At 35.9% G+C, this 72,089-nt stretch overlaps 1 long non-coding RNA gene across 2 annotated transcripts; it reads right to left on the bottom strand.

Annotated features, from left to right (window-relative positions):
• Positions 1-38,790: 38,790 nt before the first annotated feature.
• On the bottom strand, positions 38,791-60,119 carry LOC147918241 (uncharacterized). Of its 2 annotated transcripts, none has more exons than XR_015553218.1 (3): positions 59,965-60,119; positions 41,453-41,721; positions 38,791-40,440 (listed from the first exon to the last, which is right to left on the bottom strand). It is a non-coding gene; the product is annotated as an uncharacterized LOC147918241 (long non-coding RNA). The 2 variants fall into 2 exon arrangements; XR_015553219.1 differs by lacking the exon at positions 59,965-60,119 and adding an exon at positions 43,894-43,999.
• Positions 60,120-72,089: the final 11,970 nt, after the last annotated feature.

The following is a 72,089-nucleotide window of genomic DNA, read 5'->3' as shown; positions in this document are numbered from 1 at the left end:
ATAGATCATAATAATCTTAAATGTTTATGTACCTAAAAACAAAACTCCACAATATATGAAGGAATAACTGATAGAACTGAGGAAAAATAGACAAATCCTTAGTTATAGTTGGAAACTTCAACATTCCTCTCTCAGTAACTGGGAGAAGTAGATAGAAATTCATAAAGATACAGGAGACCTAAAGAACACTATCAACCAAGTTAACCTATCTGATATTTATAGCGCACTCTTCCAATCAGAGCAGAATGCACATTATTTTCAAATACAATGGAATGTTCACCAAGACAGACTATGTTCTTGGCCGTGAAACAAACCTTAACAAATTGAAGAGAATTGAAATCCTACAAGGTATACTTTCAGACCACAAGGGAATGAAACTACAAATGAAGATCAGAAAGATAAGTAAAAAAAAAAAAAAAAACCCAAATATTCGGAAATGAAATAACACATCTGTCAAAAAATCCATGTGTCTAACAGATAATCACAAGGAAAATGAAAAAAAATATTTTGAAAATGAAAATAGAAACTCAATATATTAAAATTTGTGGACTGCCATAAAGGCATTAAATTTATAGCATTAAATGCTTATATTAGAAAAAGAACAAATAGCTCAAATAATTAATCTAAGTTTTCACCTTGAGAAAGAGCAAAATAAAATGAAATTAAGTAAAAGGAAAGAAATAATAAAGATAAAAGCAGAAATCAATGTAATACCAAAAAGAAAAACCACAGGAAAACTCAAGTGAATCATATCATGCCATAAAAATAATTTGTTTTCAATGCCATAGTACTTAAACTTGTACTTTACTATTAGTAGCAAGAGGATAAATATTATATAGTGTTTATTAATTATTTGAAATTTTCCCATATAATAGAATGTGCTGTTTCTGCAAGATCTATGTTGCAGCATTGTCTACCAACATTTTCCAAACAATTATTTCAAAGAAAGAAAGTGCATCCAGGTAATTTATCTTTTATCAGCTTCTTTTCACTTTTTCTAAAATTATTGTGGGAAGTAGTGCAGGGAAAGGCAGTCTCAAGCATGCAGCCTTTTGACTGTCACTCAGCTGCATAATAATGAGCCCTGGGCCTGGAATACTTCCTTACCAAGAGATAAGGTAAGCCCATGCTGAGCTTATCCACTGTGCCCACTTGTGTGGGAATATCTTTCCTTGTTACAAGCCCAATATATGCTCTTTTGTTCTTTCTAAGTGTGTGCAGTCATATGGCACCTGGCCAACCCCACTGATATATCTGTCCTCCTAGGGGAGAGCACAGGGTCCTTTTGCTGGGGCATGAGAGTGGTGCACAATGGCCCTGCATCTGCTGCTGAGAGAGACCCACTGGCCATGAAGGACTGATGCCACTCTTGAAGCAACTTCTCCAAAGTAAAGTTACATAAGCTACTTTCCTTGTTTAAAAATAGTGACACATTCAATAAATGTAGAATTAAATTTAAATCCTTATGGAAGGAAATTTGATATTTATTAATACTTATTTATTAATAATCTATTATGTGCCATACATTTAGCAATGCCCACCCACAAACCTCATTCCAGAATAAATCCTGAGATAAAGGTCAACTACAACTGGCTGCTGACTTTCCTTTCTAGCTTTATCTTCAGCTACTTTTACTCTTGAAGCATGACTTAAAGCTAGACGGGAGTTTCTGCACACCCAAAATTCAACTTTATATCTTTCTGACTCTGATCAGAATTCAGTCTTTGAAATTCTTACCCATAATTAAATGTTCAGATTAGTGTATCTACATTTTCCTCTTTATTAATCCAGAATTAATTTCTATCTCCTCTGAATTCCCAAACCACATTGTTTATATCAGTCTAACAATGCCTATCACATTCTTCCTAATATCATAGTCATTTTTCAGAATTGTTTATATTTCCTTTGTGGAAATATTCTCCCCATTGACATTCAGTAATATAATCTTTGAATGGACTTCCCAGCTAAATACTACTTTCCTATCCTCCCTTGAACGTAGGTGTGGTCATAATGACAAAAATCTCTTCAAGGGGATGCAAGCAGAAGTGATGTGAGCAATTTCCATATTATATCACCTTAAAGAATGATGTGTGCTCTTCTGTCCCTTCTTCCAGCATTCTATCGCCCAGAATGTGGTGGTATTTGTGAAACATTTTGGTCCTAGAGATGGCGAAGCACTAGACAGACAACTAGAAGACACCTGGGTCCTTGATATCATGGATCCACCATATCAACCCTGAGCCACTGTACTTATACTAGATTATAACCTGAAAAATAAATACTACTTTATCTTATTTTAGCCACTGCTCTTTTGGTCTTTGTTATAGCATCTAAATCTCTATCAAAATTAATATGTCCTACAAGTTCCTTGGGAGTAGGAATCACATCTTCTTTATCTTCGTATCTTTCGTATTCATCATCTTGCTTAGCAGAATGCCTTACACATAATAAGTACTCAATAAATATTTGTTGCATTGAACATACTTCCCAAAATGTTCATTGGATAACATCTTTACACAAGTGGATGTAAAGGATCCACCAAAAGGATAAAATTGGATCACATAGTGGGGGAATCAAGATAAGTCTTCTTCACTAAGCTGTGCACAAATTGCAAATTTGTGATCCAAAAAAACAAAGCAAAGAAGAGAAAAAGAAATGATTGCTCTTTTACATGACTGAGTTTTGAGTGATTTGTTAAGCAGCAATGTATAACCAGAACAATTATAATTATACTCCTCCTCTTTATATTCTTATTAAAGTAACTTTTAAACATAGATACAAATGAGTAAGATGATTATTTAAAGCCTTGTACTCTGCTGTTCAAAATTATGAGTTTGTAGCAAGTGGTTACTAGGAATGTGGAGAGAGGGATTGGGTTGAATAGAAGAAGCTCAGGTGATTTTCACCTATTGTGTATGATACGATTGTGGTGGATATGACACTATGCATTTGTCAAAACCCATAAAATTTTTCTAACACCTCAATGTGCATTAATTAAAAAAAAACGCTTAGGAGGTCAGAGGATCTCAGGATGCAGTGTAGAATGTGACAAAAGAATCTAACTGTATTACAAATGTGTGAAACACTCTCACTGAAAGAGATGGGGGCAAAAGGTGCTGACATAAGTAACTTTAGAAATGAATGGAGCCCATAAGATTCAAGGCACTGCTGTTATAGATAAGCAATATACTTTATTAGTAAAGTTGTTCCCCACAGTGGTACAGGTTAATAATTCTGAAACCACTACACATGTATACTGGAATTGAGCAATTTTGTAAATGGATGGCAGATGGCATGAGCCAGGTTTCCCATTACTGGAGCAGGGAATTACAATAAGCAATAGGAGATGACTAGAATGATCCACATGGTATGTAGTAACGAATTAGAGGTGGCGGCATTAGTATGAACTGATGTTTAGCTTAATATAGATACACATGGCTACATATAGAAATATTTATGGATATGTATAGATACAAAGGTTAGCTTGCACACATATATTTCCTTGCTCTGTCATCTGACAGGACCTAGAAACAATGATACCCTAGTAGCAATGAGCATACCTAGCACCCAGATTTTGGTTTCAAATACATTCTCCAATAAAGGGAAACAGAGTTCATTGGAGAAATGGCTGATTCTAGGACTGGAGCAGGAGCTATAAAAGATAATCCTAAAGCATCTTATAGTGCCAAAAAACAAGAAAGTGCTCAAAAATATATATATATGACCATATGTCAAAAGGACATAGAAGCCAACTAAACAGTTCCCAATGGCTAAAGCTGAAACAATTTGAGCAAGAAAATAAAGTAGTATTGGATTTTAACCCAAAGTATAATATAAATATCCATGTGTCCATACTGATATAAATAAATGATTAAATAAATAAATAAATAGGGACAAGTGACAAATGTCCCATAGAGAAGAATCCCAAATGATTTGTGTACTCTGCCCTTAAGGAGATGCAGCGTAACTCCTCACTGCTTCAGTATGGGCTGCACATTGTGGCTTTCTTCCAAACAGTATAGTATGGAAAGGGAGAAAAAAAGAGTAACTTTACAGTAGAGAAACCACAAAAACTACCCTAGTCAAGTGATTAAGCTTAACACCATGATGAGTCATGTTCACTGTATGCACCCTTGAAAGGATGTGATGAAAGTTGCACTGTCCCTCTGGTATTCCTCCCCAAAACACATAACTCCAGGCTAACCATGAGAAAAACGTCATACTAATCCCAGTTGAGTGACATTCTCCAAATGACCAGTACTCTTTAAAACTGTCAAGGTCATCAAAAACAAGGAAAGTCTGAGAAACTGTCACATCCAAGGAGAGTCTAAGGAGACATGACAACTAAATGTACTGTGGTACCCTGGATGGGATCCTGGAACAGAAAAAGAACATTAGGCAAAAACCAAAGAAATGTGAATAAAGTATGGATTTTAATTAATAATAATGTATGATATCTGTTCATTAATTGTAACAAATGTACCATACAAACAGTGAGATGTTAATAACGTGGGAAACTGGGTGTCGGATATATGGGAACTCTGTGTTATCTTTCTAATTTTTATATAATTCCAGCACCATTCTAAAATTTATTTAAAAAATACTGCAATCATTCTGGTCTCCTTTCTTACCGTTGCATCCCACATCCAATCTATCAGCAAAATGCCATTCATTCTACTTTCAAAATTTAATCAGAATCCAACCAGTTCTCCTGCCTTTCACCGCTTCTACCCTGACCAAATCATTTTCCTCTCACTCCTGATGGTCGAGATAGCTTCCTGCTGATCTCTCTGGTTCTGCCCTTGTTCCCCTTTGGTCTATTTGAAGCATAGCAATCATGGTGATTTCTCTAAAACTACAGTCAGATAATGTCATTGGACGACTCAAAACCCTCCAGTGGCTCCCTATCTGCCAGAGCAAAAGCCATGGTCTTTACAAAGGTCTACAAAGCCGCATGAGATCTGACCCAGTTTCCTCTCAGATCTCATTACCTATTGCCTTTCTTCTCGTTCACTCTACCCCTAGTTACGTCCCTAACATTCCTACTAAGCTAAGCTCCTGTCTCAAGATCTTGGCACTTGCTGTTTCTTATGCTAGAATATTCTTCCCTAAGAATGAGCACATCTCATTCTCTCACTTCCTTTAAATTTTTACTCAAACATTACCCTGTTGGCGAGTCCTTTCCTGGTGACTCTATCTAAATTCCAACCCTCTAAACACACTTGCGATTCTCCTCTCTTACCTTATTTGTCTCGTTAGCCCTTTTCACCATCTAACATACTATTTTCCCTTATCTTGCTTATTATCTGTCTCTTCCCATAGACATATGGGAATGCAAATTCCATGAGAGTGGAGAGTTTGTTTTGTCCACTCCTGTATCTTATGTACTCAGAATAATGCCTGAGACCCAAGGGACATTATTAATATTTACTGAATGAATGAATATACATTTATTCTTGGAAGGAAAGGTGTGCTTAAGTCCACATGGCTGATATATCTAACTCTCAAGTCTATCCCAGCCAAGACAATTTATAACAATAACAAGTATTATGCAAAAAATATGTTTTTCTAGAGATCTACGTTTCGTCAATTTTTGTAGATGGAGATTGTTTTCATTTAAAAAGTATTCATTTTTAAATATAGTCAAACCTCATTAATTTGGACTTCACTAATTTAAGATTTATGATAATTAAACCTGGGGTATATGCTATGAAAAAAGCAATTGTTAATCAAATTAACAGTGTAGTCAAAATTATAGGAGATGATATTGGATTTCTAAATAACCTAAGAATCATTTTTTATAGATTTTTAACAAATGTTTACATAAATGGATGTTCTTAATTACAAGTCAGCCTCATTAATTCTTTAAATGAGGACCCATAGGAGCTCTGCTTGGAATGGTTTGAGAACAACTTGTTTAAATAACTATGCGTGCTTAAGAAAAACAAGGCTATACGTCTTCAAGAACAGCCTATCATTCGGGCTTTTTACGAATACAGGGTAGTCTCTGTTAGTCCAAAATGTTGAGTCTTGAAACATTTGTCTGGTTTTAGTTGCTCTCTTATGTATTTTTTCAATTCGCTTGGGTTGTAAAATAAACTTCCTTATATTACTTTCATGACTTAAGACCTTAATGCTTCTCAAGGTATTGGAAGGGTCTAGAATTGATGTAGAAAAATTAGATCCAGCACAACAACACTTTTTACTTCATGTGCTCTAATTCATGTTTACTTCATATCTCCATGGAAGAAAGCTTGGAAACAACTACTATTGTCAGTCAATTTTTAAAATTATTTTCTGTTATTTTTAAATTATTTCAGTTATTTGAGTGTTAGTCCAATTTCTATTCTGCTGGAGGAATCTTATAGAATGTGAAGATCCAAAAATGGCATAACTTGTTTGAATTTAACGGCACACCTTTTTAGTATCTACACTATTTTTAACCAGTTTTCATGTTTCAAAATTGTTTTAGAAAACAAGCTACTTAATATGGAACCATGACCCACTACATTAAGGGTGACGGGTTTACCCTGTATGTAGGCATCTTCCCTCAATTTTTATAAATGAATTTTAATGCTATACTCATGGTTGACTACAAATAACTCTTCCCCTTAATTGACAATATAGAATCTGGGCTGCAATGCACCAGTAATGAAACAGCCATTGATTATGGCCAGCATCCATTCGGATTGTGCCATCTATTCTGATTGGTATATGCCATTGAAATACTGGTTGTTAAATATTTTTTATATCATGCCTACATGGAATATATGTTTTCCAGGTTCTTGCCAAGGGGGACAATTTTTAATTGTCTTATCAGAAAATCCTAATCAAAAGCCTACTTTAGAGAAACAATATTTAAAATATTTCCCCTAAATCAGGAGTTATTGTTATTTTGGGACACAGATCCTTTGAGAATCTAATAGGAGATTTGGACCACCTCCCTAGAAAAGTTCAGATAGGCCTATAGACTCAAAATTTAAATTAAATTTCAGAAGTTTTGAAGGTCCTTTGAAGTCCATTTAGTGCCCAGGTTAAGAACTCCTGAATGTATATGATAAAATTGATTCCTAGATTAAACATCACAGAGTTGCATACTTAGATATCATTATTCTCATCACTTGTAGAACTTATTATATTATTTAATATTATGCCATTCTCTCCTTTCCACTTCTACTCATCTTTACCACCATTTTTGTACAAGTTACTATTATATCTTGCCTCGACTCCTGCAGTAACTTTCTAACTTTTTTTTTCTTTCTATTTTTGTTTCCTTTAAATCTAATACAAACAGCAATCAAAGTGATATTTTATAAGGTCACATCACCACTTATGTAAAATCCTTCAAATGTTTTCCATTGTATTCGGAACAAAACCCATATTGCTTACAAGGTCAACAAGGCCTTAGATGACCTGACTTTCAATTTTTCCTACAGTTTCACCTCTAGGAGGTCTTCTCTTTCCCAGTAGACTCCAATGACACTGGTTTTATTTCATTTCTTCAGAAGTATCAAGTTTTCTCCTACCTTCACATACATTGTTCTTTCTGTCTGGGATGTTCTTTCTTCCCCCTTAAGTTGGTGAGTTCCTTCTCATCAACCTAACTACCACTTTCTGAGAGGGGGCTTTCCTGTAAATCTCTCCAATATAAAATTAGTCCCTCAAAACATTCTGAAATTATCATTTATGTGTATGAATATTTATGTATTTCTTCCCAACTAGACAGTAAGCTCCATGAGAGTGAGTACAACTCACGTAAAATGGATACATAGGACAGTGTCTGACATAAGTAACCTCTCAATAAGTTTATAAGAATATAAAGTAGTTAATGAAACGACATATATTAATAACAACAATATACAATTCATTATTATATACATTATAGGGATAGAACGTTTTCCACTGCAACACAGTTTCCTATATGGGAAGAGTCTTGGATAACACTTCTGACCAATATGTTTGACCTGCCAAGCTCCAAACATATAAAAATGTTAAATAAAATATATTCAAAATATTTTTAATATATGGTCAAATTTAAATGAATGAAAAAATAGAGGAAGAAAAGAAGAGAAAAACCTCATGTTCCAGAAACATTTTCTAGAAGAGAAAATCTCATGTATTCAAAGCAATAATTTGGAGCAAAAGTCAAATGGTTTGTTAGAATCATAGTACATATATCTTAATGGCAGGAGCTGAGAATTTAATGCTTGTGCATGAATACAGCCGAGGTCTCAGGAAAATACAAAGTAGAGAGCTGAACTGTAAGCCCATATACAAAGCCAAGATCCATGAAGGGCAACCCTGCCCATGAACAAGAACTGGAGAAATTCTGTCTTCTGGTTCTTTGGGCATCACTAAAACTTGCTATCTGTTCCCAACATGGGTGAAAACAGAGGTTCTCCAAAAAACTGGTTATACACAAAAAAGCTATGCACGAAAAGGTTTTGATACTTGTCTGCTGCTGAAAACCAAAGACAAGTAAACATTTTTTTTTTAATTTCCAGGAGCAGAAAATTGAATAAAACACCAACAGACTCATGCTTCTGCAGTCTAGGATGCAACAGTTCCTCCACTAAAATTAACCACTGCTCAAGACCAGCTCAGAGTGACAAAATATAAGTTATATGACTACTAGCAAGAAGAAGAGATGGAAAACAATACAAATGGAAAAATTCCAACTTCAAGTACTGAATAACATAACATAATCTGAAAAGTTAATTTTAATTAGGATAATTAAATTTCAGAAAGATGAAGGAAAGAACAAAAACTGTAAAGCAATTACCGTTATGAGAAAACAGCAGACTGATTTGTAAAAGACTCAAATAGGAATTTCAAAAATTGCATTTACAGTTATTTAAATTAAAAAAAACCTACCGGATGAGTTCAATGGTCGGGTTAGTGACTAGAATAGACAGCTAAAGGGGAAATAAGGTAAGTGGAAGTTATATCGGAGGAAATTATCTGGAATGCCACACAATGATTTATTTAAAGAGAGAAAATATGAAAAAATAGGTTAAAAGTCATGGAGGGTGAATGAAAAAGAAACAATCGATGTCCATTAGGAATTCTGAAATGAAAGAACAGAAGTAAGGAGAGTCATTATTTAAAGGAATACTAGATTAACATTTTCCAAAACAAAATAAAAAAAACAGAATACATTCTCAGATTGAAGAAAACCATCACATGCTTAGCAGGACTGATGACAACAAAACACAGAGAATGTTATAGAATCTAAAGAATATAAAGTATCAGAGGAATATAAAGTATACGGGATATTGTCAAGAGATCCTATCTGCAGGAAAAAGATGGATTGCTTCCAACAGAACTATATAACAGAGAGAAAGTTTTTAATTAGTATCAAAAGAAATCAGAAGACAGTGTAAATACGTCTTCAAAATACAGAAGAAAAATAACTGCCAAACCTAGAATTATAAATCCAGGTGAAAAAGAAATTCACATAACAGCCAAAATAAAAACCATTTTTGACAAACACGGACTGAGAAAATTTACACATCATTAACACATTCTGAAATAAATACTAAAAGACATACTCAATAGGAAGGAAATTAGTCCCAGGTGGAAAGAGTAGAATACAAAACTAAGTGGTGAGTAAATAAATTACTAAGTAGATTAGTAGATCTAAATAATTATGTAAAAGGATAAAAATGATTAATTAGAGAGAGGCTAGCAACAAGGTGGCATGACAACAATAGCACAAAAGGTAAGAGTGTACAATGCAGAGAAATACACAAAACATTACCGAGAGAAAATGAAAAATGCCTAAAGACACTGAGGGATATGTTGTGGTCATAAATTGTAAAACTCAATTTTGTAAAGATTTCAAGTCTTCTCAAAATGATCTATAAATTTAATGAGATTTCAATCAAATTCCTAGCATGACTTTTTTTTTAATTGGCAAAATAATTCAAAATTTAGATAGAAATGCAAAGGAGCAAGAATAACCAGACAATCTTAAACAATACATAGAACAAACTTGGAGCATTAACTAATTATCAAGATTTGCTTTATAACTATGGTAATTAAGGCACTGTGGTATTGGTGCAAGGACAGGCAAAAAGACCACCAGAAAAAGAAGCAGTCCAGAGACAGGCCTACTTCTAGCTAGGCACTTGGTTTATCAAAAAGATGGCACTGCAGTGCAGGGAGGAATAGGATGATCTTTACAAAAAATGGTGCTAGAATAATTGGATATCCATACAGAAAAATAAATTGACCCATGTTGTACACCATGCACAAAAAATCACTTCCAGGTGGATTGTAGATATAAATGTGAAAGGTAAAAAACAATGCAGCCTCTAGAAGATAAAAATTTTAATGCAGACAAAAATTTCATAAATAGGACAAAATAATAAGTTGAACTACATTAAATTAAGAACTTCTGTTATAAAAAGATACCATTAAGAGCATGAGAAGGCAAGCCACTAACTAGGAGAATTTATTTGCAATATATTTATCTGAAAATGGACTTGTATCTGGAGTATATATAGATTTTAAACAGATCAATAATTTTAAAAAAACACAATGTTTAAAAGAGGCAAAGTACTTCAAAGCAAAAGGGATAAACAAATGGTCAATAGGTATTTGAAAAGGTGCTCCATGTTATTATTCATCAGGGACACGGAAATTAAGAGCACAATTAAATATAACTAATTACCCACCATGGCTAAAATGAAAAAGACTGGCAATACCAAATATTGGCAAGGATGTGGAGCAACTGATATTCTGAAATACTTTATTGTAGAAGTGTAAATTGGAATAATCATTTTTGGAAAACTGCTTGGCAGTGTCTGGTAAGTTGAACATATGCTTCCCTATGTTATAGTAATTCTACTCCAACAGAAATGCACACACACATGCAACCAAAGACATATATAAATATTTTCATAGCATTTGCATAACATCATTAGTATCATATTAGCATAGCTGATATTAGTATCAGCTAAAAACTGGAAACAACCCAAATACCCCTCAATATTAAAATTGATAAATAAAAATATATATTCATACATTGGAATACATTACAGCAATGAAAATAAACAATCAACTGCCACATACAAAAATATAGATAAACCTCATAAATAATATTGAGTGAAATATGTCAGACAGAAAGAGTATATACTATTTGATTTATTCTATTTATATAAATTTCAAAATCATAACTTAGTCAAATTAATCAATAGTGAAATTGTGGTTACCTTTGAGAGAGGTAATGACTGGGAGGGTATATGAGGGTCTCTGGGGTACTATAAACATTCTATTTCTGATCTGAGTAGTGATTACACAGCTGTGTTCACTTTGTAAAATTTCATTGAGCCAAAACCTTGAGATAAATATATTTTTCTCTCCATATGTTATACTTTGATTAAAAGTTTATTTTAAGAAAAATAGTAGCACTTAAAATTATAAATAAAAATACATGGAAGATAGAAAGAGAAGATTTACAGTTATACGGATCTCATGTCCTTGTGTTATTCTAAATGAAGATAGATTGAGATATTGTTAAGTAGGCATATTAAAATTTAAGGGTAACAATGACAATAAAAGAATAGGAATGGAATGGAAAAGTTCCAAGCTAGCACTGTAAAAATAGGGAAAAAAGGAAAGCCCTATATGTACAATAGAAGACAGAAAGAAGTTCGTAGTACAACAATCTGTTAAGTGAACAAGAAATAATGATTGGGGCAAGGGAGAGACCCTCAAAGCTACCATCTCAATGAAATAATGAACTTAGAAAAATACCCACCCAGAGGCAAAAGTAAGTAGCAGGAAAACTTTTCAGTCTCTTGTGCTTTGGATTCCGGAGCGCCGGGGGCAGCGGGGGTGGGGGATGAGATGGGGTGGTGAGTGGTAGGAAAGTTATCCTTGATAATTTTGGTAATAGTTTCATCCTTAGTTAGCAGTAATTAATTTAAAGGGTCTCAGGTTGGGGGGCGCTTCAGGGTACCTGGCTGAAGCAAATTCAAATCCTTTCTACAGGAATGATCTCAAGCTAGGTCACTGAATCAGGCCTAATTGAACATGTACCCACATTCCAAAATTACCGAATGCATGAGGAAATAAGGTACCATGAGGAACAGACAGCAGAGAAAACACACTATGACATCTCAAAGAATTCAGATACTAGAGTTTACCAGAAAGAAAATTTTTAAATGTGTTTAAAAATGCTTCAAGTAAGTAAAAAATGAATTTGAAAACATGAGTAAGGAACAAGAGATTTTTTTTTTTAATGTCTGGCATATTTGAAAAAAGAACAAATGGAATTTCTAGGAAAAAAATAATTGTTGATATTAAACACTCAACAGACAATTTAAACAAGCATATTGAAAACAACTGAAAAGACAATTAGCAAACGAGATAATGGGGCACAGGGGACTAAAGACATGTAAGAAATAAAAGAGAAGTGAAAAAAAAACAACTGAAGAATATAATAAGAAGGCCACTATGTGTTTAATCAGAGTCTCAGAGGAGAAGAAAGAATTGGAAATTGACACTCTTTAGTGATTTTATGCTGCTTAAATAAATATGATAGTGTTGAGGAGAGCTAGAACCAAGAGAATGCCCACCAAAATATCTACACACGTCTTCCACAGTTCCATGGAAGCTAGCAGAAGACATAAGACTCCTGGGTCACAGAAAAGGACTTTATTACAACAAAAACAATAGAAGGATTATCAGTCTAGTTGCATTGGTTCACTGAGCCCCCAAATTCCACAAAGCAACAAGGAAGGCTAGAGGAAATCAGCATGCACATGAGGGTGTGCTACAGGAGAGGAAGTCTCCGCTTAGAGAATCCACCGCTTTTATAGCAAGAAGTAAGCAAGACTTCTTTGTCCAGAGGGATACCTGGCAAAAATGTCATTTTTCAAGATTGTCTTCAGCATAAAAATTCTGAGAAGTAGCTCAGTCAGGGTCTTGCAATTTTGGCCTCGTAAGACGAGTAGATACACAAGAGGCCCAGGGCAGACAGACACTCAACACCTCATCCCAACATAAAAATAATTTACCAGAAAAGACACCATTCCTCTAATGCAGCAATCACAATGGATCTGGGAATTCCTGCTTTCATTTCGTTTTCGACCTCAGCAAATTCCTAAGTTTCCGGTCAGATCAGCAACTCATTTTAACATATTTTTTGTTGGTTTAATCACCTTAAAAAAAACTATAACTTTTCATTTAAGACTAGTTTTAGATTTACAGAAAGATTGCTTAGAATCTAGCTATAGGAGAAGCAGTAAACAAATAAGATAATTCGAAATTGGGGTTAAGTGATGGAAAGGAACTAAACAGAACCGTATGAGAGCATGACGGGGACTCAAAGAGGCTCTTAGGTAGAGCAGTCTGTGAATACCTCCCTGAGAAGGAAACTTTCAGGAAATGTCCTAAAGAATCAAAATGATCAGGCATTATAAAAAAGAAAAACAAAAATAAAATTAAAAAAAAGAGGAAAGAGCTTTTTAGGCAGGGCTACAACAACAAAACCCAAAAGCTGGAAAGGGCTTACATGTGTGAGAAACAGAAATGAGGCAGAAATGACCCTGGCATGTTTGAGCAGTCTGAAGAAACCTAGTCAGCAGCGTTGGAGTATAGTGAGCAGGGAAGAGCGATTCACAAGATGATGAGGAGAGGTAGACACGGCCAGATGGCAGGAGGGCCTTGGAAGCCAGGGCAACATATGATTCTATTCTAAGTACAATGAAAAGAGTTTTGAGCAGGGACATTAAATGATGACCTGTATTTCTAAATGATCCTTGTAGTGAGAACAGACTAAAAGCAAGAGCAAAAGCAAAGAGATCAGTTACAAGGCTATTGAAGGTGTCCAGGCAAAAGATGATGGTGGCTTTTATGAGTGGTAACAGTGAAATGAAGAAAAATGAAAATATTTAACATATTTTGAAGATAAGATTAACTGGACCTGCTGGAAAGGAAAGAGCTAAACCACGGATGACACTCAGTTTTTTGGATAGATGGTGGCTGAACTGGGAAGACAATGAAAGGAGCAAGTTTGGGTGTGAGGGGTGATTAGCAATTCAGTTTTAGACGTGTGAAGTTTGAGATGCTTAAGAGAAATCCAAGTGGAAACATCAAGTAGGCTATTGAATAAATGATCCTGGAGCTCTGAAGAAAGACCTGGACTGGAAAGATACTTTGGAAGCCTTTGGCACACAGATGATATTTAAAGTAATGTGATCACCTAGGAATGACATATTGCCGTTGGAGGAACCAACAAGCCTACATTCCAGCATATGGAGGTCTAGTAAGGCGCAGCTCCAGCAAAGAACACAGTGAATGAGTCCCTACAAGAAGCAAAAGGAAAACCACAAGTGACTGACGTCCTTATAGCTAAGAAAAGAATGAAGAGAGGTGTGCTGTATCAACTGCTACTGAGAAGTTTCTATTGACTTCAACAACCTGGAGATCACTGGGGCCCTGGATGAAGACGATTTCAGTGGAGTGGTGGGGCCAGAAGCTGCAGTGCAATGAGTTAAAAAGTAGCCATAGGCAGGGAATCAGAACACCTCTGACCTTTATTGGCAGCGAACTTCTGTGTCTAGAGTATGCTTCATACTCTGTTTCAAAATCACTAACTTGGTACCAGTACCACCATAGTGACTATTAAAACTGGAAGTCTATGACAAACTTCTTAATTTCAAAATGATTCTCTTTATAAGAATTCTAGTCCTTCCTTTGGTGAAGCTTATAATGGCAAATTAAAAGGGATGTTCATGGAGTCCACTTAAATTTTACTCTATTTTTATGAGATACTGTATTATAAATTAGAAATGTTGCTTCCTCCTGCAAGAAAAAAAAAAAGATGCAATACATTATTCTGAAATCTAGCCAACCTGAAATTTATAATCACTTCATTTGTATGAGATTAAAGCAAATATTTTGATAGGTTAAAAAAAAGTAATTATTACTTTTAGTAAAGAAAGCAATAAACTAATGCTGAGATTAATTAAGAGCAGAAAAGAAACTGAATCATTTAATCAATCTCTAGGGTTATTTAATGTGAATATATTCCAAAGTGATCAAGATTATGCTAAGCAAACACTGGAAAAACATTCTTGGTCTAGCAAAATCAGAATATTGCACACTGCTTTACCAGGATTTGTCAATGATTTAGAAGTTGAATGGTGTTTCTTTGTCTTGCTAATGGGCCATAACGGGGTGATCAGAGGCAGTGGCTCTGTTTTCTGAGTCTCCTGCAGAAAGCAGAATCCTCACTCTGCCACTTTATCTTGTGTAAACCTAAAATCATTATTTAATCTTTCTGAGACTCAGTTTCCTCAGTTAAAATAAGAATTTATTTATTTATGCAATAGACATTTGTTGAGCCCCTCAATGTACCAAAATTGGTATGTTTATCATAATACCTGTATCATAGGGTCATTGTGAGAATAAAAGTCCCTGACCCAGAGTTAGTACTCAGGCATCATATCGCTTCTCATTTTGTCCTACCTCAGGGTTTTGCACGTGCTCTTTCCTCTGCCTGGAACACTCTTCTTCTCCTTACTCCCTAATTTTGCCTGGCTAACTTATATGTTTCCTTCTGGTGCCAACTTTCCCTGACCCCTCTCACACTGCATGAGGTCCCTCAGTTAAACAATCTTCTAGCATCCTGCACTTTTTCTTCACAGCATTTATCACAGTTACAATTATTTGGGGGATTATTTGTTTATTGTCTGCCTCATCACTATTTTGTTTACATTGCTTCAGACAGTATCTGAATGGTGACTCCAAGATTTCTAGGTTGAATAATGTTGTCATTAATAAAAGCAATAAATAAAGGAGAAAAGACAATGAGGTTTTGTTTTAAACATGCTGGAACAAAAGGGTCTGAAGGGCGCTGGCGGGGAGATATTCAGGAGACAGAGGAAACTATGGTAGGAGATGAGAACTGAAGATATACATTTAAAAGTCTTTATTCTTTATGTCATAGACTTAGCCTTAGAAATAGCCAAGGAAGGCTAAAAACAGTATCCTGGAAAAATAATAAAGAGCATGTGAAGAGCTGTGTGATGGCTAATTTTATGGGTCAACTTTGCTAGGCCATGATACCCAGATATTTGGTCAACATTACTCTAGATGTTTCTGTGAAGGCATTTTTTTTAGATGAGGTTAACATTTAAATCAGATTGCCCTCTGTAATGTAGGTAGGCCTCATCCAATCAGTTGAAGGCCTTAATAGAAAAAAACTGACCTCCCCAGAAAAAGAGGGAATTCTGCCAGCAGACTGCCTTCAGACTGAAACCGCAACTCTTCCATTCTCCAGTCTGCCAGCCTACCCCACAGATTTTGGACTTGACAGCTTCCACAATTGCATGAGCCTGTTCCTTAAAAAATCTCTCTCTATATATGTGTGTACATAGATCTACACATTCTACTGGCTCTGTTTCTCTGGAGAACACTGACTAATACAAGCTGATTGAAAATAAAAGAGTAAAAGGGACAACTGATTTAATATGATCTCAAATCACAAGAGGCAGAAAGTAAAATACAAAATATTGACAATCAAGCTTCTGTGGTCTTTCTGAAATAAATTATGATTTTCTACACACATGGTTACCTATACTTAATGTGCTTACACTGTTACTGCTTTTATATTATTTAACATGAATTGGATTAATCTGTCAGCATTATATTACAGATATTACAGATATTATAGAAAACTTGGGCACTAATATTAACAGGAAATAGCATTGTGATAGTTCAAATCACAGTCCTTTCAAACACAGGATGGCTACTTCCTGGAAACTTTCTAATTTTTACCTTCGGGGAAGATTTCTGTTCTGAATCTTGAATCGCTGATGATGTGTTTCTGTGACAACATTAGTATGTAGGTGTTTCTGTGACAGGTCTTTCATGAAAACAGGGAAAAAAAAGAAGAAGAAAGGGTTAGTTTAGGTGCTAGTTTGACTGATGAAATATTTACCCATAACTCTGCAAGCCTCAGGCAAAAACAAGCAAGAATCCTGCAGACCAAAACAGACAGTACTTCGTAACAAGATCCGCAATGGGGAGAGAAACTGGACAGGGAAGCCAGTGATGGAGAGAATCTCAGTTCCGTTCAGCCACATGTCAACAGGAAATGCTGAGTCTAGGTCCCTTCTGTGCCTGCTGTCCCAGATGTCAACACAAAGAATGAGCAATGTGAACGTGGTAGAACACTGTGAGACTGGAATGGACATTAATAACCATCTACTCCAATCCCTTTATGTTCCTATAAAGTAAACTAGTGTTCCAGGGAGGTTAAGTGACTAACCCAAGGTCGTGCAGGCACAATCTTTAGAAATAAAAAATAGGATACTAGCAGATCTTTAAAAAAGCAGTCTTATAATACCAAAAACAAATTCAGGTAAATCTCATACACTGGAAGAACTTACTGAACATATGGTGTTGTCTCTAGAGCCCCAGTGCTCTGACTCTAGTCCAATATTTTTCATTGGGAATATTTTGTTGTCTTAATAATATACAGCTATTCTCTATTGTTGAACAAATAAATGAATGAATACCATTTTCTACTTCACAAAAGACTTGAGATAGTTTTTTTTCACTTAATCTCACAACCTCCTGAGGTGAGATATAGCGATTCTCTAATGTCACACAGTACCTAAGAGCTGAACCGGAACCAGGTTTTCCGACCTTTATCAGCACGCTTTTCGACACAGTCCTATTTAGACCCAAGGTTATATAATTAATCCGTATGACAGAATAAGACTTCAGGCTTGAACAATGTGGACAAGCGGTTTACTTTCCTGACTGACTTGATAAGAAAAGACGGTTAAAAAAAATAAAACTTCCAGCCTATTGATATCAAACTATTAAGTAGAAAGAGCCAAGTCTTTGTGTTCCTGATTTATACGCAACTTAGGAGTAACTTTTTAAAAAAAGAGAAATGGGTAAAGGTAGAAGTAAATTTGTGTAATTGAAGCACATTATTATAGCATTCAAAATCTCATTCATGGTTATTAGGGAATATGAATTCATTTTTTAAATTTTTTATTTCATTTAAGTTCTTCCCTCATTTCCTAGTGACGCAATAAATCCCTTGGGACCGGGCGTCCCCCTAGATTGTGACACATGGCCCTCAGACTCACACAGCATTCTGATAAATCCGTCAGGATGCACAGTGATGACAGATGTGATAAAGAGATCATCGTGGCTCTCACTGCCTATATTTTATTGTTTGTTACAGCCATCTTCTATTTCTGGAAAACATTCCCAGCTGCCTGCAGCAGAGCTAGGAGACAGAGTTGGAAAATATGTTGTTTTTCTCACAGTTTACAACCTAACTTGCCTACCACTAATTATGCAGTACAGATAGGTGGAAGTAATACTAGAAAACATGTCTTGAACACTGGTTTCATTATCTGGTTTCATTATAATAACCTTATTTCTGATCTTTCTTATTTCAGAGTTCTAGAAAACTCATTAAAAACATTTTCTCTGCAGTGTTTTATAACCTTTTGACATTTTCTTCTTATACCAGTCATGCCAATTTTTTTCTTTGAGTCTATAAATAGGAAGGTTGAGAAGGAACAAATGGGCATGTTACCCCCCTGTACATTTGGAGCCTGACAATCAGATTTAAGGTGGGGAGGTTCCATCAATACCTTGGTTTTTGTTTTCTTTCAAGGGCATGTTGCAAGATAGATAACTAAAGCATTCCATGTGAATTCTGTTACCCATTTTAATCATCAGTGAAATACACATGCATTTCATTATAATCTATTTACAACTGATATAAAAAGAATAGGGAATTCTGTTATTTTGCATGAGTTTCTGAGTACAATTTTGGCTGCTTTCAAAGTAGTAATGAATAATTTTCGTATTGGTTGGCATGATCTTAAATTATTTTATACTCTTCTAGGGGCAGAGAAGGTGGAACCATAAGTGATACAAAACCCTGAACCCTTTGATCACTTGTACATAAGTCTAGATTACCCTAGTTAATTAATTATCATTGTTACTTTATATTTCTATGTTTCAGTTATTTTTCCTTCTGTAAACTGATAAAAAGCATTATAATAATTTGCTTTATATATTATTTGAATTTATTTGTAAAGTTTGCAAATTCCCATAGTATAATAGAGACCATTTATTTCATAAATAACCTATAAATTTAATGTTAATCAAGAGTCAAAACCTCCAATCACTCATCCTTTATCACAATTACTCTCAACTTTGAAAATATGCTGATTAAAATTTTCTTTCTATGACTATCCCTTGCCCACCATTTCTTACTGGTTATATCTGATCAGACAAATGTATGAAGGAGAAATAACGAAGCAAAATGCTTCACACACTACTAAATCAACCCTAATTAAAAAGTGATTATCATATGGAAACATATTAATAGAAAATTCATATTTATTACTAGAGTAACTTCTCTTTTAGTATCACATTTTCTTCAAAGATCATCATTTTTACTCACATAGGAACAGTACATTTTTGTATATCTTATAAAGAGTCCTTCTTGAGAAATGTATTATAATGTAATAGAAGATATCCATAATCATGTTTTATAAATAGAGACAGTTTGACATTTAAGATTAACTGACAGCCACACATAAAAAAACCCAGTGGAGGAGTTAGGGTAGGGAGGTTTGTTGACTCTACTACTTAAGCCATTTGAACTGCTGCCTTGAATGATGAAGCAGGCACAATTTAGTTTAGCAAAGCTACACCAGACATCTCTGTTGCCGTGGAAAATAAAAGACATTTCCATTAAAGTTGTGGTCTGTGGTCACTTAAACATCTCTAGTACCAAAAATAACTGATAAATTAATTATATAGAAGACTCCCATCAAAAATTAAGCTATGACAAAAAAAATGAAGCCTCTTGTGCATATAAAATAAAGCCATGTCAAACTGAGGGCAACAAGGGATTGATTATCCATTTGGACTCTGAAAGAAGGTATCATTTAATATTCTATAATAGGTTTTATTCCTCCAAACCTTCCTGGTGTGGCATCTAAAAATTTTCTTGTCAAATAAACTTGTTATTCTTCTTGGATTTATAAAACAATGAGCAATAACACAAAGCATTATGAAATGCATATTTTAACCTCAGAATATCTCTCAAAGAGATATAGGCTTCCATTTAAATGATGGCTGAGATACCATAACCGATTTTATTTATTCTTAGATTTCTAAAGGGTCCTTAAGATGAGCTGGTATTGAGGCCAGCCCCATGGTCTGGTGGTTAAGTTTGGCGCGTTCTGCTTTGGCAGCTTAGGTTTGGCTCCTGGGTACAGACCTACCCTACTCATTGGCAGCTGTGCTGTGGTGGCGACCCACATACAAAATAGAGGAAGATTGGCATAGATGTTAGCTCAGGGCTAATCTTCCTCAAGCAAAAAAAGAGAAAGATTGGCAATGGAAGTTAGCTCAGGGCTGATCTTTCTCAGTAAAAAAAAAAAAAAAAATGAGCTGCTATTGACTTTTCTTAACAATTCTGTGACCATTCAAGTAAGCAGCTGATACAAGTGAGCAGTGGTTTCTTCCACATTTACAACAGCCATTTTAGAACCAGCCTCTTTCAGTATCTTACATAAGATTGAGTGTATTAGTTTGCTAGAACTGCCCTAACAAAAAATCACAGACTGGGTGGCTTAAACAACAGAAATTTACTTCTCACAGTTGTGGAAGCTGGAAGCCCAAGATCGAGGTGTTGGCAGGTTTGGTTTCTTCTGAGGGCCCCTCTCCTTATTTGGCAGATGGCTGCCTTCTTGCTACATAATCTTTCTCTGGACACATGCATCCCTGGTGTCTGTGTGTCCTAATCTTTTCTTATAAGGACAGCAGTCAGAATGGATTAGGGCCCACCCTTACGGCCGCATTTTAGGTTAATTACCTCTTCAAATGTGTTCTCTCCAAGTAAAGTCACATTCTGAGATACTGGGGGTTAGGACTTTAACATATGGATTTTGAGGGAACAAAATTCAGCCTATAAATAGAGTCATATCCGGTAATAAAAGTTGTATTGCTTTTTGAAATATTGCCTGAACTACTTTTTCACACAATAAAACACTGCACATGTAAAGGCATTCTGCAATTTTTAAAGTGTAATGACTTTGTATATACCACTGGAGTCAAACTGCAACATTACGCAAGCACAATTTTCACCAAGTTTTTAATTCTGAGGAAAGTTGTTTCTGTTTGTGTTTTGTTTGTTTGTTTGTTTTTGCTAATTCCCATTAGAGAATTATTCCCAAATTCTGATATCCTCTCCAATGACCAAGCATTATGAGCTCTTCTTGCTTTTTATTAAAGATGCAACAGCAACCAATGCTGAGCATTCTTGTGACAGTTTTCAGAATGTCTTTATCCCTAACCCATAATAACGAAGTCTTTCCCCTGATAGCACACTGTGCTTCCCACGTGTGATAATTTTTCAATGACACTTTTTCAAAAGATTAGAATTATTTGGTCACCTTATTCACCTGGCCTGTCCGCTTTGAGCTGCTTTTTCAATAGGGCCCCATGGAACTCATAGGTTACATATCAAAACTACACTATCTGAATGAAGTCAGGATCACAGGTGCAACACTAAATTACTGTATCAAAAGAAGAATAGTTTCACTGATAGGGAAAATCAGATTAAACCATGCATAGCTGAAGACGCCTATTCATTTGAGTTGCATTGCTCTTAAAACCATAAAAAATGGCCTTTATATGTTATCCACAGTGAGTTGTTCATGTGTGATATAAACACTTAATAGTACTTACGCCTACTTAAAAGGTACCGTTTTTTACTTCTTTGCGTGAAACTTCAGAAATCATGTTATACCATACTTCAATCACATTAAACCAAACTTCAGAAATCAACCTTAAAGCAGGTGACAGTGAAGTACACAACTAATTACTTTCCAAATAGCACTATAACAATCACTTTGAGAGTTAGTTCTTAAAATCACAGAAAGAGGTGGGAAAAAAAGCATTAACTTCCTGTCTGGTTTGTTTTCTACTAGATTACCTTAACTTCAGGAGAGATTTGCAGTCCAGGGGGGCTAATTGACATTGACCCTAAATTAAAAGGGGGTACCAAATTGTCACATGTGTTTTTCTTGCAGGTTTTGCCACTTGGAAAAAAGATGACTGCCTCCTTAAGTATTGAATGACAAACTCTCCTAACATCATAAGGCAAAGTACTTTTCATGAGTAAGAATTCTTCTGAATGGTTATAGAAGTATACCAATCAAAAGGAAATTCAGAAATATTGGTTAGAGGATACAGAGCCAATACATTCTTTACACAATAAGAAAAATATTTTAAAGATTTGTACAAGTTCTAATTCCCTTTCTCCATGAACCATTTAGAAAAATGAGAAAGCAAGAACAATAAGCAAGCAGTGGTATGTGCAATTGAGAAATACATTTGAGAAACTAGAACATGGTTCCACTTCTGCTTCACAGAATTCGTTCCGGTTGAATAGCTAGAGATTTGCAACTCAAAAAGGACAATTTTGTTGTGATTTGTTTGTTGATTTTTGGTTTTTGTTTTTGAGTATGTGTGGTCAGAAGCATTGAGTTTTCTTTGGAACCACAAATCACCTTGCACAAGTAACACACAGCCAAGCACATTATAGTTTGAAAGGTGGCTAGCAGTGCTTCCCAGATGAATAACTGATGAGGAAAAAAGAATTCCCACCAGCATTTCAACCCAGCTAATATGCCTAGAGTAACTTAGAGGATTCTCCCTGCACTATTTCTATAATTTAAAAGCATCTTCCTCTAGTTCTTGCTCAAGCATTAACTGGTTGCCAAGAATTAACTCTTCCAACTACTCTCCATGGTAATGAACAGTTTTTGAAAAACTATAAATTAATTTGCTCTTTAAGGAAACATCCATATTTGAAAACTAATTAAAAATTCATTGAGTATCACTTCCATATTTTCATAGATAAGACTCTTTTAGTCCAAAGAATTAAAAAGATCTCAGGTGATCTTTCTTTTGAAGGGTTCAGCTTTCTCATAAGACTCCTCCAAAAAGATGAAGAATGGCTGAGGAAGGGCAGAAACAGAGGCAGCTCTGGGCACCAGCCTATTTACCTCTATCTCAATGGTCCCTCTTAGTTTCTCTGTCACCCACTACTTGTTTCCTCTGTTTCCCCTTAACTACTCAGGTTCCTCATAAGCCTTTTTGCTCCAGTGGTTCTTATCCTATGTTAGATCAGAGACCCCAGGTGAAAGCCATGAGCCTCCTTGAAAGATACCTCTAAAATTTTCACATAATTTTAGGGGTTCACTGGCCCATGAGATCTAACCATAGGCCCCTCTTGCTGTATCTCATATTAGGTATATGCCTTTAGGTTCAATTATGTATAATAACTGGTAAATTTTCTGTGTCTCAACTCAAAATGTTGATCAAGAGACTGTTCCATTCAGCTCTTCTTTTCCAACTACATCCTCAAAATTCAAGATTTTCAGGAATCTCATAGGTCACTCCATAGGTCAGGAGTTCACCTCTAGCCCAATAAACTATCCCACAGGGTAGGTCACATGGTGCTCTACTAGCTCAGTGAGGGCAGGTGGTGGGGATGTTTCAGAAAGGGAGTGAGTAGAGTGGGCAATATTGGCATCTAATAGAGATATTATTAAAAGATTTACAAGGTATAAATTTTTTTTTTGCGTACAAAAGAATACATAGAGAATAATAATTAGGTTATAAAACGTAGCGATAAACTGAACGCTCATGAACTCACCATTTACCTTAAGAAATGGAATATTACAAATACAATGAAAGTGCTTCTTGATCTCAATTTCCAGCTTCATCCCAAATTGTGTTTTAGTCAATCCATCTTCCTTATTAAGTATCCATCTTCCTTTGCAAGGCATTAAGTAACCAGACCTAACGCAGAGTCTAATAAATACTGCATTTTGAAGTAGTATGGAATGTAAACATATTGAGATATTTACACCAAATGTAATGTGATATGAAAGCATCTCTGATTTATAATGGTGACAAAGTCATAATTACTGCTAATATTAGTGTGATTAATTATCTTCATTCACAATTAAATACTAAATTTCAGTTAGAATAAAAATATAAAAGAGTTTTCTCCCATCCAAATAAAGAAGAATTCTCTCTCTAAACCGCAGGTTAAGAAAATACACTCTAGATAGAGCAGGACTAGCAAAATGCCAGCTGATAAAAAGTTAGCCCAGAGATTTGTCTTCTTTGGACAACAGAATGCACCAGAATGTTGAAGAGGAAATACATTTTTAATGCTTTTAGGTGGGTCCTTCACACTCCAGTAACTGGGGCCATCGTTCCCTATGTCATAGGATGCCTTCTTTGCCAAGCCCCAATACTTCATATTTGAGTGTGAGATTCCTACTCCAGATGAATAATGTGATACCCTAGAAACAACGGTGTCCAGTAATAACAGGGGAGGCAGTCCAACAAAAGTGAGTAAATACACATAGAATAATAAGGGTAGAAGGCTGAGCAGTAGTCCAGAAGTTATTATTAAAGAGATAACTGATCTTCTCTATGTCAATTCTTTCCTAGAAATAAATTACAAACAAAAAATTTTAAGTGTTTTAACTTAAAATAGAACAGTAACATTAAGAAAATATTGAAAAATGTAAGTCTACTATCTTACCGTTACAAATTCTATCACATTTTGCTCATATTTATCTAAATGATGGCAATCATTACTTACATAACTTGAACGTTTTACTTTTATAACTCATATTTTATATTTCTCATTTGTATTTATTACAAACAGTAATAAATGGAAAATCAAAAAAAAAGAGAACTAAAACCTCTATAAAGTTAGGAAAATAGAGCCATTTACTAAACTCAGTTACATTTCCTGAAAGAAACCATGCAAAGAATTATAACCCATTCTCCCTTTTTGCCCAAGGCTGAGTCGTCAAACATTAAAAATATTCTCTGCCATCCCGTCCATAAGTCGTCCTGCATGGAGGCATCTCTTTCAAATTAAGTTTTGATTCTAACAATGGTAGTAGAAACAAAATAATTTTTTAAAAAAATAATGGAAATGAACACAATGCCTGAAATAATATCGAAAAACATCCACACCCTCAACTAGGTTGGAGGGAGCCAAATATTTATTTAGCAGCTACTCTAGGTCAAACTATTACAAACTGAGGATCTCCCTTCTATGAATTAGGAAATGTAATTTTTCTTCTACCATTCTAATACTAAGTAGCAGAATTGGGATTATATTTATGTATTATGTTGGGGTCCATCCACCTGACTCTGCAATCAGTTAAGATCTGACTGCTTCACCTTAATCTCTGTAGGCAATGAGGAAAGAAAAGCAAGATACAGTCCCTGTGCTAAGTCCATTATACTATAGATAGAGAATAGTCATATCAACAGATCTTTTCAATGTATGCTCAAGTTGCTATGGGAACACAGAACTTCCATATGGTTCTCCAGAGTCCTCTTTCTCTACATTATGCTGCCATTCACCAGAGAATATGCCTGCTAATATATGCACTACAGTGTACAGAGAATAAAAATAATTATGCTTCAGTCATAAGGTTCCTCCAGAAGGTGCTGTTCTTCTTAAGATGATACCACTCGTGATACAAAATGGAAGATGTGTACATTTTCATTTATCCCATGGTCATGAATAAATTTGATCAAATTTCTAATAAAGGTTGGAAATCACAGCAAAATTAGAACTAAAACTTACATGTTTGCTAAAAGTTTTCCTGTATGGGAGGCATCACCTAATATTCTGTCTTCAATCACAGCAGGTGTAATTTCCAAAACTGAACATGATTTCATAAAAACAATCTCTTTTGATATATCTTCAAATACAGATTGTTTCCAAGGCAGATGTCACATACAGAATCTCAATGTATTCTAAGTAGTGATGTCTGACATTATCATAAACTTAAGAATTCCTCGCTAATTTAGAAATGATTCTACTTTAGCTGTCTCCCAATACAAAGTCTTCAGATACTTAATTTTTTTCTTATTCTAGCATATCAAACAATATTTTGATTGATTTTTCTTGGTATGTGAAATTAAGGAAAAGAAAAACGTACTGTTATTTGTTACAAATTGTGTTTTATCTGAGCATGGTGTTGGTTTCTTTGTTCTACCATAGTGTTGAATTAAGTTGAATGACTGAGAAAGAATTACAAATAGTCTAGGAATAAATTTTGGTATACCAATAGGAGGGATTGGCTATATATAAAACTATAGTTTAATTCATATTCCCTTAGTTTTTACCTTGTGTTCTTTTTCTGTTCCAGGATACCACATTACATTTAGTTGTCATCTCTTGTTAGGTTACTCTTGGTTGTAAGATTTTCTCAGGCTTTCTTTGTTTTTGATGACCTTGACAATTTTGAGAGTATTGGTCAGGTAATTTTCAGAATTTCCTTCAACCAGAATTTTTTCTGATATTTTTCTTATGATTAGACTTGAGTTATGGGTTTTAGGGAAAAAGACCACAGATGTAAAGTGCCATTCTCATGACATCACATCAAGGGTGCATACTATCAACACTTCTTATCACTGTTGATTTCAACCTTGACCACCTGGCTGAGATAGTTTGTCAGGTTTCTCTCTGTAAAGTTACTCTTTTTCTCTCTTTACTGTTTGGAAGAAGGTCATGTTTAAGCCGTGGGAGGTCATGCTCCACCTCCTTGAGGGTGGAGTATCTACATAATCACTTGGAATTCTTCCACACAGAGATTTCTCTATTCTCTCTCTTTTAAAAAATGTATTCAATCATTAATTTATATCAGTATGGATTCATGGATGCAGATGCAATTTTTATATCATCATTTCCACAGAAAAAAGTGATTTGGGGTTTTAAAAGTAAAACGTACCCTTAAAAAAATAAACATAAAATAACACCATTGAGGAATTCAATTTAAAAAATATTGGGAGAAAATTCTGAGAAAAAACTAATTTCAACTAACTCAGAAAAAAATATATTTGCTACTATTTAACATTTATAAGATATAATAAGAAAGCCAGGAGATACAAGATACATAGCCTAAAGTGGAGATTTCAAAATTATCTGGCAAATCTAATCAGTAAGAAAAACACATGATTCAAGGGTCAGAATGGAGATTTGAGCCTGCTTTTGCCTATTTATTGATCAAGTTAATTTATTAATTGCTAATTATAACAATTATTTGGATCTGGTGCAATAGTCCAAATGCTACTTCATCATATTCAAACATAAAATTTCATTCATTCAGAAAAGTAAGAATATATCAAACAGAATACATACATGAAAAACTTTAAAGAATTGTGGTATTATTAATTTCAAATATAGCCTATATAGATTAAGTGTAAATGCATATTATGGTGTAAAATGACATAAATTAATACAAAATCACAAATGCCTCTTGTTTCAAAGTACATAATCATGTATTCTAAAGAGAAATGTGTTAAAAAACAAAAAATTAACTGCTTGACTCAGAATCCGAAATCCCATTGAAGGAATAATTATATAGTTGACCTTTTGTTAAGCTACTAATGTTAGCCTGGTTCTCATTTATGATTGAAATGCCAAAAATTTGAGAAGAAAGCCATAATTTCTATTTTCCTACTAAATAAAATTGCATGTTAAATCCAAATTAGAGATGGGATTTTAATGAAGAGACATCTGAATGGATAAAATGTGCCCCAAACTTATATTCATACTTGACTGCACTATACATGCGAGTTATAGGCTGCTTACTTCTATTTTAACATTTAAATCAAGTATTAATAGAACACTGTCTGCAGTCATGGTCACTCAAGGAAAAATATGATGGGGTGACCCTCAAAAGCAATTCTAAGGCTCTGAGAACCCTAGACGCTATACATTCCTACAACACTTTTTAAGGCATTTGCTTTAAAGGCAAGGCCACAAGGTGAAATGGACAGCTTCTCTAGCTGTTCACATCCTCCATCAGCTTCAGTCTATGAAAATGCTAATTAGGATTTTATATCCAAATGTCTGCAAGCTAACCTATCTGAAAAACTGAGTTTTTTTCTCACTCAAGACCTTGAGGACACCACCCCTTGGCTCTTTTCTCACAAGGCCTAAACCAAAAACTGGCCTAAACCTCCTTTTCTATGTCCATTGTGTTGGGCATCATCTTAGCTTTGACTCTCCAAAACTTCTCACTCAAATGACAAGGGCAGAAAAAGGAAGTGTGGAAGAGACTTCCCTCCCACCTAAAACACCCTAAGTCTCACACTCGATGTTTCCCTTCTGTTGGTCCTTACTTTTGTCCCACTTGGACTTCAAGATGGAGAGAATTTTCTGAAAGGGGAGGAACCTTTAAGTCCTCAACCACACTAACAGAATTATAGGCTGGTAAAGACTAGTAAATAGCTAAATCTGCTTTTGTCTTCCTTTAGTCTTTCCAACAAAAACTCAATCTCCTAGTAAAATTACTTATTTCTGAGTTTTTGAGAAATTAAGTTTGTCTTTGAATAAAATCAGAACAATATCAGAGAAAGAGGATTGGAAATCTTGATTCTCCATAGAGTATATAACCTAGAATATCAGCAACTCTCCTGACCTCTGTATCAATTGCTTATATAGATTTTGTAGAGTAGGAAATACAGTTAAAGAAGACCAATTCATGATTGATTCTTGGGGAAAACCCAGTTATTTAACATTATTGCTGCTGTAACGGTGGTGGTGGTAACAATATGCTTAAGAAAGTATATCCAACACTCACCTTAGCCATGAAAAAATTACTCAATAAAAAAGACTCGCAAAATGTCTAGTCGTCACCAGTGTAACTTCCTAGTGTGTTCTCCAAGATAAAGTGATTGGAAATTAAATTAAATACCTCACACAACAGAATTATTAAAGTTGTGCAGCATCTACTAAAAATGATTTTTTGTTTCAAAGTTTATCTGTGGAACTCCCTTCCAGCAATAAATAGAATTAAAGCTGTTTTTATTTTATGAAGATAAAATGAAATGATTTGTACATAGGAGAATGCCAGTTCTTCTAGTCCTTAAATCAACAAATATTTTATATTTAACTAGAAAAAATAAGCAAAAATTTAAAAATAAGATTCTTTCAATGTAGCTTTGAATTCTAAATAATTTTTGGATGAGACACTTTCTCATGGGTATGTGCATGCAATATAGTTCTATGCAATTATGACAAATATATAATATGTTCTGCCTTTTGAAGAAACAATGTAGAATTCTATGATGTGGTGACAAGAGCAAAGGAAGGAATTATGTTTATAACTAACTCATCCAAAAATGGATCACAACTATAAATTAAAGTCTCAACATTTCCCTATTTTAACCCATTAGAAATTATTATGTGATTTGCCAAAATACCATTGTTATTGACCTTTATTCTAGTATTAAATAAAGTACAGGCTCATCTAAGCATTATTAATGCTTAATAAAGAGGAGATCTGCGTTGTGTTCCCCAGTGCATCTGATAAACAGAGTCAGAAGGCAAAGAAAATCTATCAAACCTTTATTATTAGTGGTGATTGGTAATTATTTTTTATCATCCTGTCTGTTTTGCTTGTTTGGTAAATTAGATCTTAAAATATGGCACATCTTCACCCGTTCAAATATATTTTCCAGTAAATGTACATTTAATATGAAAATTATTTCAATTATTTTTAGGTTCCTTAGTTTAAATTCTGCCTTTTTCTTTGAAGAACACACAAGTCCTTTTTAGTATTAATCTGGTTAAAGGATTGTCCTCCCACATATTTACCAATAAATTCCTCTGTAAGCTTCTCCCAGCTTCTCTCTTAACTAAAGCTGCATCTATACTAACAAAATGTCTTACATGAGTTGGCCAGTTAGACTGAATAATCTGGTGTGGGTATTTTGTAACCCAATAGATCAAACAGTTTACAATTAATAGATTGGTGCTTAGGTAGAAATATAAAGTCTGTGCCTACACATATAAAAAGAAAAAGAGAACAGAGGCAATATGATTATTACCCAAATAATGCAGGCAAAGTTTTGAGGGAAATCCTGATTATTCAAGTAGAAATCTTATTTATTTTTCTTCATAAGAGATACCTAAAATTATGTTGGTATATCTTTAAGAAAGTCCCACAAGCATAGAAGATATGGAAGTAATGATTCCTATAGGGAGCTGTTTTCATTGATTATGCTTTTAAATCTAATGTACATGATGAGTCAAGAGATGTTAAGACTATACAATCATCAAAGAAGCAATATAATGTGATGCTTTTCTAAAATCTGCAATTTGACAAACAAAACATAAAAAATCTATTTCGGCCATTGTTATAGCACTTCTTATTGAAAATAGCAAACCAATTTTCCCTAATTAAAACCCTGACCTTGAGATCAAACCAAATGGTTTGAGAAGTAAAATATGCTTTAAGTCAAAGCAAAAGGCATAAATCAGGAACAAGAAAAAAAACTCTGCACATTTAGGGATTAAACGAATATTTTCAAATTTTGCATTGAATTAAAACTTAGATATAATATATTCAAAAGAGTTTTGATTTTTCATTTAAATTCATTATGTCAGTTTGAGCCCAGCCTTACTTTTTCTGCATATCTTCTCTTTCTTCCCTGTGAATGCATTGGTAACAAAAATGCTTCATCCATTCTGATTAGCCAGCAGGTAAGCGATGTGGAAACTGGTTTAAAATCTCTACCAGTAGAGATGTCAAAACAGATGTTACTTTCCTACAGGATGACAGTGCTGGGCCTGAGATGTCAAACATAATTAAAAATTTTATTTTCAAATGTACTCCACAGTTTATACATAGTGCAAGTATGTCTTACCTTTTGAACTTGTAGAGTGCTGTGCTCTGCAAAATGGGACAGGCTTTATTTTAGTTTAGACTCCATTTGGGAGTGAAATCATTTCATCAGTTGGTACCCAGAAGTTTCCTTCAGGATTTGGCATGAAAAGATTGGCATTTCATTAAAATGTGCTGACAACTGAAAGCACGATTTCTCTCACCCTCCTATCTATGACTATCAAGGTTTTTTTCCCAGTGGGTTATCCAAATTAGAGAATAAATTAGGGAGTCTTTCGTTTTATGATGACGTCACTCATTTCATTTTTTGAAAGGGGAGAGGGTCAGAAGCTGTATGTTACTTAGTCAAATTTACTTATTATGTATTTGCTAACTTACTCCCAAAGTCTTTCCCACTGCTGACATAAAGTAATAAAATGCCTGGGGAGGAAAAAAAAGAACGGTCCCTTTGCCTTTTTATGACATGCACTCGAAATAGATTGAAAGTACAGCATTCACCATATATTTCAGAGAATATCACCATAGATTTGTTCCCATATAGGGAAAATACAGAATTTCAAAAGCACGGATACTCCAAAGAAGGCTCTCTGCCTCTATTTCCCCAAAGTGTAATCTGAGGATCCCTCACCCACCCACAGCCACAGCCAAGCACCCTACATCGACCTTGAAGTGTAATTGGTTATTCACGTGCGTATCTCCTTTACTAGAAAATAAGTTTCCTGAGTGCAAGAAAAGTGTCATATTCATGTATTTATCAACTACAGAGGCTTCACGATGCCTTGCTCATAGGTGGCTCTCAGTAAATTTTTTTGAATCAATTTAGTTGAAGGGTCAGAAAACCATACATTGAACACCTGGCTTCATCATGGTCCAGAGCAGCGGCTCACACACTTGGCTGCTTGATTTTGAATCTCAGCCTCACCACTTAGTAGCTGTGTGACTTTGGGTAAGTTATATTTCATCACTGTGCCTCTGTTTCTTCATATGTAATATGGTTATTACGAGGATTAAATGAGATAATATGTATAATCATTAGAACAGTGCCTGACACATAGTAAAGCCCTCAGTAAATACTAGATATCATCCTCCCTTAACGCATCAGTGACGTCATAACCGATTGAAAGACTCATCACTGCCACGTTAGTGATTCAGAGTTAGTTACTCCTGTAACCACCTAGGTATACGTATAAATGTTTGTTAACTTCAGCAGATCTCTAGGTAGTGGAATTTTGGGCAGTGATTACTGTGAGCTAAGGAAATTGGAGTCACCTTTTGGAAATCAGTGATGCAGCAACCTTCATCCTTCTGAATTACAGAGGTTTGCTAGTGTTTGGCAGGATTTGGGGGAAATTTTTTAGTTGCTTCTCAAAAACTGACCCCAGAAATGTTCCTTTGATCCTAGCTCCTATAGACCCTCTGCTCCTTCCCTAGACATACATATTGGTGCTCCCCCTGGATCTTTATTCCCAGAGGATTTAGGCTGTTTCTTAGTAGTAAACGGAATTCCAACTTGTCTTTTCCCTGTTTAAAGAAAATACATCTAGGAGTCCACTGTTAAGTATGTTTGCTGTTGGTTTCTGATACTTCTTAGTCTATTCAGAGAGTTTCCTTCCATTCTTAGGTTACCAAGAGTTTTTATTAGTAGCAGACACTGAATCTTATCAAGTGCCTTTTTTGGGCAGCTATCAAATTAATCACACTTTCACCTCTTATTAGAATGAATTGCAGTAGTAGGCTTCCTAATATTGAGCTACACTTGCATTCTTGGCATCTTGGTAATGGTGTATATTCCAGTATCCTAATGCATTCTATTTGACAATATCTTAAGATTTTTTTATATCAATATTCCCAAGTGAGATTGGAATTGGGCAGTTTTCTATTTTTTTACACCATTAGAGTCAAATATAAGTGCCAATATTATGATGGTTTTTAAAAACAAGTCAGAAGTTTCTTCATTCTCCAATACTTACAAAAGATTTAAATATTATCAGATATCTTTTCTTTGAAGATTTAAAATAAATCACCCAAGAAATCATCTCAGTCTGGAATTCCTAAGGAATAGTTTTAGACAATGTTCCCAATTGTCTGTGTTTATTGATATTTTTGTCACTTCTCTCTTTTCTTGAGTCAATCCTGGCATTTTTATTTTTACATATCTGAAATTTTATTTTGCATATGTGAAATATATTTCATAATATTTTCAAAGTTATTATTTTACTATTGAAAAATTTATTTTACAAATCTTATCATTTCCTCTTTATCAACAGTTATTTTTCCCTACTCACTTTCTACATATGTATATTTTAGGTGAGTTTTTTTAACTCTAATGTTGATTATTGTAGCTAATTGCTTGTTTATCATATTCCATTTTTTAGACCAGATCTGTGCCTAGTTTATTAATTTTAATTTTTATTAATCTTACTTTTTTCTACTTAAGGAAAAAAATCTGCTTCTTTTTTACTTAATATTTTCTCCTACTTTCCTTAGTTTTAATTCATTGATTTCCACATTTAGCTTTAACTCTTTTGTACTACTTTCCTCAGATTTATTTTGTTCTCTTTTAACTTCCCAAGTTGGATGCTTAATTCATTATTTTCATTCCCTTTTTATGTATTGAAGGTTTCCAAAGTTATAAATATTCCCCCTGAGTCCAGCTTTGCTGAAATTTCATGTTTTGATAATAGTGTTCTCATTCTCATTACTTTCTAGATATTCGTAAGTTACATTTTGTTTTTCTATTTCACCTAAGAATTGTTTTGGAGAAGTTTTCTAAAAGTTATATTTGTTTATTTACTTTTCTAAATGGTTGAAACGATTACTTTTCAAAGTGTTTGTTATTTACTTTTTTAAATGAAAATAATTTTCATTGTTTACTCCTTTTTTTGTCACAGACTTCTAAGTTTTATTGCATTGTATCAGAAGATATAGTTGCACTCTCTCCAATCAAAAATATTTATTAGGTTTTCTTTGTGGCCTAATGTATGCTTGCTTTTGTAAATGTTTCATAGCGCTTAAAACTATTTGGTTTCTGTTTGAAGGGCACTAACTATGATACATTCTATTAATGAATATATTTATAATAATTGTTCAAATTAGTTTTGTCTATTTTTTAAATCTTCTTGCTCTGCCAAGCCCAAATTACCGATGTAATCCAGCTCCCTACAAAGGAGAATGCAATTGTTATCATTATTTAAACAAAAGCTACATAAGATAAAGACAAAAAGATTAATAATGTGTAACAAAAATGATGAGTAAAAAAAAGAAAACAAAAATAGACATGAGCTAAATCCTCATCTTTTATAATATATACAATATATATAAATTAATATAATCAATATATATCATTTCATTTCTCAAGCTGTAAAATGAGAGTATTTAAATTAATGGAGATAATTACTCATTGACCTAAAAATATGCTGCAGTATATTCTTTCAAGTTACTGGGATGTGATGGAGGAGTTGGGAGGGGGAAGAAAGGAAACAGATATTATATACAAACAGAAAGGAAACAGAACACAGCAAGAAAGCCAAAAATAGGACCATACACAAATAAACACTAATACCAGAGAATTAAGTCCAAACAACTATCATAGAAATGAAGGTAAGATAAAGAACCACTTTTTAAAAGAAATTGACTCCTAAATTGAGAAGAGGTAAAAGAAACAAGTCCCAACCACACACTGCATACAAGATGATGTCTAAAACAACGTAATTCATAGCTTGAATATAAAGTGGTAGGCAAAGGAATACCAGAAGTGGACAAATAAAAAGAGAACAAATAGAGCAATACCAATGTTGGGCAAAAATGAACACAATATACAAAACAAAAATGAACGCGATATACAAAATAAAAATGAACACAAACAAAATAGAGAGAGTTGCTTTTTTTTAATGAAGAATTTCTTGTTAAGTTTCTTAGAACACATGGGTGATATATTTTAGGGTTCCCTGCATATTTACGTTTATTTTCAGGTTACCTTCACACATGAATGAAAACATGGCTGAAGTGAAATATTGGGGTCAGATTAGTTTGCCCTTGTGACTCTTTATGTATTGCTTGGTTGACGACTGATATCTTATGTCCCCAAGAGAATATTGAAGCCAGCTTGATTTTTTTTCCTAACATTTTTGAGTGACATGTTTCTTCTGCTGAGATACTGAATGTTTACGCATGATTTTGTTGTTGATTTATATTATGTACCTAGCATACATTACTGCCTTTAATTCTTACAACAACTGTATGCTATTTCAGATTCATTGCAACCTCTTCAAAGTGATCAGCTCTGGTCTTTGTGATAGGGAAGGCAGACTCCATGGTACTTTAGATAAACTGTCCCTAAACTATTCCACTCACACAGCACTTTTTAAGACAAATTCCAAGAAATTTGGTAAAACTCTGCTGCTGGTATAAAGATCTTCTTGATATTGCATTTTATCAGAGTCCATAATATCAAGCTTATATCAATTTATCAAGGTAAGACTTAGGGCGTATTATCCCAAAAGCAAGTTCTTATCTACGAATTAATTCTTCCACAAGATTTTTCTCACTTTTTTTTAAATACTACGATATATTCAAACACATAGAAAATTACAGTATAACATAACAAATACCCATGGCACAACACCCAGAATTAACAATATGCTAACAACATTTTGCTATCTTTGCTTTAGATCTCTTTTTTATCATTGTCAAGAAACTAATCATTCCAGATTCTAGGTCCCCTTATACACCTCTCTGGTCTCATTCTGTTCCCTCTTTTCTCAGAGACAACCACCAGGCAACTCCTCTGGTTTCTGTACTTTATTACAAATGTTTATACCCATATTAAATTTGCATTGTGTCAGATTTTTATCAATATATAGACATAGTCTCATGCTGCCCTTTGTATATACAACATTTTATTTTTGAAATCTATCACTTTTGAAACATTTTAACACACTTAGAAATCAAGGTCATTAATCTCTGAGTACCTGAAAAGAATGGGTTCTCTATTTGTTAAGGTTAGGATGTGTGTGTGTTAGGTCTTATACACATCTATTAGATCAAGCGTGTTAATTGAATTGTTCAAACCTTCTGTATCCTTGAAAAATTTTTTTTGTCTGCTTGATTTATTGGTTACTAAAAAAGACATGTGCATATCTCCTGCCATAACTATGGATTAGTCAAATTCTCTTTATAATTCTGTCAATTTTTGCTTTAAATATATTTTGTTTTACAAATTATTTTTCTTCTGATGAGAACTTTTAAGACCTACTTTCTTAGCAACTTTCAAATATACAATATAGTATTGTTAACTATAGTCACCATGCTGTATATTGCATCCCCAGGATTTATCTTAAAACTGGAAGTTTGTACTTTTTGACCATCATTCTTTAAATATTTAATATTTAAATATGCTTCAAATATTTTGAGGCCATAATACATAAAGTTTAATTTTATTACTTCTTAGTGGAATATTCCTTTTATCTCTCATTATATCCCCTTTCATCTCTATTAATGGTTTGCATGTTAAATAATTTTTTGTTTATTAATCAGCAAGCATTTATTTGGTTGTTATTCCCTGGTACATTTTTTCCAAAAGTGTATTTTACCTTTCTGGGTCATTATATAATATTTTGTGTCTCATATAAATGGACTATATCTATATAGTGGTTTTGAACAATTTGAGTCTCTCTTTTACACATGTGAATTTAATCTATTTATTTTATAATGATTTCTGGTATGTTTTATCTTATCTCCACTATCATCTTTTGTGTTTTATTTCTACAATGAGTTTTCTTTGCTTCATTTGCTTGATTCTTTTTCTGCCCTTGTACTGAATTAATTGACATCTTTTTCCCCCTTTATTTCCCTCTATTGATTAGAAATAGCTTTATGAATGGATTTGTTTTTATTTGTCAATCTCAGGACTGAGCCAGTTCTTTCAGTCTGAAAACCCATGTTTTCATAAATTATCCAAAATTCCAGACCATCAAACTTATTTTCAAACATAGTTTCTCCTTAATTCTCTGTCTATCCTTTTGGAACTTGTATATAGGTCTTTTTACTCCATATTTCTATATCTTTTAATTTCTTCATATTTTCCAGCTCTTCATTTTTCTGTGTTGTATTCTAAATATCTTTGTCACTTCAACTCTTCCACTATATCTAGTCTTTTCTTTGTCATATAAGCTATGATTTTAATTTCAAAAATCATATTTTTTAAATTCCCGGGATTTATATTTCAGTATTTTAAATTTCCCTATTCTTTTTCTATATCATTCTGATTTTGTTTAATAGTTTATTTGCTTCTTTTTCCTCTTTAACACATGGACAATAATCCTTTGGTCATTTCACAGATTATTCTTGGCATGTTAATCAAGGCGCTTTGTGCGTCTACTCGTTCTCTGTTTATTTCCTCCTATAATGTATAATTATTTATTGTGCCATCATTCTCACTGGCACTATTTCCTGGGGAGTCCACATGGGCTGGGTTATGAAGATGTCTCCACAGGATGATTTTTCATCTGCCTCTACCAAAGCCTCATGTGTTTCACCAGTTTTAGACTCACGTGTGCTTATTTTTGGACTGATAATTGCTAAAATGCGTGAGAAGTGCAAATTTGAACTCCACACTCAAGTTTGGAAATTCAGGCTTGGAGCTGTGATTTCTCATGGGTGATTCTTTTCCCACGACACCACGGGGGCACTTCTTAGTCTGTGAGTAGTTTTTCTAGCCTCTAGTATTTCAAGGACTTGATGGTTCTGAGCTTTCTGTAAGGAGTTCAGTTCTGGCTCCCTGCCAAGCACAGGCCTAGGTTTCATCTCTGATTTGAGTCCAGGTCTTTGAAGCTTAGCCGCCGCAGCACATATCTGGTTCCAATACCATTCAGCTTCAGCTTCCCTCATTTCTAACTATGGCTTTACTATCCTTCTTTATTTCTAGCTCCTACGGCCTTTCCCTGTGGTTTTCAAGAATTGATATGCATTTTTGAAAGTTTGTTGTTAAATTTATCAACATGTGTTTCAAAAAGAGTAGGATTTTCTACATTAGTTTAGCATGCCATATTGACCAGAAATCTAATATGCTATTCTCTACCCTTGAAATTCAGTAACTTCCCTAAGTCTTGTCTAGATGTGGTTATCCTCTATTAGTTTTTCCTAAAACATAACTAGCCTTATTGATTTGCTCTACTTTAATAAATGCTCTACTAGGAATTTAAAAGTTGATGCTGTCCCACTAGCTCCATTCTCTCCTTAAACGTTTCATTTGCCATATGCTGAACTTTTTTTTTTTAATTTTCATATGTATCATCTTCTTTCAGGTGACAGTCGCCTCTTTTTCCATGAGACTCTTTCCAGCCTGTCCTCAGTGACCCTGAGCTGCTTTGCTGCTGTGTCAGTTTTTCCCCTAAGGCAGTAAACAATTATCGTGTAAATATATTGAAGCATTCAATTTATTAAGAGGTCAGCTCTCCCCAAATGATCTAAAAATTCAATGAAATCCCAATCAAAATCCTAGTAGGCTTTTTTATGGAACTTTAAAAGCTGATTCTAAAATTCATGTGGTTATATAAAGGACCTAGAGAATTCAAGAAAATTTTGAAAAAGAACAAAGTTGGAGGATTTACAGTATCACATTTAAAATTTGCTATATATCTACATTAAATAAGACAGTTCGGTATTGATGCAAGAGAAAATAAATAGGTCAAGAGAAAAGAACAGAGTCCCTAAAAAAAACTACAAACATAAAATCAATAGTTTTTACCAGTACAATTCAATGGGAAAGAAGGGATCTTTTCAATAAATTATTCTAAAATATCTACGTATCTGAGAGAACCTTGACACTTACCTAACATTATATACAAAAATTAATTTGTGATGCACCATAGCTTTAATGTGCAGGCTAAAATCTAAAGCCTTTAAGAGAATATTTTCAAGAACTTAGGATGGGTTACGACTCATTGGATGCCAAAAGCACTAATCATAAAAGAAAACAGTTAAATTATACTTTATTAAAATGAAAATAATAATAAAAAAATATCATTAAGAATAAGCCATAGACAGGAGAAAAAGTCTCTACATATTTATCTGACAAAGAATTCACACACAGAATATATAAAGAACTAGTATACATCAATAAGAAAAAGACACCCAACTTTTAAATGAGCAAAAGATTTGAACAGATATTTCACAAAAGAAGATACATAAATGCCCAATAAACCAGAAAAGGTGCTTAACATCACTACTTATACTCCCTATAGTTGGAGGTCTGTGAGGCACATGTCATGGCTGCCATAGTCCACCCCTTATGCCATGTCCACAGGCCTTTCTTCCTGAGGAGAAACCCAAAAGAGGAAGGTCAGTCGGATGAGCCACAGCCCCACCACACAGTTAATCTCAGGGCCATATTATCACACGTGATCTCCTTTCTTCAGCATCCATTCTGAATCCCCCTCACCCTCAGCTATCACCCCAGTTGGCCTAAATAGTGGTGTGACCAGACCTGCAAAAGGCATCATTAAAGGAGTGAAAAGACAAGCCACAGACTGAGAGATGATATTCTCAACAAATGAAACTGACAAAAGGCTTGTATCCAGGGCCAGCCCCATGGCTTAGCTGTTAAGTGTGTGTGCTCCACTACTGGCGGCCTGGGTTTGGATCCCCTGGGCATGCACCAACGCACCGCTTCTCCGGCCATGTTGAGGCGGTATCCCACATACAGCAACTAGAAGGATGTGCAACTATTACATGCAACTGTCTGCTGGGGCTTTGGGGAAAAAACGGAGGAGGATTGGCAATAGATGTTAGCTCAGAGCTGGTCTTCCTCAGCAAAAAAAACAGGAGGATTGGCATGGATGTTAGCTCAGGGCTGATCTTCCTCACAATAAAAAAAAAAAAGGCTTGCATCCAGAATGTATAAAGAAAGTCTACAAATCAGTAGGAAAAAGACAGACAACCCCATAATAACATGGGGAACAAAGTTTAACCAAATACCTTTTTTGAAAATGATATCCCAAGGGCCAATAAACATATAAAAAAGTGATCAATTTCTTCAGTCATTAGAGAAATTCAAATTAAATCTACTGTGAGGTACTACTACCCACATACTAGAATGACTAAAATGAAAATAACAAACATTGCCAAGGATTAACAAGGACGTGGAGCAATTAGAACTCTCTTACATTGCTGATGGGAGTATAAATTGGTACAGTCACTTTGGAAAACTCTTTGGCAGTATCTACTAATACTGACCTATCAATTCTAGTTCTAGGTCTATATTCCACATATATATATATGCATATACATGGTTCCTAAAACATATCATAGCAAAACTATTTCTAACAGCCAAAAACTGGAAACAACCCAAATGTCCACTATAGTCGAATGGATAAATGAAGAGTAATATTATCATATGTGCTGTTTCAGGTATCTATTGTCATATAACCAACTATCCTAAAACTCAGTGGCTTAAAACCACAATTTATGGTTTTCGAAAATTGTGTAGGTTGGCTGGGAGTTTCTTCTACTAGTCTTGTCTGGATTCGCTCACGTGGCTACAGTCATCTGGTGTCTCCCCTGGATCTGCAGGTGCAAGATGGCCTCTGGTGCTGGCTGTCACTGGGGCACCTCTATTCTTCTCGCATCCTGCAGAGCCTTTCATCTTTAGTAGGCTACATTAGGCTTCTTCATAGCATGGCAATAAAAGGATCTAAGAAGGCAAGAGAGGAAATCGGAAGGGCTCTTAGGGCTAAGCTCTAGAACTTGCATAATATTATTTCTACCACAATCTATGTCACCATATGTTTGTTATACTTCAATAGAAATTTTTTAAGCCAGAATAAAAACAAAAACAAAAGATTCAAAAAATAATGCACATGAATTTTCCTTAATTCAGTCCCTATTTACCTGTGTGGTATTTGATGTCTTTCCTAGAATACGCGCTGATGGATTACTCACTCCACAGCTGCAGGAGTGAGAAAGATTCTAAGACTGTGGCAGCCAGTGCTGGGGAATTTTGTCTCTATTCTTTCTCTCTTATTTTGTTTCACCTCCTACGTCAAGCATCAGTTCACTGGTCACTACTTTTGTTTGATGTGGCGATTATTTTCCTCTGCTCTGATTCCTCTGTTGAATACTGCTGGTCCTGGCTAAGGCAAATTTTCCTAGGAGATTATTTCTTGTGTCTTCCTGTTTTATCTACTGCAAGGTTGGATAGCATTCCAGGCCCAGTCTTCAGTCCTGCTTATCTAAGGAAGTGAGGAACATTTTTCACATTTTTCCTGGCAAGCCAGGTCCTCTATGCTCTCCTAAGTGGGGAATATGAATGAAATTTTCCAGATGCTCCTCCACTTAATTTGTTGCCATATTGAGCTACTCTTCCCAGAAATGTGGTTTCTTGCAATTTTTCCCCAATTGGTCCAAATCATGTTGTATGTAGGCGATATTGTATAGTGGTTAACAGTGTAGACCTAAGTGTTTGAGTTCGTATCCTGGCCTTGATGTTGGGTAGATTCTTTCCCTCTCTGGGCCTCAATTTCCACATTCGCAAAATGGGGATAACTATAAGTCTCACTTATTTACACCACCATTTGGAGGAGAAGAGGACATCTGTTGCCCACCATTCTTAAAATGAAACGCCAGATTTTAAGAAAAAGATTTCACTGTTAAACTAGCATTATGGGGTAGTATGGGGATAGGAGACAAAAAGAATGGAGACATACCATAAATGATGAAGATATATTTGCATTTTTTCCCACTCACTCCATTTCTGATCTAACCATCTACACTTAAAAGCTAATGCTTCTCCAGAGATAGCTCTTTGCTCCCAGTCCTTCCAGGTACAGTTCTTCTGGTTACTGTGTTGACTAAACGCAGGAGTGCAGAGAGGCATGTGGTCATCTAACAGGAGTCAGTTCTGAAATCGTCCTAACTCCACTCTTCTTGCTTCTCAGATAACTACATGTATCTTCAATTGCTGATTTTACATTTCCTGAAATGGAGGTGCAGGAAAAGAGATACCATTACACCAAGAAAGATATCATTATAAATCTGAGTTAAAAAGTTAAGCTGGCCCCATATTCCTTGGGCTACTCAAAGCTCTTCTCTTCCCTCCCCTCCACTACAATTCCAACTCCCTAAACCTCTCTAGATATGGTGCAAAAAACTGAAAGTTCCTCTGATGACAAGAATTCAGCTCTCAGGGTTTTTTAAAAAAACTTTTGATTGGGTTTATTAAACTACGATTCAAAAACGTAATCTGGTGTACAAGGCATTTTTGTGACGTGTTAAGAGTAAGGAGGTACATCACACAGCTTAGATGAGACAGATACTGCATTCCACGATTCTGATTAAATACAATCATGGATTATGTTTCATCAGACATGGCAGAAAGGTTAATTACATAGACTAATCAGTATGTAGCTACATGTTTATCAATTCATATTTTATCTATTGTGTGTGACTTATAAGAAGGAAAAAAGATTGATTTATGAAAGAGTGGACTAAATTTATCACTTTGGGCAGCTATACTCTTGTTAAATACAGCTCCTCTCCTCAAAAATAATCTCAATTTGTCCTGGTTTGATAGATTATAATGAATATACTCTCTCGTGCTTTTTGAGAATTGTCGCATTTTGGGAGAAATAAATGCATTAGGGCAGTGATTGTTAACCTTAGATACAAATTGGGGTCACTTGAGAAGCTTTTAAAAAATCCCATTGCTCAGGTCACACTCCATACAGTTCAATCAAAATTCCTGGAACTGTAGCTACAGCATAAAGCATTTTTTAAAGGTTCCCCAGGTGATTCAAAAGGGCAGCCAAGATTGAGAACCACTGAGTTTGACCCTCTGCCTCTGCTACCATCCTTGGCAGTGTTCACACAGATTACTGATATTGATCAGATACTAGTCAGTTAACCACTCAATTGATCAAAAGCGTCATGCAGACATACTTTTAAGTTATTGAAAATACTTTGTGTTTGCTCACATCTGCTCTAAGTAATTTGAAAAAGTAATTAAATATATATGCATGTACAGTATATATACAAAAATATTTAATTCAAATATTATTTAATTTGAGTATTATTTCACAGTTCACTTTATTACTGTAAACATGATAAGAAACCATAATTTGTTAAGACAACTTCCAGGAAAATAGAACTCTTGAGTGTTTCAATTAAACTTCTCCTTTACCATGTAGACTCAGTCACTTTTATCTATTTTTTAATAAGGACACATTCCTTGGAAAAAGGATTTTGAAATCGAAAGAAAAATATAGCACTAGCACTGAAATACACACAGTAAAACCTCTTTTATAAAACCAGCTTTAGAGGACAGGAGCAACATCCACAGGAAAGACGTCCCTTTAAATACGGCTCTGTGGTTCAGGACGTCCTTAAAACCCTAGTAACTACTTGCAAAGGTTGTGAAGTGCGTGTGTGCACGGGGCTGCCCATTAATGTGCCTTTTTATGGGGAGAGGAATCATGGCTTTGACGAGGTGCCTGTGAGCAGTGAGGGAAATCTGCTCTGAGTTAAGGGTGGGATGTCATCTTGTGATTGCAGTCTCTAAGCATTAGAGGATGGTATTTGGCACACACATATCTCCATCTTTGTGCAGAAAGCTGAGCGTAGTACACTGGATCTGGCCTCAGACAACTTGGCTTTGAGTTTCAGTTCTGCAACTTACTTGCTAAATAAGTGCAGCTTTCCAAGTTTCAGGTTTCTGGTCTATTCAATGGTGATGATAATATCTGTCCTATCTACCTAATAGGATTGTTAAAAAGTTTGAAATCAAATAATTATTTGTAAATTCTAAACTTCAATTCAAGACAAGAAAAGGTTTGGCATAAAAAGCAAGCCCTGTGGTGAGTAGACTGGCTTCCAGGCCAGCCCTCATGAACTCCTAATTAAGCCCAAAGAAGAGAGATGCTCAAGCAGATGCTGACATCTTGGTTCGGGCGTGATCTAAGTGAGTTTCGGGGAATAGAACTGACATAAGTTTGGGATATTCTTGACAGAGTGTGGCACACAGATGTGTATGTGTTTGGCAGTATCCTCCCGTCTTTAAAAGAACAACTCCGTTCCAGTGAGATCTTGGCACAGTGGTAATTAACAGGAAGCAATAGGAGGCAATCCAAGAAACAGGGAGAGAGCAACACACCTTCATGAATCTTCTTGGTGACATCTCCGATAGAAACACGGACCAAAAGAGGAAGAGGCATGCAGTGACTGAGAGGACCTGTTCAGGAACACCCATGAGGTCCTCTCTGGGGACTTGCAGAAACAGTTGAGGAAAGCATGTACATGGAGTGGTGGTGAAGTTTGTTCTCCCTTACCAGGAAACGGGGGGAGCAGGAAACCCTTGCTGCATCTGATATTATCAATGAAGACATGACATTGTTATAACGCACTCTGCTCTATTTTCCTTCAACTTCATACCATGGGTATCTATTCGTATAAAAAGATGCTAAATAAATTCAGTTGTTTATGTACTTCTGCTATTTACAGTTTAAACAATTAAATAATTATTTCATTTTCATATACAATGAAGCTTATAACTCTGTGCAGATTATGCGTGTTATATCTGCCTGATGTGTCCTTCTTAAAAGAATATTTCTAAAACCTCTCTCTCCCTCTCTGCTTCTCTCCCTCTCTCTCTGTCCCTCTCTCTCACACACACTACACACACACACACACACACACACACACACGATGCTTGAATACAGCATTAAAAGGCTTAAAGATTGATTTCACATTTCCTGGATTAGAGCAGGATTTAACTGCCATACTTTAGACACACCTCTTTCTAACATTGCATAAAAAGTCACAAGGTTAAGTGAGGTTTACTCCTTATTTTAAAATTGCTTTGTGCTTTTCTTTCAGGAAGAGATTTTACTTAACATGATTATTATCATTGTTATAAGTACTCGGGTTTTTTTCCTAACGTTTGATGACAAGGAGACTTTCTGTTTGTAGATGCTTTTACAAGATCTTGATCAAAAATGTTGTAGTAGCCATGTATACAACAATCAAAAGTGTTCTTAAGGACAAATGAATATGACTTGAAATCTTAGCATTATCTTTGATCCCATTTTCTCCTTCCTCCACCTCTGATCCTTCGTCAAGCATTTAGGGTCTACTTCTTGATCTCTCATCTGCCTCATCTCTGTGTGAGCAATGAAACCTTATCAGTTTCCCAAAGCAAACCACACTGGTCCACACTGCTGTGCCTTGCACTTACACTGCATCCTCTGTGATGGACGTCTCCACCTTCCCTGTTGAACACCAGATCTCACTTCAAAGCTCAGTTCAAGCATTACATCTATAATGGAGGTTTCCTGAATCACCATCTTCACTACCAGGTAAAATTAATCACTCCTTCCTCTACACTGCTTTGTAACTGCCTGATCCCCCTTATTACCATGTATGGACAAAACCTCATGAATTCCATAAAATGTCCTTGTAATCAGACTGGAACATGTTCATCTTCAGAGCCAACCAATAATTTGATGCTCTTTCAAACTGATATTATTTAATATTTATTTTAAAAGAACAGAAAGAAACTAATTTTCCATTAATAAAAATTGTATGTACCTTTCTTTGTATTCAAAATGAGGATTTATGTCACATGCACATGTAATTTTAACTCATATGGAATTGTATTTTATTTAGCCTTTTTATCACTTATACTTGAATAGTGTTAGACATCATGTTCACTAAGGATAGAGGTTACATATAGATATAATAAAAAGCCGTGTCTAAAATTTTTTTTAAAGTTTTTTGTTCTGGGTTTCATTCTGCTTCATCAACATACTTTCTCACAAGTCCATGTTTTTAGTAGTTGCGTGTCCAATTAATAACACCAAAGAATGTAAATAATTAATTGTTTATCAATAGGATAAACAGTCTTAATTTTAAATAGGTGAAAAACTATATATGCCATTATTTTCAAGATTCTTGATGACCAAACATTTAGATATTCACAATAAGACATAATTCATACTTAATGTATTGTTAATTGTTTAGGTTTTTATCAGAGAAGTTTTCAGTATTAAATTCAAATGGTATAAATATGTAAATTAACAAGTTATTCTAAGATAGATCTTAAACGTTGAGAAATCAGAGTTTTTCCAATGGGATTTAGTCTGAGATGTTGATAATCAACCTAATAAAAAATCTAACTGTAATCAGAAAGCTCCTTCTATTCTGACAGATTTCCCACTTCACACTCCCCTGATAATCTTTGCTCATTGCATCTCCAACACAAAGCTTGCGCTTAAATAACCTCGTGACAAGGTGATTGAGCCCGAGTGTCCCACTGGAAGGAGGGTGGAAGGGGAGGAGGAGGATTCAGCAAACTTCTGAATCTTCCTTGTCCTTGCCTCCTATTGCTCAATCATTTAATAACCAGATGTTTAGCCAGGCAGCATACTTCTTAGATCAGCACTTTTCAAACTTGCTACTATTGCTTTATTTTTGCCACTTGAAACAAAAATGAATGTCATGTTTATTAATGTTATATTTTTAGTATCCAGAGTCCTTCAAAGTATAGCTATGTCTCTCCATCTATTGTTAGGTCCATCATTTTAATAGTTACACTGTTAGAAGTCCTTAGTGGAGAGGCCAGCTGCATATTTGGCACAGATCCTGCAAATGCCAGAAGAAACCATACAATGGAAAACTACCTAAAAATTTCAAAAGTACAAGCATAGAATTCTCAAACGTGCTTTAAAGCTTATTTAGTTGGATACTACAGGATATTTTGAGGGTATGTGCTGGGCAGCCGTCTGTGTTGTTATTAGACTTTGACAAGGAAAAAGAGGGAATGGTTGAAACACACAGATTTGAAAAAGCAGATTCTAAAATGACAAAGTACTTTGTTTTTAGTCACAGAATATTTTTTAAAACATCAAAATAACATTAGAGTAGGACTTAAGATGTCTATTTATCGATAGAGTTTTTTTTTTTAATTGGTAGTTTTAAAGTTGAGTGATTTCAGTGATCTGGTTTAGCCTCAGTCATTTTCATAGATCAGGAGACCAAGGCTCTGCCATGATCTTGCCCCTCTTGAGTGACAAAAACAGCCACATCCAGAACTAATAGCTGAGCGCCTGGGCACGAAGAATTGCTGAGAGATCTCTGAGGAATAAATCTGCCTCTTTCACCTCTCAAAAATCCTATTGAGAAGTTAAAACAAATATGATTTTTACAGACTAGTACATTGTGATCCCAGATCATGTAGATTGTTGGTGTAGTCAGAAAATTGGTAGCAGAGCCAAGATTAGAAAATCGATTTCATGAATCTTTGACCAATACTTTCTGCTATAACGTGACTTTCCAGTATAAGAGTAACAAACCTGAACTGCTTCAGAGTTTACACTGAAAGATGACAATGATTTATTTGAGGTAAAAATGATTTATTATTTCCCGTTTTTCAGATAACAAAATATAATCTCAATGGATAAGAAAATGTGGTATATGCATACAATGGAATATTATTCAGCCTTAAAAAGGAAGGATCCTAGCACATGCTATAATACGGATGAACCTTGAGGACATTATGGTAAGTGAAATAAGCCAGTCAAAAAAGCCAAATACTGGATGATTCCACCTATATGAGGTATCTAAAATAGTCAAATTTATAGAAACAGGAAGGCGAATGGTGGTTGCCAGGGGCTGGAAGGAGAGGGAAATGAGGAGTTGTTGTTTAATGGGTAGAGAGTTTCAGATTTGCAAGATGAAAAGGTTCTGGAGATTTGTTTCACAAAAATGTGAATGTACTTAATGCTACTGAACTGTACACTTAAAAATGGTTAGAGTGGTACATTTTATATTATCTGTTTTTTTATCACAATACAAATATATGTAATCTCAATGATATATAAAACTGGTTAGTAACTGGCAGAGCCAAGACTTAGGTTGTGATTCAAAATCTCCTGTTCTTTACCCTTGATTCCCCTGTGCCAACCAATTTCCCCAATAATCTCTGCACTGCTGACTATATCGCTGCATGACTGCAAGCCTGTTGCAGTCATGCATCTGCATTCCTGTGTGGAATGATCAGGAATGAGCACAGGCTATTGTAGGACAAAGCCTAAGAAGGAGAATCCCCATCTTGCCATACTTGGAACCCAATATTCAAAGGGAAAACATTAAAACTACCTTTATTTAACACTAAAAACAAGGGATCAGTATGCTGTGATCACAAAGACAGGCCAGCAGTCCACTGACTTGACCATTTTACACCGTTTGATAATGGTTACTTGTTATGGAGAAATAGCCATTGAAAGGTAATGCTTGGTAGATACAGAGCCATCTCCAGGAAATGAGGACTGAAGACATGTTTCACTCACACGGTAAGAAAAAGTTGATTCCAAAAGCCCTACACTCAAACCAATCTGTCGGCATGTTCACAAGAAAAGTTGAAAACGAAGTAAAAGATAATTGCCCATTCTCAATAGGATGTGGCAAATTTCATCTGTGATGCTTTATTTTCAGGCAGCGGCAAGGCTTCCCAAATGAGCTGAATGAGGAATGATTTTGATGGAGGGACGATGTTAAGGCCTAAGTCTGTGTTCCTCCCTGATGCTGGATTAATTGCTGTAATATAAACCCGCAGCACAACGTGTTCTCCACTGATATTACTCACTTATCTACAGGCCTGTCTGTGGTGATTTCCACTAATAGGCAAACAGTGCCCTGAATAATTCACTGAGTTATACAAGCTTGGTCCAAATTTCAATAAAGCTTGTATCTGTTAGAGTTAAAACCTAAACTATTAGGATCATTTCAACGGATCCTGACGGTTTTCTCCATTAGATGGTGAGAGGACCTCATTGTTTAATCTTTTCACACTGCTTAGTAACCTTACTTTGTTACCAGGGTTTGTCTTTGGGATCCACAGGATATTTAAATAAGGGAGTAGTTCATGGTATACCTTTTATGAGGACATGAAGTATTGCTACATTTTGTTTCTCACTTTCTTTTAAAGAATCTCTGTTTAAGACATCCAAATTTCCTTGGAAATTTTGCTCAGTCCATGAGACTGGGCTAAAAGGAAAACTCTGTGGCATGTCTAAGCAACACTCAAAATCAGCCTTCTCCAATGTTGACCTCTTATCTTTGGACAAGCCAGCGAGCTGAAATTCTTTTTAAAAAAGAATGTCTTACATTGAGAAATTCAGTTCCTCAAATGAATATAACACTGCTAGATCCACCCTGCCAGGCCTCCAGGTACAAACACAAGACTTCTTTCGGGAACACTTCTAGATCTAGAACACTTCTAGAGGCTGGACCTAACTCTGGAAGCATCGGGATGAGTTTTTAAGTCAAAGGAATTTAATAGTAGAAATTAGAATGGATGAGGAAGGAAAAAGAGTGGAGGCAGGGAGGCAAGTTAGTAGGCCATAGTAATAGCTCAAGAAAATGAAGACCTAAACTAAAATAGTGACATTGGGAAAAGAGAAGAGTAGATGGATGAAAGGGCAATGACAGAGATAAAATCGACAGGCCTGGACAAACTAATGAAAGTGAGGTACAAAGAGTAGGAGGAATTATCAGAGTCATCTTCCTAAACTGGAAGTAAGATCATATTTCTCACCTGCTTACAACCCTCCAATAGCTTCCCAATACCCTTGGAGTCTAAACTCTATTCATTGACTTATAAGGCTTTATATAATATGGCCTCTGCCTACTTCTTCAACTTCATTGCTCCCCAACTTCATTGCTCTCCAATTTTTTGACACAAGCCTCCAGCATTACTGGATTTTCTTTCCCATCTCAGTGCCTATGCACTTGCTAGTCCTTCTACTTGGAACTCTCTTCTCCAAACTTTTGCATGATGCCAACTCAGATCTCCCTCCACCTCCTCAAAGAAGTATTCACTGGCTCCCCACCAGCAACACCCCCGTCCCCCAAGTCACTCTTTACATCATCATATTTATCCTCCCAAAGCACCTATCAGTACCTGAAACTATCTTGTTTGTTTTTGACATGATTATTCTCTGTCCCTCCCTACTGGAATGTCAGCTCCCTTGGGACAGGGATCTTCCATCACCAGTGCCTACCATGTGATATGGTCTCAAAGAATATTTATTGACCAACTGATAGATAAAGATATAGATATATGGATATACCTATACATATAGATATGTGTGTGTGCGTGTGCATGTGCACACATACTACAAATACAGACATACCCCATGGTAAAAAGTTATGGCTTGAGATTAAAACTATCAGACTCAGATAGCTTGCTACATCCAAGTATGATTCCTGTGCTGAGGTAAGAAATATTAATTTATAAGTCTAATAACAGAATCATTACTTATTGAACTGTGCAAGAGCTATAAATACTTTTGATAGAAGAGAATTTGATTGAGATACTCATCTAGAAATAAATTCTAACCCACAGCATCTAAAGAGAAACAAGCTGCATCTGATTTTATCCTAAGAGTTTGTAGATTGAGTCGTATTTTGGAGCCAGGGGAATAAGTGAGCTGATGTGCTCACACCACCAATGTCTATAATATTTTTTTTTAATTTTTTGTTTATTGCAGTAACATTGGTTTATAACATTGTATAAATTTCAGGTGTACATCATTATACTTCTATTTCTGCATAGATTACATCATGTTCACCACCCAAATACTAATTACAACCCATCACCACACACTTGTGCCGAATTATCCCTTTCGCCCTCCTCCCTCCCCCCTTCCCCTCTGGTAACCACCAATCCAATCTCTGTCTCTATGTGTTTGTTTATTGTTGTTGTTATCTACTACTTAATGAAGGAAATCATATGGTATTTGACCTTCTCCCTCTGACTTATTTCACTTTGCATAATACCCTCAATGTCCATCCATGTTGTCACAAATGGCTGGATTTCATCGTTTCTTATGGCTGAGTAGTATTCCATTGTGTATATATACTACATCTTCTTTATCCATTTGTCCCTTGATGGGCACTTAGGTTGCTTCCAAGTCTTTGTTGATGACTTTTTCTAGTAGGAGTGGTAGGTATATTTCAGATAAGACTACTTTTCACAGGGGACCTTACTACCTCCAGTAGTAAGGACCCTTCTACCGCCAGTCCTGAGGGAGTCATTTTAGGAGGCAGAGGAAAGGATTTTCAGGTTTTACATCTCAAGCCATGCTTCTTTACATACCTCACCGGGTTATCAAAAAAGTTAAATGAATTAATGTCATTTTTATCAACTTTTCCTACGCTTCATTTTCACATCATTTATGGATTTGAAGGTTCATTAAGAGTCCAACAAGGATCACTATGAGTTCTGCATATTATCAACAGAGTTCCAGTGACCTCAATGATTACACTGTGTTAAAGGCAGCATTGGATATGCTGGGGCATGGGGTAATTGATCACGACTGAACAATATGAGTGCAATTCACTACCCACATTTTCTTCCTAATTTAGAACTTAATCATTTGAAAACAATCATATCACTTGGAAAAAATGGCTCCTTTTCAAAGAAAATGTTTTCCATAAAAAACTGACTCCAGACAATTCCCCATCAGATCTATGGATCTCACTACTAGGACCACACTTCCCAATGCTGCTGAAAAGGGCTGGGCGCATCACATCACTGACCATCCTGCAGCCTCTCCTCACCATGGTGCACCCCTGCCCCTAGAGCTCCTTCAGTGTTCTTGGATTTACTTGGGCCGTGGCAGCAACAGCAAGAACCAGATGAAATAAGCCTCGTAAGCTCTGTTTACTGGCACTTTCCTTTTCTTCTCCGGTAAACATTCACTGAGACTATTAATCCTGGGAAATAACATACATTGAAACAACTTGAAGATGAGGCAGATCATTCCAGTGATGTTGTAATAACTTCAAATAAGGAAAACATACAAGGTTATCAAAGAAGTTTTTTTTTTAAGTGTCACAAAAAGTAACCGCTTTGAGTATTTGATAATTATTTGAACCAAAATTTGATTCCATCATGGACCAGAAACAGTTTCATTAAAATAATTTTATAGGTGATGCTGTTGTGTAAATGGTTAGTTTATTAGACATCAAAAATAAAGCAAGATTGTTTTAAGTTGTTTACAAAACAAAAATAAAACATTTTTGAAGAGCCTGGCATTTTATTCAGACATACTATTTCAAGTAAATCATTATAAAACCAACTGACTCTTCATGATAAGGAATTACAGGAATATTAAAAAGAATAATATTAAAATAATTTAATAGTAATAATAGTATTAGTGCCACTATCCTAATATGCTCATATTATTTCCACATGAAGGTATATTTACATAATTTATATCATAATTCACACATTTCAGTATTGTTATATTTCACTCAGCATTACTATTTTCAGTAGTTTCATGTAGTGTTCATAATTTTAATAGCTCCATGCTATGTTATTTATTTTCCTTCAAGTTTTTCTTTTCTTTGCCCCTTTTCTAATATGGTTTTAAAATACAGATCATGTTTTCTCTTTTATGTTTTAGTATGAATTGAAATATTTTAATATCATTCAGAATACTATAACAAACCTAACAGACATTACTCATTCTGTAATTATTAATTCATAACAACATAATTAAGCATAAATTTATTTTTATTCCCTTTAGTTAAATTTAAAAATTCATTTGGGCCTTTTTCCCTTTCTGAAACTCAATCCCCTGCTCCAAATTTATTGTCTTGTACAGAAGTTTAGTATTTCCATGTTAAATTTTTTATCTTTTATGTTCTGCTTTTTGTTTTAACAGATAAGTGAACTAGAAATAATTCACTTCACTAATTATGGTCGTGTCGGTAAACATTAACTCATCATACACACACACACACCTTTTATTATCATGTTATCTCTAAAATGGATAGTTCTTTTCTTTTGTAATCATAAGACCATTTTCACCAACCTGCCTATTCAAAAGTTTTCTTTCCCCTTTCCCCACATACTCAACTACCTCACCTCAATTTCATTCTTCTTCTGGAGTTCTAGATAAATTTCCTTTAGTAATATCTACAAAAAAGATATTTATGTAGTAAGTATTCTGAAAGTCTGCAAATCAGAGGATGTGTTTCAGTAGTCCTTACCTATGAATGGTAGCACAATTGAAGAGCTTTATTAGAACACAATCTTTTTTCTTTAAAGGTTTTAAAGGTATTATATTCCATTATCACCTTTATTGATTGGTGCAAAGAAAAAAATCCAACACTGTCTTAACTTTGGTTCCTATGATGGTCATTTGTTTCTTCTGCATAAAAGCTTAAATGATGATTTTGTACTTTAAGTTTAGTGACATTTAGGGAATATATATTGCTGGTGGGGATGTTTACATACTTGTTTTCTTAAAGGCCCATGTTTAGACTATCTCATAAACGTATCTAGCTGCCCATAGGAAATTAATTGATAAGCAAAGATACTTAGAAAAAGTGGCAGGGATTTTAACAGGAACTGAGAACTACCTTCAATATATTATTTATGAAAAACTCTGGTTTTCTGTGTCTATGAATATATTTTCTCAAATACTTTGTATGGTTTAATAGTTTCTTTTATTCCCAAGTTTTGCTCCATTTCTTCCCTGCTTTTGTGAGATTGAGGAAATACCCTTAGAAGTGGAGGTCTAGAACTATCTTTCTTTTGATGAGTAATAAAGACAGACACAGAGAAAACAAGAGCAAAGGTGAGCCATTGGGTTACATACCAGGGAGAAATGACCCGGCTGTTAAAAGGACCCATTGATTTAAACTATCCACAAATGAATATATCAGTGCTTCAAGGTCAATGCTTTGTGTCCCAGACACACTGTCGTAGGCAGAAATGTTTTCTTCACTATCAGCTTTGCTTCTGTTTATTTTCTCCTCAACTGGAAGAGAAGGATGAACAAAGAGACTGCTTAAAAGGTTGGTACAATATTTAAAGCCACCTAAAATAGCCTTGAAAACCAATACATACATTATCTCTTTTCCTCATAAAGAATGTCTGAGTCAAGCACAGAGAAATTTCTGAATAAGAGAAGATTACTACTACTGTCAGTAGTGTAAGGGACCGTGGCACTGCCTCCTTCTGCCATGAAACAGACTAGAGGAACAATTCATCACAGGGATCTCATGAGGTAATTGAGACATTTCTCTGCACCTCAGATGACAAATCTTCAGTGTGACTTCAATGATTTTCTAGAAGTTTTGTGAATTCCCTGAATACAAACTATGTTACAATCTAAATACAATGCACTTTCCAAAAATTCCCAGAACTATGAGATTTCAAGTAGAAACTACAGGATTTCAAGTAGATTTCATTTTCAATTCATCTAGTCTCCTCAAACCAGCATTAAGTCTAGCAATAATAAAGTGGATATGTCAAGCCAAAACATTTACTAGCCCAAATCACTTAGATATGTATATTTTCCATATTCTCTACTCTGTCACTACTCAATAGCAACTGAAGCTCTCAATGGAGGAGAAACAAAGACTTAAACATCATTCTAACCTTGGTTGAATCCAGCTTGGGGGAGAACACTATGATTGCAAGAGAGAAGTAGGAGGAAGCAGCAAGTACCAAGACCTAGAGAAACTGAGGAGAGAAAGGAGATGCAATAGAGGAAAGGGACCTTTGGCTACAAGAACCAAAGGGTGAGTGGAAGAAGCTCAGCGCTGGGAGATGCTTGAGGGTGAAGCACTTGCTAATCATTTCCTGGGAACCACTCGATGTCCAACAGTCCTGGATACCTGTAAGTGCCAGACAGTGAGGCCACCAATGCCTGTGTTAAGGTGGCAGCTTGAAGAGAAAATCTTTCCTCTGTCCAAGGTGGGCAGAAATTAATACCATTCAAGAATCTTCCTAAGTGTAGAAGCAACTATGGACACATTACCACATTTTCAAACACATATAAACATTTTTCATAGTCAAATTTTTATTTTGTATAGATTATGTGTACTTTTTTGAATATAATAAACACTTTTTCTCACTATTAAAATTTCTTACTAAATAGCATGTTAAACGGCCATATAATGTTCTATCCCACCAATTATTATAACTATCCCCCTATTCGGCTATTAACAAACATAAAAGGCTAGGATGAACATTTTTATACACAAATATTGGGACATTTCACCAAGGTAGGGTTTTGGAAATTTAATTACTGGTTAAGAGAGAATGTATAGTTTTATGATTTTTAATGCATATTGCCAAAATGCTTTCTAGAAGAGTCTTAAGAAATTCTTCTCCCATCAGGGTTTATGTGAATGACCTTATCATCCCATCAACATAAGCACTGAGTACCACTTTCTTTTAATATTGTTTATTTGATAAGTTAAAATGGTATTTATTGTACACTGGGTAAATGGTTTTGATTTACACTTCTTTACGTATTCATGAGATTGAACATTTTTCATACCTTCATTATCTGTATGTTTATCTTTTCTGATATGTCTTTCTGTATGAAGAATATCAATTCATATGAGTATATCACATATTAAAGGATAGAAATTCTTTGTCTATTTTTTTATTACAAATATTGTCCCATTTATTGTTCAAACTTTAACTTTATGACAGTTTGACATTAAAGAGTTTTTTATCCCTTGACATTTTCTCTTTTTGATTTCTTCCATTGCATATAGAGACCAAATAAACACCTAAATTAAATAATAGGCATTGCTATGGGGTTTTTTTTCCTTCATTTTATAACTTAATTTCCCTGGAATTTTTTGATGTATTACAATTAATATTGCTGTATACAAATCACCCCAGGGCAACTCCTCTCTCCTCCAAGTGAAGCAGTGGGACAGCTAAGGAGATGTACTACAATGATCCTCTTTTCAAAGAAGGATTTGCTGTCCGGCTATGGTGGTCAACAGATACCTCCTGCTGTCATTTCCTTCAGGGTCTGCCTCAACTACAGAGAGCTGCTTCACCTGAGGTCACATCCTTTCCAGAAGAGCTCACATCTGATGACTGAGCAAGGCAAGGATATGAAGGTCCAGCCATCTCAGCTTGACCCTGAACAAATTTGATGAGCAAAACTCACTGTATAGCTTCATATCTGGTTGGCAAAGGCTTTGTTGAAACGTCACTGCAGTTTAGCTTCTTCCTCTGCCCAATTCTGCTGTTCCCCCTCCTTACACAGGTGTTAAAGTCTACAAACCACTTGTATTATCAACTCTATCTCAAATATTTGCTTTTGGACAACCTAATCTTCAGTAGTCATCTCAAATGGGTGTTGGAAGATCCTCTTTCAAGATGGCTTACTCTTGTGGCTGGCAAATCGGGGTGGTGGGCAGCTGAGAGTTCAGCTGGAGCTGTGGGCTAAGAGCTCTCATTTCTCTTGATGTGGGTCTCTCCATGGGCTATTTGGGCTTCTCATGACATGATGGCTTGTTTTTATAAAGGTATTTGAAAATGTGTATTTTCTTTTTATGAAGCACTAAGCTGAAATATTTCTTATCAATGTATCAATTATATTGTCCAAAATCTCTATACATTTTTTGGCTACCTTGTAAAAAACGGAATTTCTATTTTTTAGCTTTAGGATGTGTTTGATATGTACATTCCCCGCTGATGAAACTCATTTGATGAAAAACTGACCCTTTTTCATACTATTATAAAACTATGGTAAAACTCTGCATTTGCTTTGGTTTTCTCCAATTACGTATTTTATTTAAAATTCTTATCCGTTTTAGACAATAGTTTTAATGAGTTAATGGCAGAGAATCTTTTTGTTTCATTTCGCATTTAATATTCAACATACATTTTCCAAAATAGGTATATAGGTTTTATCAATTGTTACAAATCTTTGAAATCCCATAGGCTGTCTAATTGAAATCAAATAAATATTCAGCGACAGAGCTGCACACAGGTTGATAGTATTGGAATACTGCTCTGAACACCATCAGAGGTATTACAAGGACAGGAATGAAGTCACTCCTCTTCACTTGGAAATATCTCCCTAGTAGGGTGATTGTCATCTTATTATGGTTAAAAAGCACAAAGGATGCTAGATCTGCACTGTAACCACTATTATACTTCGGAATTTGAGATCTCAGCTTGTGGATGCTGCCATTATTTATAAAGAGACTTAATGGGCACAATATTTTCAGGAATCTTTCAGGGAAGAGTCACAAAATTGAAATAACTATTGAGTTTTATTTCTTTAGCTCACGATATATTTTCCAAGCTATCTCATCTAATTACACCATTTAACAGGATATAGACTTCAAGCATAAATGTTGCCTGCTATACTCCTTTTTAACATATTCTGGAGAAAATACTGTTTTTAAAAAGCACCATGTTGCTGACTCATGGGGGCTTTTGTAATTCATTACAACTTTTAGATGTTTTTCTGAGGTACTTGGATCTGGCTCTTCATTACTCATTTTACATTTGTACAATGCAGTTTTTGTTCTTTGAGTGTACTAGTGAATGTCCTTATATTTGTTTCTTGCTCATCAAGGTCTTTTGAATTCTGTTCTGAGTCTCCAGCAGGCCGGTGCTTCTGCCCACCACCACCCCTACACGCCACCCTCCCTTATCATCAAGATGTTCTTTCCTGTAAAACTTAATGTAGGTGCTGATTTACCTGCAAGTCAGCCTAACAATGTCTTTGAAGTGCCTGCTGTGTACACAGCACAGTACTCAAGTTAAAGGAAAACACAAAGGAAACAAAGAATACAGCTCAGCTCTTTAAAAGGCTGTATTTGAGATGAAGAGAATGACAGACGGAAACTGAAGCATATTTTCCCAAGGTAACTTCTTCTACAGTGTCCAAGTGCAGATTCCAAGTGAAAACTGAGTATACATTAAATGCCAAGAAATTACTGGTATCATATATGATCTGCCAGGGGAGGTCATAATGCATATTACTGATGAGAGTGTTGCAACTGCAGCAAAACTAATCCCTTCTTTAAAGACTACCTATCAAGTCCCCTTTCATTTTGACTCTGAGCAATGAGTTGCAGTCCTTTTTGTCTAAAGCCTACACAATTGCACATCTGTAAAATTGTTCCTCAGGATTCTGATATGCTATAGAAAACATGCACACACACTCACACACACACTACATATATCTAAATGTATATCATTAAAGTAGATGAGTTAAGAGAATCAAGTAACAATTAATTGTGAAAATTTCCACAGAATATCCTACACACTAGGGTAAATTACATAACATTGAGACATTCTGTAACACTTAACTGTAATTTAGACATTCAGAATGTTAACAATCTTCTAACAATGCTTGTCCTGCTGAGGTTCCCTGAGTCGACTCCTGCAGGTCAGAAGTCAATTGCTGCAGCTGCGTGAAGATCAGATCATCTTCATGTGCCAAATTCTGTTAAAGATTTAATCTCTAACCTAGTGTCAGTGCAAATAATCCATAATCAATCTGTCATTCACAATTGGGGTGAGTTTATTATGAGCCAGAGCTGAGGACTAGACCGGGGCCTTCCTTCCCCAAGGAAGGAAGGGCACCAAAAAAGTGGGATGTACAGAGTGGTTATATACCATCTTGGAACAAAGAGCGTACATCACATATGACAGGAATGTCCCTTTTACAATTGTCACCAGATGCTTAGCTGGCACAGCAGGTCAGTGGTCACAAAGTGAGCACAGCAGGTCAGTAATTAATCCTTAGTTTCCAGGAAGAGATGCTTATCCTTCAAGAAATGCCAATGAGGGGAAGCTACATCCCCATCTTTAGAGGCATCATTCTTGTCTTTGGGGCATCATAAATATTTAAAGCAGATGTACAATGTATGCTCAACAGGCCACACCAGGCCCTTTTGGAAAAACAAGATCAGGCCAAATTAGTTTTAAACCAAATGGTTTCCTCATACACTCCAATATATCGAATTGCTTTTCATTTATTTATCACTAGTTAACACCCAACTATATAGTTTGGAATATGGAAATGTTCTCACCCCTAAGACAGGAGCCAGATAGATCTTGCTGGATTATATGCAGTATATCAGTCTGTGAATGAAGGGTCCAGTTGTCAGGTAAGTTTGGAAACGTTAGGTACAATATTTTCCCCTTAGAGAAAACAAACTTTAGTATTTAAGGCTCTGACAAGCATCTTAGTTTTAAAAAAAAATATATATGTTTGATTCTGTTTAACCCAGTATTTTCCAAACCTCTTTGGCCGAAGAACTCTATTTAATATAATATCTGCTGACATCCTACAGAAATAGAGTTCCAAAGAATATTCATAGAGAAATATAGATCCACCAAACCTCCACTTAATAGATGTTTAGTAAGCATCTTCTTCATAAGGTTAGTGTTTTTTATCTATGCTACGGAGGCAATTAAGGTGGGTTAGGCATCACCTGTGTCCTCAGGAAACTTGCAAAGAAGTAGAGGAAATGGGAGGTTAAAAGCTAACTGCATTCCCGAGCAGAAAGAGTTTAGCGCCATAGTAGAGGTCCAAAAAAGCATGCAACTGGATTCCAAAAAAGGAAATAAATAAAGCCAATGAGAGCAGAGAAGGCTTCAAAGATAATGTGGAATTAGAGGTCTGCCTCAAAGGATAGGTAAATTTTGCTGTGTATGGAAAGGTGATATTACATGGAGATGTTACCACGGGGAAAAGCCAAGAGGTTTTGGGAAGTGTTGAGGAACAGATTCACTGGAGTGTGCATAGAAGGGCATGAAGTATAAAACTAAGCCGAATTAAGGCCAGATTGTTCCAGCACTTAACTTACATATTTAATGAGCACCTACTATGTAGCAATGACTATTGGGAATAGAAATATAACTGGTCGAGGCGGAGTCAAGATGGTGGCGTAGGCAGACTCAGAACTCACCTCCTCCCGTGGACACAGCCAATTTACAACTACTCGTGGAAAAATTACCCCTGAGACAGAACTGAAAACTGGATGAGAGGAACTCCTGCAACAACAGACAATCCTAACTGAGGTGGAAGAGGCAGAGACTCCCTTCTGGAGAGGAAAAACGCCACCTTCACAAGCCGCCAGCTTCACGGCCGCGGGAGCAGCTCACAGGTACGCACCCTCCCTGGAGGCCCGGGGCCCTGAGCCGGGGAGCGCCGCCGCTGTGGGCATTTTGTGGACCCAGCACAATCCAGACCAGCGGCATAATATCTGACTTTGCCTGCTACTAAAACATTGGGGAGCACCCCCAGAAAACCCGGTTCACAAAGAAACTAAAACTGGCTCTTAAAGGGCCCACGCGCAAACTCACCCGTTTCAGAAAGCACCCTAAAATCACCAGAAAGGAAGGTGCACAATGCTGTGGTGAAAACAGACTCACCTAATAGGCCCTGAGTGCATCTTGGTGAGGGGTGAGACCTCTCCAGGGACTGGGACATTGGAGGTGGCCATTGTTGTGGCCTGGTGTGGGCGTGCTGACACAGACGCCATTGGAGTTCTCCCTGAGGCCTGCTAGCCCAGGTCTGCCCCACCCGCTAGAGCACTGATTTAATCCAGCTCAGCCAGGGCAGGCAGCCCACCCTAGAGACTGGCCCCACCCAACAACAAGCCCTCAGGCAACACGTGGGCCTGCATAGATTGGTGACTGGATTCTCTGCAGCCTGGCAACTGAGCCGACTTGAGCAGGGCAGGGTGTGCACAAGGAGCGGGTGGAGAGTGTGGGGCGGTGGCAGAGAGTGTGGGGCTCCTGCCGTGGAGAGACTGGGTCCGCTTGGGGAGGTCGGGGCACTCACACGGGGCAGGACTGTGTTGACTGTGTGTGTGCACCTGTGGGCGGTAGGGCTTCTCAGCCGCAGAAGACTTGTACTTCTCAAAGACCCACATAGGAGGTTTGCTCCACCTTCCAAAACCTGAAACAATTGGGTGCTCCTGTGCCTGAGGCCAGCCCCACCCAGCTGCAATCCTCAGAGAGCTGACAAGAGACCTAATAGGCTAGAGGCTTACAGCAATTATAAGGCCCTGAGCCTAACAACCTGCCACGCTGGGGGCCTACTCACTTAAAAGAAATACTGCAACACAAATGTGGTATTAGAACTTGCAGCCAACTGTGCTGGGGATCCCCACACCTGATAAAGAGACTGAAGGGCCCACAACAACTACAAGAAGCTGAGCATTACAACAGCTGGCCAGGAGCATAACTCGGCCTCCCTGGGCGCCTACAGGGAGAGCAAACAGGCCACAGTAGAAGGATACACGTAGCCCACATAGGGGTCACCCCTGGAACATTGAGAACTGAGGGAAGCACACTGGAAGCCTCCTAAGCCACCACTTACATAAGGTCACCTATCCAAGAGCAGGAGACGTAGCTGACCTACCTAATACGTAGACACAAACACAGGGAAAGAGGCAAAATGAAGAGGCAAAAGAATACATTCCAAGTAAGGGAACAGGACAAAACCCCAGAAAAGGAACTAAGTGAAACAGAAATGAGCAACCTACCCGACAGAGAGTTCAAACTAAGAGTGTTAAGGATGCTCACTGATCTGGGGAGAAGAATAGATGAACTCAGTGAGAATGTCAACAAAGAAATGGAAGATATAAAAAAGAACCAATCAGAAATGAAGAATACAATACTGGAAATGAAAAATTCATTAGAGGGACTCAAAAGCAGAGTAGAGGATACAGAAGAACGAATCTGTGAGCTGGAAGAAAGACTAGAAGAAATTACCCGAGGTGAACAGGTAAAAGAGAAAAGAATTAAAAAGACTGAGGACAGTCTAAGGGACCTCTGGGACAACATCAAGCACACTAACATCCGTGTTATAGGTGTCCCGGAAGGAGAAGAGTGAGACAAGGGGTCAGAGAATCTATTTCAAGAAATAATAGATGAAAACTTCCCTAACCTAAGGAAGGAAACAGACATCCAGGTACAGGAAGCACAGAGAGCCCCAAACAAGATAAACCCAAAGAGGCCCACACCAAGACACATCATAATCAAAATGTCCAGAATTAAAGATAAAGAGAGAATCCTAAAAGCCGCAAGAGAATGTCAAGTTACGTACAAAGGAAACCCCATAAGGCTATCAGCTGACTTCTCTGCAGAAACCTTACAGGCTAGAAGAGAATGGCACGATATATTTAAAGTGCTAAAAGGAAAAAACTTACAGCCAAGAATACTCTACCCAGCAAGGTTATCATTCAAAATGGAAGGAGAGATCAAAATTTTCCCAGATAAGCAAAAATTAAAGGAGTTTGTCACCAAGAAACCAGTGCTACAAGAAATGTTAAAGGGTCTGATTTAAGGGGAAAAGAAAAGACCACAAATAGGAAAAATTATCTATTTCCATGATTAGAACGTAATGGATACAAATGCACAACAAAGAGGTTAGATATGATATCAAAAACATGAGGGAGGAGGGGAGTTAAAGAGTACAGCATTCAGACAGAGGTCAAACTAAAGTGACCATCAATTCTGTATAGAAGAAGAAAGGAACAGAGAAGGACTACTAAAACACTGAGAAAAAAAAAAGTTAAAAAATGGCAGTAAGTACATACTTATCAATAGCTACTTTAAACGTCAATGGACTAAATGCTCCAATTAAAAGGCATAGGGTGGCTGACTGGATAAAAAAACAAGACCCATATATATGCTGCATACAAGAGACACACTTCAGACCTAAAGACACTCACAAACTGAAAGTGAAGGGATGGAAAAAGATACTCCACACAAAAGGCAATGAAAAGAAAGCTGGGGTAGCAGTATTCATATCAGACAAAATAGACTTTAAAACAAAAACTGTAAAAAGAGACAAAGAAGGGCATTACATAATGATCAAGGGAACAATCCAACAAGAGGATATAACACTTGCAAATGTCTACGCACCCAATGTAGGTGCACCTAAATATATAAAGCAATTATTAACAGACATAAAAACAGAAATAGACAGTAACACAATAATAGTAGGGGACTTTAACACTCCACTTACACCAACAGATAGATCATCCAAACAGAAGATCAATAAGGAAACATTGGCCTTAAATGACACACTAGAACAGATGGACCTAGTAGATATATACAGAGCATTCCATCCAAAAACCGAAGAATACACGTTCTATTCAAAGGCACATGGAACATTCTCCAGGATTGATCACATATTAGGCCACAAAACAAGTCTCCATAAATTTAAGAAGATTGAAATAATACCAAGCATCTTTTCTGACCACAACGGTATGAAACTAGAAATCAACTATAGGAAGAAAATCAGAAAAGCCACAAATACATGGAGATTAAACAAAATGCTACTGAACAACGACTGGGTTAACGAAGAAATCAAAGAAGAAATCAAAAAATACCTGGAGACAAATGAAAATGAAAATACGACATGCCAGAATTTATGGGATACAGCAAAAGCAGTTCTAAGAGGGAAGTTTATAGCGATACAGGCCTATCTCAACAAACAAGAAAAATCTCAAATAAACAATCTAAAAATGCACCTAAAGGAACTGGAAAAGAAGAACAAACAAAGCCCAAAATCAGTAGAAGAAGGGAAATAATAAAAATCAGAGCAGAAATAAATGAAATAGAGACCAAAAACAATAGAAAAAATTAATAAAACCAAGAGCTGGTTCTTTGAAAAGATCAACAAAATTGACAAACCTTTAGCTAGACTCACCAAGAAAAAAGAGAGAAGGCACAAATAAGTAAAATCAGAAATGAAAGAGGAGAGGTTACAACAGACACCTCAGAAATACAAAAGATTATAAGAGAATACTATGAAAAGCTATATGCCAACCAATTTGACAATCTGGAAGAAATGGATAAATTCTTAGAATCATACAACCTTCCAAAACTGGATCAAGAAGAAGTAGAGAATTTGAATAGACCAATCACCAGTAAGGAGATCGAAACAGTAATCACAAACCTCCCCAAAAATAAAAGTCCAGGACCAGACGGCTTCCCTGGTGAATTCTACCAAACATTCAAAGAAGACTTAATACCTATCCTTCTCAAACTCTTCCAAAAAATTGAGGAGGGGGGGAAGCTCCCTAACTCATTCTACGAAGCTGACATTACCCTGATACCAAAACCAGACAAGGACAACACAAAAAAAAGAAAATTACAGGCCAATATCACTGATGAACATCAATGTAAAATCCTCAATAAAATACTAGCAAATCGCATACAACAATACGTTAAAAAGATTATACACCATGATCAAGTGGGATTTATTCCAGGTATGCAGGGATGGCTTAACATTCGCAAATCAATCAACGTAATACACCACATTAATAAAATGAAGAATAAAAATCACATGATCATCTCAATAGATGCAGAGAAAGCATTTGACAAGATCCAGCATCCATTTATGATAAAAACTCTGAATAAAATGGGTATAGAAGGAAAGTACCTCAACATAATAAAGACCATATGTGAGAAACCCACAGCTAATATCATCCTCAATGGTGAAAAACTGAAAGCCATCCCTCTAAGAACAGGAACAGACAAGGATGCCCACTGTCACCACTCCTATTTAACATAGTACTGGAAGTCCTAGCCAGAGCAATCAGGCAAGAGAAAGAAATAAAAGGGATCCAAATTGGAAAGGAAGAAGTGAAACTGTCACTATTTGCAGATGACATGATTTTATATATAGAAAACCCTAAAGAATCCACCAGAAAACTTTTAGAAGTAATAAACGAATATGGTAAAGTTGCAGGATACAAAATCAACATACAAAAATCAGTTGCATTTCTGTACACTAACAACGAAGTAGCAGAAAGAGAAATTAAGAATACCATCCCATTTACAATTGCAACAAAAAGAATAAAATACCTAGGAATAAACTTAACCAAAGAGGTGAAAGATCTGTACACCGAAAACTATAAAACATTTCTGAAAGAAATTGAAGAAGACACAAAGAAATGGAAAGATATTCCGTGCTCTTGGATTGGAAGAATTAACATAGTGAAGATGTCCATACTTCCTAAAGCCATCTATAGATTCAATGCAATCCCTATCAAAGTTCCAACAACATTTTTCACAGAAATAGAACAAAGAATCCTAAAATTTATATGGAACAACAAAAGACCCCGAATAGCTAAAGGAATCCTGAGAAAAAAGAACAAAGCTGGAGGTATCACACTCCCTGATTTCAAAATATGCTACAAAGCTGTAGTAACCAAAACAGCATGGTACTGGCACAAAAACAGACACACAGATCAATGGAATAGAATCGAAAGCCCAGAAATAAACCCACACATCTATGGACAGCTAATCTTTGACAAAGGAGCCAAGAACATACAATGGGGAAGAAAGTCTCTTCAACAAATGGTGTTGGGAAAACTGGATAGCCATATGCAAAAAAATGAAAGTAGACCCTTACCTTACACCATACACAAAAATTAACTCAAAATGGATTAAAGACTTGAATGTAAGACCTGAAACTGTGAAACTTCTAGAAGAAAACATAGGCAGTACGCTCTTCGACATGGGTCTTAGCAACATCTTTTCAAACACTACGTCTGACCAGGCAAGAGAAACAATAGAAAAAATAAACAAATGGGACTACATCAAACTAAAAAGCTTCTGCACAGCAAAGGAAACCATCAACAAAACGAAAAGACAACCTAACAATTGGGAGAAGATATTTGCAAACCGTACATCGGATAAGGGCTTAATCTCCAAAATATAGAAAGAACTGATGCATCTCAACAACAAAAAAACTACCAACCCAATTAAAAAATGGGCAAAAGACCTGAACAGACATTTCTCCAAAGAAGATATACAGATGGCCAACAGACACATGAAAAGATGTTCAAAATCACTAACTATCAGGGAAATGCAAATCAAAACTACAAGGAGATATCACCTCACGCCCATCAGAATGGCTATAATTAACGAGACAGGAAACAACATGTGTTGGAGAGGATGTGGAGAGAAGGGAACTCTCATACACTGCTGGTGGGAGTGCAAACTGGTGCAGCCACTATGGAAAACAGTATGGAGATTCCTCAAAAAATCAACGATAGAACTACCATATGATCCAGCTATTCCACTGTTGGGTATTTATCCACAGAACTTGAAAACACCAATTTGTAAAGATACATGCACCCCTGTGTTCATTGCAGCGTTATTCACAATAGCCAAGACTTGGAAGCAACCTAGGTGCCCATCAAGGGACAAATGGATAAAGAAGATGTGGTATATATACACAATGGAATACTACTCAGCCATAAGAAACGATGAAATCCAGCCATTTGTGACAACATGGATGGACATTGAGGGTATAATGCAAAGTGAAATAAGTCAGAGGGAGAAGGTCAAATACCGTATGATTTCCCTCATTAAGTAGTAGATAATAACAACAATAAACAAACACATAGGGACAGAGATTGGATTGTTGGTTATCAGAGGGGAAGGAGGGAGGGAGGAGGGTGAAAGGGATAATTCAGTACATGTGTGTGGTGATGGGTTGTAATTAGTATTTTGGTGGTGAACATGATGTAATCTATGCAGAAATAGAAGTACGATGATGTACACCTGAAATTTTTACAATGTCATAAACCAATGTTACTGCAATAAACAAAAAATTAAAAATAAATAAATAAATAAATAAATAAAATATATATATAACTGGAAACAAGACTGACCATGTAATATAGTAGGTCGATAATTAAATCGAGATTTCCAACACATTTTGGTAAGATTTTATGACAGGGAAAAGACAGAAATCTTTAAGAGCATAGAATATTTGTATCAAATATTTGAAAAAGGGAAGACTGACCTTTATTCTGTCAACCACAGGGAGCCATCCAAATTGTTTGTAAAGGGGGCAATCAGTTCAGATCTTTCTTTTCGGAAGAACTTAGGGGCAATGTAAAAGATGGATTGGAAGAAGAACAGACAGGAGGCAAGAGACCCAATTAGGAGTAAGTTATTGCGTTACTTAGTAAAGTTTATAAGCACTAAACTTAGGGCAGGGTCAGCAATTGAGGAGAGGAGCAGATGGATATAAAAGAAGCTCGGTATGTTCTAATGACCAATTAGACGCAGAGTTACAGAGGAGGGAAAAAGAAAGACATTTTCCCAATTTCTCATCTGAGATAATCAATTAAAGAGTTAATTTTATTTCTACAAATAGTTTGGAACAAAATATCAGTAGACATGGAATACAAATATTCAAAAGATATACTAATCACCTAGTTTCATTCAGAGATATATTTATTCTTTTTCACACACATGCAGAGATATACATATTCTCCAGTATAAATAGTTACTATAATCCAGAGTAGACAGTCTAGTCTTGGTGAAGTAGAAGACAGCACTATAGTGATTTCAGTGAAATGCTCCAAAACGTTTTATTTTCTCTGACTTTTATGGAAAAGTCATGAAGCTCACTAGACATCTTTACTTAAGAATCTTTTCCTTGCAAATACTATCAGTTGATCACTCTCCAGCAACTGCTAGGATGTTTGATTTTGTGTGTCCTAGCTCTATAGAACACTTTGTAATGTGTTTTCCTTTTCATCCCTTCTGTCTCCACCTGTTTTTTTCTGTTAAATATATACCAATTTAGATTCTTATAATCTCTTTCACGTAAATAATTTCTTCATTCTACTCTGCTAACCATGAATATTAACTTATTCAATGAATATTTCTTATTATAAATCACTAGAAATATAAATCCTAGCAATTTTACAACTTTCTGTGGAACCAGACTTAACTTCAATTTTCTTAATCATCATAGTTGTTTTAGGACACCAAGGGTTAGAAATCGGCGGAAATCAGAATTATATGAGTTAATGTTTATAAGGTAAAGTCTTTGGCAAATAATAAACAGTCCTTCCTTGTTAGCTATCCCCAATTCAAGACAATACTAAGCAATTAAGCACTGCTTTAAGCCCTATGCCAAGGGCAGGGTCTCTTTCAATACCCAAATATCCAGGAAACCAGGGCTGATATAGGTCATCTGAACAAAGGGGTATTCACAGCAGAGTTTACCTAAAGCTGGTAGTCAAACTCCATGAATACAACCAAGCAACCACTTTAGAGGAAGAGGCTCATTTTTGACTCTTTTTTTACTTTATCAAGACAGAAATAGTGGACCTGAGGTGACATCTAGTCATAAGTCTCTTAACTCATTTAGGACATTAAAAGGTAATTCCTTCTCTATTCCCTGACAGAAATGGTAATCATCAAGGAAGCATAACTCCTGAGTGAAGAGGGATTTCTTCTAGGAATTTGGCAGGCATTACAGTGTCCTCTCTCGTTACAATATGTATAATTTAGTCTTCTGGGAAGGGGCACACAGAGCTTTGCAATACCTTGCTTATGAATAACAACCACGTTTCTATTGTGACTTGTGAGAAGCAAGGATTGTCATATGCCAGTGTTAAAGAGCTCCTGACTCTTCAAATTTTCTGAAAGCTTTTCTGTCACCTTCCACTCCCTTGATTCTTTGTATCAAATGGGATCAAATAAATGCAGCAGTCTCTGAAAAGTCATACTCCTCAGGTTGGTCTTCCTTCAAAGTTAAATAGAAATAGGGTGTGTGTGCTTGGTGCTGCCTGCCTCACCAAAGGCTGGGATGACAACCCATCCAGTAATCATGAAAAGCCATGAAAATCCAAAATTGTGAACAAGTTTAGATTTTCCTCAGTGGTACAGCAACAGTCAATCACACATTTCACATTGGTCAAGAATACGTGCAATACATTTGCCTTGTCTGTTTTGTTTAATTTAAGGATCTCTACCTGATCTTCAAATAATTTTCTACCTAATGTCCAATAAGATGCCACTATTTTAGTCTGATCAAACTGATCAAGTTCACAAATTGAGGAAGATTCCAATTTATCTCATTGTCTTTCAAGGATGAAAATCTGATCCTTGGTAAGCTTTGTCCTAAAAAATGTATATTCTTTTGTGAGAAGGCCTTTAAAAGGAAAACAAAGTTAGGGTCTTGGGGCCCTTGTGTGCTGGAGCCCTTATGAGTTAAATGTCTTCACATGTTTAAATCATCATTGCTGATGAGTTAATTCAACGATAGAACTTCTCATTCTTGTTTTCCCCCTTTTGTAGTTCAAAGAGGGTGATTGAAATTATTTCTATGGTCACGAGTCCCGGTTCATAACTGCTGTCCTTTAGGAGAGGATGGCTTGTTTGACAGTCCAGCCAATACAGTCAAAGGGATCAATGAAGGTGCCTCAGGGGCTGCTTTGGAGGGAAGTAGAAAGGGATAGAGAAGGATCAAAGGGAATGAGGGAGAGAGTGAAGTGGGGAGAGGGACAGGTTCTTACCCTTTTTAACAAAGTGGATTTTCAGGTAAAATTTTCGTTGGAAAAAAAGGTTCTGAGACTAAAAATAGTCTGTGGACCCATTTATAGGAAGAATACATATCTCCGTGGCTCCTTCCAGTTCCAGTGCTTGGTCACTCTGTGATTCTGAGATATTCCCTCTAGTCTGTGATTCTCAGAGTAGCACGGGAAAGGCTAGTCTGAAAACACATTTCCAAGGCTGTCTGTTTATAATTCACTAGTCTGCTTCTTTCTTCTGGATATTTACCAATTGGTCTTTTCAGTCAATGGTTTTACATACATATAAAACCAATCTGACCCTTTCACATCTTAGGCATTTGCCATTCTTCAATCTCAAAGAAGGGATAACAGGATAACAGTGTCCCTGGAGTGATTTAAAGCATTTTCTTAAGTAATCTTAGATGTAGGGGCTCCAGATCTGCACATCTGAATGGAGCTAATGTAATTAGGAAATATTTATTCATTCTTCCCTGTTGTAGCACGTTTGTCCTGAGGCCCAGAGTCATGTTCCGTCTAGTTCAGACTGTAGATCTCAGCTTTCCCTGCTAAAAATGTTAAAAGTCTTTTTAAGCATTAAAAATCTTTATAGTGCCTTGTTATTGGCCCTTTTCTACTTATTAAGAAGCAAATATATTCCCTTATTATTTTCCTTTATGGAGTGGCCTACTTACAAGTAATAAGTTCCCCAGAGCTGCAAAAGTTCAAATCGTGGGTGGATGATCAGTTTCAGCAACGTTACAGAAGGAATTCCTGTATTATGTAATGAATTTTTACTTAAGAGTTGCTAAGATCTCATTTGTTTTATGATTCTATTATCCACCTTTTGTATCTGGGATGAAACCCAGAAACCCCTGCTTCTCTCTCCATGGGTTGCAACTCTTTTCTCACTCAGGTGTGGAGACTTTACAATTGTACCCTTTATATTCTTCACCAAACACAGAGCCTCGCTCCTATTGTACATACTTTTGTCAAATGTACTTGATTGTTACTGAGCTCTTTTTGTAAGTCAACCTTTCTACACCATGAGGTATAATATTAGATTTTTCTAACATCCTTAACTTTGTTTCCTTGGAATTTTTTTACACTCATGAAATTCCATCTCCTGAGAACCATAAGATAATGTAGGCAAGCCCATGAGACATGCCGGGAACTCTGCCAAGCAGGCTGAAGGCACTAACTTGTTCTGAGAATAACTGACTAGCATAAAGACTGGGTCCTTGTCCTGGGTATGCAAAAAGGTCACAGCACATTAGATGTTTACTTCTAATAGCATCTGCGGGTTATTATCTAAGCATGAAGCTAGAGATACAAGGCAATAAGCAATACTCAAAACTATGTCATCACTCCCATTATGAAAAATAAGTTACTTCTGAACAAGACCTCACCCAACGGCACAAAGTGCTAGGAATGGGATTCATTTCAATGGCAAGCATTAAGAAGTATATTGAGACCATAGATAAAAATGAAGGGCTCTCGTCATAGCTGGAAACCAAGACAGATGCCCCAGTGAAGGCAGCAGCAGTTCAGTGAGACAGTGTGATCTGCTGGGCACAGGCTACACAAAGGTCACCCCAGGTACCATGAATATGGTCTATCCTAATTCCAGTTGAGAATCTCAGGCTCATCATGTACTCCCTGCCCTGATAAAACTGACTCAGGGCATTGCTCATGTCTGAGCCTGGGATGAAGAACATCTGTGACTATAGCTTTGCAAGGATGTTAAAAAATGGATTGAAAATCTGCCCTATAATTTCACGTTTGCCAAAATCAGCTTTCTAAACACTAATTTTATTTTTCAGGATTTTTTTAGGCCTTCTCTCAGAATCTCTAATTCTGCCAATTCATGATTGCTTATCTGAAGATTATGTTCCAATTTTAAATCCTTAAGCATCTCCCTGTTTGAGAAAATGAAGTTAAGAATGACATCTGTTCTAGTTGGCACTTCGTGGTCTTCGCTGCCATACAGGAATTTATTGACAGGGTTTGTGACCTGGGGCATTGATTTTCGACAAATGTTCATATAGTAAAAAGGCTCTCGTCAGCACCAAGTTCTATGCCTAAGAACTTTCAACAAGATTCTCTGAAAAAGCTGGTTCATTTTTCTCCCTTTATAATTTTCAGATTGATTATAAACTCAAACTATAAAGTTTCCCTTTCTCTCCTCTTTCCTATCTAAAGTGAGATTCTCTAAACTTATTTCTCTAGTCTTGATATAAAATATTATATTAATAAAAGTTTATATTCTTTTTTTAACCTGTCATTTCACTAAATCTTCCATTTTTATATACTGATAAAACTTTAGATCATATATTGCTTATTAAATTCTTTATGTAAAAATGTATAAGCATTTTCCTAAAATTGCCAGTGGTTTGATTTTTAACCTCTATAAGTCTCAGTTTCATTATCTGTAAAGTAGGAATTGTGTAGTAGTATAATGTTTGTAGTGGTACCTATCTCACAGAGTTGTTGTGAGCATTAAATGAAATAATGTACATAAAAAAGCTTAACTGTCTATAATCAGTAGTATCACCATTAGTATTGGTTTTGTTTCTAATGGATAAACTAATTGGTTTATCCCAGCATAGTTCCCTTCCTCAGATGGAGCATGAGAGTGTTTGCCAACACAGTGTCACTCAAGTATCCTGAATGCTTTCACATAGGGCCAAAAACCCGAGACACTTCTTGCAGGGTTACAAACTCAGTCCCAAGCAGCATAAACTGAGAGGAGCAAGCCAAAATGAGAAGACAAGATAGTCCAGAATCATGGGAATCTGATGGGTCTATACCTTAGAAAGAGAGGTTTTGCTAAGCCAGGGAGGAAGTAGACAACCTTCTTATATATTCTCAGCCCAGAAGTGAACCTCCACCCCATACCATCCCTTCCACCAACACTGAAATATTAGAAAATACCTTGGACTTCTTTATCATACAGAGAACAACAATGCAAGTTTGTGTGACCTAGAATGGACTAGCTCAAGGTTACATTCTTAGCTAGCCCTGACACTTGGAGATATACACTCTTTCAGCTTTAACTTTCTATTTCATTTAAGCAAAACTGCTGGAGACTTCAGAAGCACTCAGCAGGCCTGAGGACTGTTGATGGATTTCAAGATTTTTTTGAGTACTTTAAACTGAGATTAATTACAAGTCACTGTTCAGAGATTGTTGTACAATACCATTTTTGTAATTGAA

The sequence above is a fragment of the Ceratotherium simum genome, chromosome 1 (genome assembly GCF_057802395.1).
Source record: "Ceratotherium simum simum isolate JZ-2026a chromosome 1, ASM5780239v1, whole genome shotgun sequence".
Classification (NCBI taxonomy): domain Eukaryota; kingdom Metazoa; phylum Chordata; class Mammalia; order Perissodactyla; family Rhinocerotidae; genus Ceratotherium; species Ceratotherium simum.
The sequence above is the reverse complement of the archived record's forward strand: the minus strand, read 5'-3'. Positions and strand labels throughout refer to the sequence as shown.